The sequence below is a fragment of the Lygodium microphyllum genome, chromosome 19 (genome assembly GCF_053477565.2).
Source record: "Lygodium microphyllum isolate KBCC chromosome 19, Lygodium_microphyllum_v1.1.10, whole genome shotgun sequence".
Taxonomy (NCBI): Eukaryota; Viridiplantae; Streptophyta; class Polypodiopsida; order Schizaeales; family Lygodiaceae; genus Lygodium; species Lygodium microphyllum.
The window spans coordinates 121,191,971-121,264,059 of record NC_141153.1 but is presented as its reverse complement, the minus strand read 5'-3'; the positions used below and the strand labels follow the sequence as shown (position 1 = coordinate 121,264,059).

Here is a 72,089-nt window from a genome sequence, read left to right as displayed (position 1 = left end):
TGCCAAACAAGGTGGAAAGGAAACCAAAAAGAGACGTGTATGCCATGTTGGGGATGGATAAAGTGAAGGTCCACACCAACGACAGAATTAGCCTGGCAGACATCCCCAACCAAGAGATTCAGCTGCAGGCAAAGATGATGCATGCCCTGTTCTCAAGCCAGCAGTACAACAACATTATGTCCAGAATCAATGTACCTATGTTCGAAAGCATCGCGGCGCAATCGCTGGACGAGGTGAACCTCAATGGGTTCGTAAGAAAGACAATTGAGGCTTCGGCAAAGGCCCTGGCGACATGAGGAAGAGCCGTGGCAGGAGAATCCCCTTCACCCCGATCGACCTGCAAAGCCTCATCCTCCAAGGCCTCCACCATAGGGTTTGGAGGTGTCCTTACTGCAATCATTCACGAAGCCATAGGGCAGGGACAAGCAGGAGAAGATAAACAGGGAGGTGACGAGAAAAGTGGCGAATCACCGTCGCAGTCCTAGCCTCACACAGAAGAGCAGTCTGATGAAACGAAAACGGACACCGACGAGGAGGGAGAACCCAGGCTACACCAAAAAGAAAGGCAGAACAACGAACTAAGGCCCTATATGGAAAAAGAGAGGAGGAGCGAAAGAAGAAAGAGAAGGAAGAGCTCGAATGGGCCCAAAGGGAGTCGGTGAGGGATGAGGAGGAAAGGAAAAAGAGGGCCGAGGAGGAGCTAAGAAGGAAGGAAGAGGAAGATTTGGAGCTGGCAACCCGTCGCTCCATTGAGGAACAGCAAAGAAGAGACATGGAAGGAGCAGGGGGTCCGCACCAACCTTAGGCACCCGATCCCAGTACTGGTGTGTCGGAAATTGTGCACCTGCCCCCTGCAGAAGGAAAAGGAAAGGACCTAATCAGGCCAGCTTCCCCTCTCCTCATGCCACCCATGCAAGCCACCCCTATCATGGTGACACCCCCTGCCACCGCCACCCGGGGGCACACCCCAAAAGTCGACGAGAGCAACGTGGTCACCTGGCTGCAGTTTCTGTTGAAAAGGGAGCTGGCAAGGGAAGCGGCCGTGGTGGCCATCCCAGCTTCAGGAGCCGAAAGGGCAGCCACGACCGAACTGGAGCCAGGGTTGGAATTGAAAAGACAAAAATTAGAAGAGGTTGCCACCACTACAACCATGCCCCACCCCCCACCTCCAGTAGGCCACTACGACGAGTACGTGAAGGAGCTGCTTGCACAGTTGCAAAGAGCCAGATAGGAAAGGAGGATAGCCGTGGAGGAATTGGCAGCGGCACGAGAATCACAAGCCGCCCTCCAGCTAGACAGAGTGAAGCAGATAACAGAATATCAAAGGAAAATCGCTGTGCTCAGGGAGGAAGCCAGCACTAAGGAGGCAGAAGAACTAAGAGCCCTGAAGAAACGCGACGCTGCCTGGGAGGCAAGAAGAAAAATCCTGATGGAGAGTCTCAACGGGGAGAGGGAGACGAATGCCCACCTTCGACGCAAGAATGATCAGTTATCTGCAGCCAACCTGGAAGCGCAAAGCCAGCTTGACAAAATCAGACAGGAGGCTGCAGAGCTGGATCAATTAAGGGCAGAACATGTGCGAAGGATGCAGGTGAAGCTGGACAAGCTCAATGCGCAAATCGCAGAGGAACGCTAGGAGCAGTCCCGCCTGCACCGTGAGCTCGAGGCCTAGCAGCAACAACTCATGGCAATGACCCTCCATCAGGGGGAGAGCCTGGAAGATATGGAAAGAAGGGCAAAGGAATGGTCCGATCATAACGAGCATAGGGTACGGGACTTAGCACGCCGGCTAGCCAAGGCCGAAGGAGACAGGGTGCTGGCTGAGAATCAGGCAGAAGCGGCCCAGCTCTCCATGATAGCCCAGCAGCACACCTTTCTCAATACGCTGCTCCACGCCACCAGACCAGAAGGAGATGAAGCCAATGATCAGCTGCAAAGGAAGCTAACCATTGCGCGCAGAGCTCTCACAGCAGGCCTACACGTGCAGTTGCAGCTAGGAGGCCCGCCGCAGAGCCTAGAAGAGCAGAGAAGATATCTTGCACAGGTAGGCCTGACGGCGCAGGAGATAGATGACCTCGATTTCATAGAGGAAAAAACACAAGAAGATGAGCAAGCAGAAGGGGGTGAACCGGAGCTCGATCTGGGACCTCAGGAGGAGGAATATGTCCCACCACCCCCTCAACCACAACAAGCCGAAGTATAGCCCCCTGATACATCTGCCGAGCAAAGAGCAGCCCAAACCAATCGTAGGAAAGAGATGGTGGAGAAGGCAAGAAGAAAGCTGAATGCCAGACCTGTCCCGAGACAGCCTGCCCCTCTCCTATTGCGCACCCAAGATTCCCCTGCTGAATTCCATGCCGAAATGATTATCTAGGAACAACAGGAGTATAACTGCGACCCCTTCGACTTGCGCTTTGAGTTTCCCACTGCCTTGAATAGGGTACTACCCATTCAGCTGGTAGAGGATGTCATTGCCATGGGGGCAAGGCTCAAAGCCAAATGGTTAGCGGAGCGTGAGGCTCACCCAACTGCTTGGGGAGCCGAGGACCGCGAGTTTTGGCAAGATAAAGTCCTCTAGGTGCCTAGATCAGTGGAAGGCTATAATTGCCAACCCATCTGCAGGAGACACATTTTTGACGTCAACCTAGAAGCATGGATGGCATTTTGCAACACCCTCCCTTCAGAGAGAAACAACCCCACTTTTATGCCGTATCCTCGAAGGGTAGGAGTGGACTTCAACCCGTCCATCCACGGCAGGTTCGATTTCCCTATCATCTATAATACCAATAGCACCTCCCATAGAAACGCCCTCCTTTTCACCCTCCCCGACTTGTATAGCTCTATAGATAAATTTCTTAGCGAATTCACCTCTTGCCCCGATCCCGCATTCATCACCACTTGTAATTATCTTAGGTTAATTAGGATCCTAGTCCACCAAGAGCCCGCACCCCAAGAATGCCACCTCCCACCCCTCTATTTTGACCCCAACGCCATAGACAGCAACACCATGACTCGCCTCATGATGCGTGCTTCTCTTTTGCCATCTTTCTATGGTGCACTACTCGAAGACATGAACGACAGTAAATTCACCCAGTGCAACCACCCTTTTCTTTCTACCACCACCCTCAAAACCCGCCTCCACATCAAAGGCTACTTGTTGAGTTGAAAATTCCTTAACAAGGCCCCTCCGCCCTCCACCAACCCTTACCCACTATTCAGATGACGAGGAGTAAACTCCTGCCATGCCCTTGTACCGTTGTCTCCATGTATACGCCTCCTCATGATATTATTTAAAAAAAGAAAGAAAGAAAGAAAGAAAGAAAGAAAAAGCACACACGATCACAGCACCGCACCTAGGGGTCCTCAAATTAGGTATGACTAGCGACCTTGGTCGGGTGGCTCCGTCCCTAATCCCCTAGCCCTTTCATACATCCCCCACAATTGTTGAGGGCACATTAAGGGCAGGACATACCTAGGGAGCTCGCCTCACCCATGATATTCTTTTGCACTCATCTCCATGCCATTACAACCCATCGTGGTAAGCAAGGCTTGAAAGACAATGGAAAGACCATAATGACGTCTCCAGCAATCGAGTGTACTCCCCGTCTTCATTGACACATTTTTCCATCAACTTAGCCCCTTGCTTCACCAACCCCTTGCTATACAAGGAACTCGGCCGACAGTCTTCTAACTAAGTAATATCTAAGTATGCACAAGCACTCACATAATGCCTGCACTAAAGTATATTCACAGTTTGGGTCCTTAAGTGCAGGACAATACTCTCAGCTTGCTTAGAGTTCGACCTGTCTCCCAAACTAATCAAATATGTCTTGTGCACAATAGGGAAGACTAGCACTACCCTTAGGGAGAGACCACCTGAGAGGTTTTCAATTGCAGGTGTTGAAGACCACAATGGAAGTGTCATTTGTTCTTCATCAACACCCAACTCTGACTGCTCACCCCTCACCATCCGACAAGCCCGGAAAGAATAGTCCTATGCAGAATCCCCAACAAACCAACAGTGTGCCGGCCACCAGTGCAAACCCCACGAAAACCACAGGCGTCCTTGTCACCCACGTCTTTGGTGCATGCTATCACTTGCTACCTATGACAATGAGTGCCATGTGACTGGCACTCGTCTAGGAGGGGGGTAATGTTAACCCCAACACGAAGAAAGCAAAAGAAAGTGGAAAAGACGCAGGGCAAAGGTGGAAAAAAGGTAGCCCGACTGAAGAAAGAAAAGGAGAAAAGGCCAAAAGTGCAAGGGCAACCTTAAAAGTCCAAGGCAAATACAAAAGGGAAAAGGTGCATTTTTAAACAAAAAGGCGCACCCTAAAATCTTGTAAAAGAGTGACGGGCTCTCACTCGTGCAATTTGTAAATGTAGATGGGCGGTGAAAAGGAAGCTAGGAAGATAGAAGGACAATGGAAAAAAGGGCCTAGGCTATGGCCAGCCATGTAAAAAGGGGATGACCGCCCAAAAGGGATTTAGGGTTTTGTATATAAAGTTAAAAAGAGAATGAGAAGCTCATTCTTTGGTGTGTGGCAAAAGGAGTCTTCTTCTTCCTCTCTTCTTCTCTCTTTCTTGCTTGTGTGTGCTCTTGAGAGAGGGAGTGTGAGAGTGTGAGGGAGTGAGTGCGTGTGAGAGTGAGGGATCAAGAGGGTGAAGCTCTTCACCATCTCCTCTCCTCTTCTTCTCTTCTCTTCTCTTCTCTTGCGTGCGCGGCTATGGAGGATGGAGCTTGGAGATGGAGGAGGCTTGAGGATGCTTGAGCTAGCATCTAGGATCGTGGAGCTATCAGAGTGCAAGAGGGAGGAGGGTACTCGATCGAGCATCAAGGTAAGCTCACTACACTCGTAGGATCGACGGCGCGTCGACTAGGTGAGAGATAGCCATTGGAGCTCGCTTGAAACGCTTGAAAGAATAAGCGGTCCGAGGGTCTTGGCGGTTGAGCGAAAGATGACCTGTGTGTCCATTCGACCTGGATTGAACACCTAGACAAACTCTGTGCGGTCTTTGAACGGTGTCACTTATACCGTCTCTCCCTGAACCCCTTGAAATGTCAGTTTTGGGTGAAGCATAGATGCATCTTAGGACACATGGTGTCAAAGAACGGCATTGCCATGGACTTCTCGAAGGTCAAAGTTATCGTTGACCTTCCACCCCCAAGTAATTACAGGGGAGTTCAATGCTTCTTAGGTCACACAGGATACTATCGGCGGTTTGTACTGAACTACGCGCTGATCGCTAGGCCATTATACAAGCTGCTAATTGTCTTCGAGTGGACCGAAGCATGCCAACGGGCGTAAGAAGAATTGAAAAAGGCTCTAACAACGGCACCTATTCTACGAGCCCCAGACTGGACCATTACTTTCCACGTACACATTGACGCCTCTAAGTTTGCCGTGGGGGCAGTGTTGTGCCAACCTAGTGAGCATAACCTAGATTACCCAGTAAGTTTTGCTAGCAGGCAACTCACTGAGACAGAGATGAATTATTCAACAACGGAAAGGGAGGGATTAGCCATGGTGTTCGCCGTTGTCGTATTACTGCGCATTCGAGGTGTGAAAACCACCCAAAAGTCGTGTGTGTGATTTGATACTTTGTACATACTTAGTTGTTATGTTTGTTCTTTTATTCTATTCTGAAGACGGAGAAGAACAAGGAGTTTTGGTAGACTGGTGACTCGAGATGCAATCTCATGGACCACTTTGATTGTGACCAAGGGTTCGTTTGAAAGCCTGTGGCAGCATAGGAGCATTCCTAGTGGGCCAAGAGATACATGCTGAGATCATCCTAAGGGGCCTAGAAAGAGACTCTGTTGTTGGTGACATGCTCGTGGACATGTATGAAATATGTGACAACTCGTGAATGGGCAACCGCAGTTGATAGAACAAAACTACCGATTTCTATTCTCTACAGGAAGGATCTTGTGAAACTAGATGGTACAGATCCCATGCTGTTGTATGGATATGGATCATATGAGTATCCATTTGAGCCAGAATTTTGATCAAATAGATTAGCGCTGGTTGATAGAGGATTTGTGTATGCTGTTGCACACATACGCGGAGGGGGAGAGATGGGAAGAAAATGGTATGAAGACGGAAAGCTATTGAAAAAGAAGAACATGTTTACTGACTTTATTCCCTCAGCAGAACACCTATTGGCACACAATTTTGGTGCTAAGGACAAGTTATGTATCCATGGGAGAAGTGCAGGTGGTCTGTTGATTGGTGCTGTGCTAAATATAAGGCCAAATCTGAGGGACGCTAATCTGGTGTGGAACGAAAAGGAAGGAAAAAGAGGCTTTTCTGGGAAGAAAAAGAAAGGAGCTTTTTTTTTGAATCGGAAAGGGGGGGAAATAGACGGTACTCTGCAGCTGGACGAGGAAGAAAATAGACGAATGAGGAAGAAATAGAGGGGGGAGCTTTTTCAATCGGGGAGATATACTGTACTCTGCGGCTCAACAGTGCGACTCGTTTTAGGAGTATGCTTCGACTTGAAGGAATGAGAGGGATCGATTAAAGGTAGCATGGGGGGGAGTATGATGGATATCTTGGAAAATCGAGGGGAGCTCTGAAGGGGATCTCGGAGGTGACGAAGAAGAAGGAGCTATTGCTAGCTTTAAAGCTAGTGATGGAGGACATGGACGCTGCTGTGGGAGAGGAGATTGGATGAAGCGAACGCTACTGTGGAAGAGGGGATTGGATGAAGCGAACGCTGCTATGGATTGGATGAAGCGAACGCTGCTATGGGAGAGGAGCTGGGAGGTCGAGACGAAGAGATGCATACGTAACACTGTGAACGAAGGCACAAGAATGTGATAACAAAACTGAAGACGATGGCATTAGTGACGAAGCTACAGAAAATACGAAGAAAGGCTAAAGGAAGAGCCGCGAGGAAGATGAAGACGATTGAAATCACTGCCCCAATGTCGACGATGATTGCAAGCAATGGGAATTTGGGAATTTAAAGGAGTCTGTCCGATGCACTATTACAGTAAAAAGCTGAAAAAGCATGTCAGCTTCGTCAGAGATTTGGTGAATTTCATACAGATTCTTTCAACTGTCATGGCATAGGTCGACTCATCAATTGGAGGGAGACAAAGAGCTTCTTTTTGATTCAGTGAGAACAAAATGATCGATCTGGTTTACTGCAGTTCATCGACTCATCATACACCGATGCATGATACAACAGAAGATTGCAACCAGGAGTGAAAGAGTGCCCTTCCGTGATAACATAAAGGTTTGTTTCATCGTGTAGCAGTTCTCAGCTTATCTGAGAGGCAAAAAAACCCCTATTGCAGAAGAAGAAATGCTTATCGTTCTTTGAGGACTGTGAGAAACTTAGGTGATGAGGAGCAGGCCCCTTCGACTGTCAAAGGCAAGTCTAACGATGCTATGAGCCTTGAGAAGGCTATTAATAAGGTCAAAGCTATTTCACAGGCGGAAATCAGCTCACAGCTTGATTCATTCTATAAGAACATGGATGTTGAAGGTCTTCACAAGTTTGTTCTCCTTCGCCACAAGGATGCAGAAAGCGTGCTGGTTGCCAATCTTAGGCCTTCAATAGCTTTAGAAATCCATTTGGTTGTTGAAGACTGTGAGGAGAGGATGTTTTCTGAAATTGTTTCAAACTCTTGAGTTAATTGATAACTGTTTACCTCCAGTTCCAGAGAAACCTCCTTGTATGTATTTCACTTCTCAAATGTTCCATCCTCATGTTTACAGTGATGATACACTATGTAAGGATATTATTCAGGATGCTCGAACTCCATGTCATAATGTCTTCACCATTCTCACTTCTATTTTGTCTCTCCTGATGGATTCAAATTCCTACAAATCCAGAAGCTCCCTCATTATACCAGAATGACAATGTCTTTGACAACGGGAAAGTCAGACGGTGTGTTCGCAGGACATTGGAGTCATAACATAACAGCATATTCTTGAATTCTTATCATCACCCATAAGTCCAAAACTTATCAAGGGAAAGTTGCAAAGGCTAGAACAACGATGGAAGATAAAGAGTTAATGGATTTACTATTTTCTTTCCTGGATTCGGGGAGGATGAACTGAATGAACCGATTTCTTCATCTTGAACCTTGTTTTGTTATTAACAGAAATTAAACATAGACTTGGCATCATTTTCTCATCTTGCTTACTTGCTTGATGGATCTTCTATTCTGAAATTTATGAAGGACTTCTGAAGTTGCGAAATTTCTTTCGAAACCCTTCGACATCTTTGGTGAACCCGACGTGAAAGCGTCGCAGAAATTTCAGGATGGGAGATACTTCAGCCTCTACTTCAGCCTCTTCTACAATTCCAGCTGCCTCTACTTCAGCTCCATCAATGGCTGCTGCGTCAAGTACTTCAACGGAGGATCTAAAGCAGATTTTGCAGAATATGTCCATGTATATGCAGCTCCAAAATCAGCAAACACAATTGTATATGCAGCAGCAACAACAATTGCATCAACAGCAGTTGTCTCAGCAAAGGCAACTCTACTCGGAGCAGGAGAATGCAAACAGCGCGACTAAGGCTATTGAAGCAGTTGAGAATGAGAAGAAGCTATTTGACGGGCGTAATGTTTCAGCATATTTGAAGACATATGAGATCAAGATGGGGTTTTTTGGAGTTCCTGCTGGACTTATGAGTAAGTACTTCCTTCATCTTGTCACACCTGCTTTGAGGACAAAAGTGACTGATCTTTTTATTCAAAATACACATTGGCAAGATTTTAAGAAGGCCTTGAAAGAAGAATACTTCCTTGAGGACTTTGGTATGGCTACTCGACGGTCATTCCGAGAGTGGGTCTACATGCCAAACAAAGGTCTAGCTGCTTTGGAGTTGATTCGAGAATTCGAAGAGAGGTATAGTCAGCTTGATGCCATTGAACAAAGAGCATTGGATGTTGAAAAAGTTGAGCTTTTCTTGCAAGCTGCAGATCCTGCTCTTCAAGAAGAATTGGGTGAGCTTCTTGAAGATCGCACGAAGCCTATGGGTCTTAAAACTGATTGGCAGGATGCTCAGGATGCAGTCTCGACTTTGACCAAGAGGAGGATATGGAAGACTCGCCTACAGAATGGTTCCATGACACCTACACCATCATCAGCTCCTATGCCTACTTCTATCCCTGTTATTTCTTCTCCTCCTCAGCCAGTTTCTTGGCCTATGCCAGTGCCTACTGTTTCCACTCCACCTATTCCTCCTGTTCCACGACCGATGCCTACACCTTCTGCTCCAAAACCATCCGCTCCATCGGTGCCTACCTCTCTTGATGATATAATCAAAGGCATAATAGATTTGACACTAGAGTCAGTCAAAGCGGAGTTGGTGGGAAAGTTGAAGGAGCAGTTTGCTTCGACTGCACCTACTACTTCTTCTAGTGCTCCTACTGCACCTAGGAGTGCTCCTAGTGCACCTAGGAGAGATCGGAGATGTATTTGGTGTGATAGTACGGACCATCAGCATTGCAGGGATTGTGACTCTTTTCAGGATGCAAGGAGGAAGAATTTGGTATATTGGGGGCAAGATGGTAAGATTTGGTTGACTGAGACAGGAGCTCCACTTGCTACCAACTTTGGTAAAGGTGGAATGAAGAAGTTAGTGGATGACATGGCTGCGCGTACTTATTATGTGACAGTTAGAGGTGATGCTTCTGCATATGGAGTCCAGATTGAGAAGGGTTCAGAGACTTAGTCAACGCTATGGACTTATGCTATGGAGACTGCAAACAAGGGGAAAATTCAGCAAACTATTTTGACTAGTGCAGGCTCTAGCATCAGATCAGAGACAGGTTGGGACTCGCCTGTTGACAGGTATTCTATTTATGCTTATTTGGCTAAGTCTCATGGTGCAGATGTATTTGTTGAGGAGAAGTGTAAGAGGGATGAAGAAAATCCAAGTGCAGCTAAGAAGACTAGAGGGGGTGAGTTTGTTACTCCACCTACTTCTTCAAGACCAGGGCCAGATCGACAGATGGAGGATGCTCAAAAGAGAGAAAAGAGGCAAGAGCCTAGAGAGAGAAAGCAGCCAGGGTTCAGATTGATGTCTGATATTGAGACATCTACAGATATGAAGAAAATCTTTAATGATAAGATACTTGGCAGTGAGGTGACTTTCACTATTTCTGAGATTTTGGGCATCTCGAAAAGAGAGTTTCATGATCAGTTTTAGGAGGTCCTGAAGAAGAAAAGGCATGCATTGTCTACCACTGATACATAGGGAGTTTTGATTGGGGAGTTGGATGAGGATGAGGATGAGGTTATGGTTGATAATGCTTCTGTTTTTCCGCAGGTAGAGAAGAGGGTTCAGCCTATGCATTATGCTGAAATTGATGAGCCTGTCATGATACCGCGTAGTCACTTTTCGCGGAGCCATTGGGCTAGGGCAACTACAGAGACGATGGTAAAGATTGGAGAGAAACAGGTGCCTTATGTTGCATTGGTTGATCATGGTTCAGAGATTAATCTCATAGTTCGTGGAGTTTATGAGAGTAACAGATGGCCTATGGATGTAGAGCATGGGTGGCGTATGAGAGCCGCCAATAACACTGCAGGTGATTTGTATGCTGCTTGTCCTAGTGTCAGGGTTTCTATTGGTGATGTAGAGGAGGATTTTCATTTCTTTGTGCAGGATTCATGCTCTTATCCCATAATTCTTGGTCAGCCATTCATTACAGTGATGCACATGGAAACAAAGGTCATGGATGATGGATCTGCTTATGCACGGATTCGCAGTAAAGATGGTATGAGAGCAGTTCAATTTATGACTGTATGTGTGAACCATGTTAGAAACAGGGATACTCTCAGAGATGCACCTTTGCCCACTGTGAAGGATTCGGGTTTTCATTAGGTACCGCCGTTTCGCGAGACGACGGTGGTACAGAGGAGAGGAGATCGGAGTTCTCGCCTCCTGGCAGCAGTGTTTTCTCCTCCAGTTTTGTTGGGATTTCAGCAAACAGTTCGATGAGCTATCAGAAGACTTCTAGGTTGCCTAGAGCTGCCAGGCAGTATATATGCAGGAAGGAGAAAAATTTGAAAAAGCAAGAATTTTGGAGGATGATGAGCACATAGATGGGATGTATGACAGTGTGATTTATGCAGATACGATGACAGAGATGGGAGATATGCTGAAAACTGATATGCAGAATTATCACAGTAATGTATTAGTGTAGTCCCTGGATATGTTTCATGAAATTGCAAATTTTGTGTCACAGATTGAGTCAGAGGCTGAGGTAACTCAGCAAAAAGTGTTGAGTGCTGAAGAAATTCAGCAAACAGAGTTTCCAGCTGGTTATGATCAGCTTTCAGAGAGACAGAGGGCTGAAAACTTTCAGCCAACAGAGTTTACTGCTGAAATATTTCAGCATTCAGAGTTTGGGGCTGTTCCTATGCAGTCCATAGAGTAAAGGGCTGAGGATATTCAGCCATTGGAGTGCAGAATTGCTGATTTACAGCAAGGTTTATGTAATGCAGAAGAGCATAATGAAGCCAGGGTTGACACGAAATACAAAACTGTGGATAAGAAGGTGAAGCCGGTTGCTGTACCGCTTCCACCTGACAGTGATCAGCAAATAGAGAGGGCTGCTAAACAGCTAATTTTGAGGAATCCGGAGCATATTAGTTGATGAAGGAAATTCGGTATGGCAGCCTCTATACTATGCCAAACTCCCTTCTGCCACAAAGTGAATGAGATAAGGGCACCACCTAGTCATGGAAGGGCGGACTAGGACGCTATGCAAGAGGGAGAGGAGATTGTAAGGGAGAAGAGATGAAAACTAAGAGAGGAAGAGAGAGAGAGAGTGAGTGAGAATGAGAGAACTACGAAAAAATAGATGAATCAATAAACTTAAGAGATGGAGAACCCTCGGGACATAACCAATATACACAATATGGACACCAATATCCTGGGCTTATTACATTGTAGAGCATACATAAGCTATAGTAAGAGAAGGAATTCCATAAGCTCATGAAGGAGAATGGGGAAGGCTCAATAGGGCTGAAGGAGGCCTCTTTGCTCTCTCTCTTCTTACAAATTACAAAGGAGAAGGCCTCTTTATATAGGCCTTGAGGGTGTTTAGGGAGGAGGTTAAGATGTAATAGGAATTAACACCACCAAAGCTGCATTAAGGCGATTCCACCAATATGAAAGCTCCATCTAGATGTTTTGTTGACCAATTTGTACTTAATCAAGCTCCATCATAGGTGAGTTGTCTCCATTCTCCCCCCCATAGCTTGAGTCCAAGAGCTCTCCTATAAAAAAATATAGAGAATCTTCATAAAATAAGATCATATCTAGCAATAATAGAGAGAGAGTAATGAGAGTTCATACATTACTACTACAACTAAGGATGATTTGAGGGTGATTTAGGAGGGGAATTCTAATGGTTTATTAGCTTGAGAGAGAGGATAAGAGAGGGGAAAGGGTTGGGGGTCTAATGAATGATGTTTTATGGAAGTGTTAAGTGTGGGGAAGAAAGTATGGATGTGTATTAAATTGGGAGGTGGTCTCCACTGCAGTTGGAAAAAGTTGGCATCCACCATTTTGGCCATATCTCCCGACTCGTAGCTCCAAAAAATTATAAAAAAATACCAGCCAAAACTTCAGCTCACGCGCTACAACTTTCATGTTGAAAAGTTTTTTTGGATCGGAGTGGAAGTATTTTTTTAAAAATATTACAAAATCATGTGCCTGATTTTTCTTCCACTAATGCTTCCAAGAAGGGTCCCATTTGGTTGAATTGTCATAAGGCTCCAAAGTCATGACATTATGAGCCTCACATGCCCTTTGGATGGCTCCAAATCCATTTCATATCTTTCCTTTTCACATTATACATTTTCCCTTCACCTTCCTCCATTGATCTTTACTCTTTACCCCCCCTTGGTAAACCGGTCCATGAAATATTTTCATCCAGTGATTTCTTGGATTTCCCAAGAGGTTGTTCCCACCCTCTTCTTTATTTCAAAGCTCCAAATGTACAAAAAATCAACAAAATGTTAGACAAATATTTTTTGTGATTTTCTCGGATCATATAGCCCCCCCAACCTGGCTAGAGGTATTTATGCCTCTAGACACTCTTTGGTATCTGGAGCTAACCCCACCCTGATGTGATAGGGTTTTAAGCGCCATCCATTTACACTAGTCTTGTGAACTTTTCCCTCAATGTCTTGAAGTTTGTAGGAGCCATTGTTGAATTTTTTTGTGACCCAAAACGGTCCCTCCCACCGGTAGAGAAACTTGCCATCCTTTCTTTTATCAAAGCGATTGTCATATCGAAGCACTAAAGATCCCTCCTTGATGTTTTTATCTGTTAGCTTCTTGTTGAAATTTTCTCTACGCTTCTCAGCTTCCTGGGAGTAGTGGTTGATGGCTTCTTCACGATCCAATTGTAGCCTCTCTAGGTCCAGTAATCTTTGATGTAACTTCTCCTTTTGAGAGCCTACTGTGCCACCTAATACTCGAAGGCTAGCTAATTTTACCTCAATAGGCAAAAGAGCCTCTTGTCCATAAACTAGATGAAAAGGTGTGAACCCTAACATGGTTTTGAAGGAGGTTCTGTAAGCCCATAGAGCTCCACTAAGGTGCTTGTCCCAATCCCAGGGCCTTGAATGTACCTGTTTGCTGATGATTTTACAAATCATTCCATTTACCTTTTCGACCAATCCATTGCATTGAGGGTAGTAAGGGGTAGAGTGTCGTCATTGAATATTTAGCTTTTGCATGAGTTCACCCACCACATTAGCTCTAAACCCTGGTCCTCTATCTGATAGTATTTCAAGAGGGGTACCAAACCTACAACAAATGTGGTCAAAGATGAATTTACTCACTTCCTTAGCAGTAATTCTTCTAGTTGGCATAGCCTCGGCCCTCGGCCCATCTAGTCATGTAATCTACCCCCATGATAATATACTCTTTTCCTGATGGAGTGCGTGGTAGAGGCCCTATGGCATCAATTCCCCACTTCTCAAAGGGTCCATAGACCTTGATTGGGGTTTGGGGTTCTGCAATGAGCCGTCGTGGTCCTGATTTCTGACATTCTTCACATGTTTGACACCAATATTTGACATCTCAGTGTAGACTGGGCTAAGTAAAGCCGGCTTGTAGAACCTTTCTACTTGTGATGTCGTGTGCAAAGTGGCCTCCACACACATCATCATGGCAAGCTTTTAAGATTTCTTCAATTTCCCATTTTGACAGCACTTTCCTAAGCACACCATCCTTACCAAGACAATACAAATTGTCATTTACTATGCGATATCTTGTAGCCTTCCGAGCTAGCCACTGTCTTTCTCCCTTAGTCAGGTGTTTGGGAGCTTCTCCTTGTTCTAAGAGATGTAGAATATCTTCTAAGTCTTCCTTGCCTTGTCGAAGTGGGGGTTTGATAGCCACTGCTCCCACCATTGACTCATTCAGCTTTGATGATGCTAGATGGTCGGCATCTTTGTTCTGGTCTCTTGGCACATGATGTACTTGTGCCTCCCTAAATCTTCTCATAAGAGATTTGGCCTCTCTCATTTTACTAGAGAGGTTTGTATTTTTGCATGCCCATGTACCTTGCATTTGCCTTACCAATAGCATGGAGTCTCCAAAAGCATTCAATCTCTCGATTGAATTACTAAGACACCAACAAAGACCATGAATTAAAGCTTGATATTCTGCCTCATTGTTAGAGTGGACACCTTCCAAGATGATTCCTTCACAATAGATTTTCTCTCCTAAAGGAGAGAAAACAACGATGCCTGCGGCTGCCTTATCCTTAGTTCTCTTGTATGCACCATCAAAGTAGAGGCTATAAGCATCTACAAGAGTTTTTATGGATGGGGGTGGTGGAAGGTTCTTTCTTTTCACCACGAGATTTTTCTCATAGCACCTATTTGTCAAAATATCAGCCAAGCATGCCCGAGTTGTTTTTTCAACCTGCACTGTATAGTCAAACTCTTGAAGTCGGACCACCCACTTTGCTATTTTGTCAGAGATTTCCATATGTTGTAGTGCATAGGGAAACATATCCTCCACAGTGATGATCACAAACCTCTTTGGAAGTAAATATGGCCAAAATTTGGTTACTGCAAACATGAGGGCCAACACTAGTTGTTCCATGGAGGTGTAAGCCTTCTCTGAGGCTTTCATGAGGCGGCTGGCAAAATACACAGGCCTCATGAAGGATGTTTTTGGATCTTTTTGTAGGAGAGCAGCACCAATGGCCTCTTCTCCCACACTAGGGTTTACAAAGAATGTTTCTTCCCAACAAGGCTGGAGGATTATAGGAAGTGACCCCAACATTTTCTTTATCTCCTTAAAATGTCCTTCACTTTGTTCACTCCATACAAGTGTTTCTTGGCGTGTCAGTTGCTGCAGGGGGTATATGGCCTGAGAGAGTAAGTGTATAAATCTACCCAAATATCTTAGCTTTTGTAAGAAGGAGACCAATTGTTTGATGGAGGTTGGGGAAGGTAGAGCTAGCAATGTTTCTACCTTATTTGGATCTACCTCAATTCCTTCAATTGACACTACATGCCCTAGTAGTGTAACCTTGCTTTCCCCAATGTGACATTTATTCTTATTTAGTTGTCCACCCAACCTAGCTAAGCGAGTAAATCCTTCATCAACCTTGTGTAGATGTATGTTCCTTGAGCTGTAAATACAAAAGTCATCTATGAAAACCCTTATGGACTTACCAAAGTAAGGTTGGAAAACCATATTCATGAATCATTGAAAGGTTGCTGGGGCATTTGTGAGACCAAAGGGCATGACCCGAAAGGCAAAACAGCCCCATGGTGTGATGAAAGTGGTCTTCTTTTGATCCTCCTCTGCAATGCGAATCTGGAAGTAGCCAGAGTAGCCATCACACACCGTATACCGCTCATGTCCCGCTACTTCATTCAAGATTTCATCCTGAAATGGGAGAGGGAAGTGGTTCCTCTTTGTTGCAGCATTTAGTGGCTTGTAATCTATGCATACTCGCCACTTACCATTTTTCTTTGGCCTCACTACTACTGGGGAGACCCATTCTGAATCTTCCACTGGGTATATGAATCCTGCATTCAAGAGTCTCTTCACCTCCATCAACAGTGCATCCTGTTGCACCTCCATCAACAGTGCATCCTGTTGCACAACTCCCAGTCTTCTCAATCTTTGTACTATAGGTTTGCTTCCTTCTTTGAGTTGGATGTGATGCTTCACTGCAGTGACACCTGTAATGTGAGTATAATCAGAAATAAACAATGATGCATGCTTCTTGAGAACATTCACATAACCCTCCCTTTCTTCATCCTTTATATCCTTGGATATCATCTTCTCTAGGCTAGCATCCCACACATCTTCTCCTTGGATTCTTGGGTTGTCTTCTGATAAGGTAGGTTCTTTTAAGGTGACGCCCATAACTTCGAGAGTGCTATCACTCTCTCCACTTGAACTCTCTTCCTCTTCTACTGATGAGGAACATCCACTTGAGCTCCACTCATCGGTAGACATTTCTAGTTCAAGGTTCTCTTGACGCCCACTCTTCAAGTTGTAAACCACCTTTTGATCGTGGCCACCCACCTTACGTGGCCTCAACTCCAGATCTCCTGTTGCCCAATCTTGCCTAGCTCCGATGCCCATAAGCCAAGGTCTCCCTAGGATGAGGGGATATCCTTCCCCCTTTACTGGCATCACATAAACATCCACTGCTGCAGTGATTCCAAAAATAGAAACTCTCAAAGCTTTCACTACACCCACACATGTGACCGCATCATTGTTGGCCATCTTTGCCCTGAAGGTTGAGGATTCCATTACTTCTAAACCTAATTGATGCATAAGTTTTTCTGTCATGACACAAACCTCTGCTCCACTATCGATGTATGTTTTTCGAATCCGTTGACCTTTAATTTGCGCCTCCACTATAGGCACTATATCTTTGAGTCCATATGCCTTGATTGCACTAACCATTTTACCTTGCCTTGCCCTTGTGCTTACCATTTTTGACAATTGTCGTCGTAGCTTTGGAGAGGCATGAAGTAGTTGTGGCCAAGTAATTTTTTGGCCCTTGAGAGCTCACGTCTGCTACCAGATCATAAGGTTGTGTCTGAGAACCCAAAGGGAAGTCAGAGATATCAATTTTAGACCTAGTTCGAGTCTTTCTCTTCTTCCCTTCATCTCCAGGTGCCCGTGATGTACTTGCCTCATTGGTTGCTTCCTTGCTTGCCTCAGTCTGGACACGTACCCGCTTGATAGGCATGGTCTCTACTACATCTACCTTCATCTTACCTCTTGCTATTTCTTCTTGGAGCCTTCTATCCCTGACCACCTCCTCTATTTTTATGACATTAACATTTGGTTGAACAACAGGGGTTTCAGCTTGACCATAAGGTGGTTGTAAAATTGCAGGTCGTGACTGCTCTTGCTCTTGAGTCCTAGCACGAGGAGGGCTTACTTGTTGTCGAGGACCTCTGGCAGGGTGATCATATCTTCTAGGGTGAGGACAATTGTACATGCCATGTCCATTTTCTCCACAGTTGTAACACAACATCTCCCTTGCTTGTCGCCGCATTTGTGGTCGATTCCCACCATTCCCCTTGATAGGTCTTCTTGCACCTTGCACAAGATTCACTCTCAAACCCTTTAGTTGATTAGTAAGATTGTTTATTTGTTGGATCATGTCTTCTTGACCTCTAACAAGGCCTGGTGCATTAGATACATTTGGGGAAACTTGAGAGGCCTCCATAGTTGTGATGTTGTTTCCCAAACCTGCTTGGCTAGCTTGGGCTTGGTACAGAATCTTTCGATTCTTTTCCCTAGTGATTCTCAAAGCATCTTCAAAAGTGTTTGGAAATTTCACCTTTACCTTCTCCCTGAGCAAGGGATACAAACCTGAAATAAATCGATCCTTTTGAAGGCAGTTTGGAGCTCTCTCTCCAGGGTTCAGTGAGTCTGACCACTGCCCCCAAAGCTTCAAAAACCCTTCCTCATAAGTTGCATAACCATAAGGATCACTTTGATGGAGGGCCAAAAGCCGTTGCCATAACTCTTCAGCTGAGTTAGTTTGTTGAAATCTCTGCAAGAAAGCTGCCTTCAATCCTTCCCATTCAGCTCTTTGGGCCGGATTTAGAGTTTGGAACCACATTCTAGATTCTTCCTTGAGCACCAAAGGAAAAGCCCTCAACTTTAATGCTTCATCATCCCTCCCAGAGACAAGGAAGGCCATCTCAAGGTTGTCCAAAAAATCCAATGCATTTTCTCCATTGCGCCCAAAGAAGCTTGGAAATGCCATGTTGCCTTAGTAGAGTACAAAGATGAACACGTCTAGACTTAAGTTGTATTTTATGAGGGGAAGGATGAATGGGTTTACAGATGCATTGATTTCAGCAAGACGTCTAGGCCCCAATATGCTTCTAATAATGCCTTGGAATCTAAGCTTTGTGCTAGCTACAATATGCACAGTTTGCATAGCAAGTGGACGGATAGGTCCATACAACTCGTTGTGATTCATGAGAAACTATTATAATAGGATAAAGACATGTACATTGAAGGATGCATTGTAGTCTAGCATTGGGAAGATTATAGGTTCTGGTGATACAAGAATCTCCCTTAATCTTTCAGCTCCAAAGTACATGACAAGACGCTGTTGGAAGAAAATCTTCCTACTGATGCATACATTAACTTGGATGTTTTGTACAGAGTGGAAGGTGTAGAAATTTGGACCATTATTATTATTCATGAGTAGAAACTACTTAAGGGAGTAGAGGAAATGCACTTTCTTGAATTATGAAGGATTTTTTCCAGAATGTTTCTTTTTGGATCCCACCAACTTTGCTATACGGAGAATTTGCTTACCAGTGATTGTTCTTGCCTTAGTGTGTCCATCCTCGGTGACATATATTTCATAAGGTGTGATGGCCACCTTTTCAACCACACCCACCTTCGAGCTAACAATAGTTGAAGGTAGTCTTCATACTTTGCACTTCTACAAAACTCCACACCGTTCATGCATAATTGTCCTCCTTTGATGTGGATTAGGCCAGAGAGAGAGAGGGATTTGATGATTTGGAGACGAGGACCTTCCGGAAGAGCCTTTACTTTGTTTGCAAAACACTCACCACAATTATGAGAACCTAGCAATTGATGGCAACATGATTTTTTCCATTGTGAGAGAATGGAATTTCTAAGGTGAACACCTTTTACCCGCATACGTGCCGTCATCCGATAGGCATACTTCCTTTCTTGGGCTTCCTTGGGAGACCATTGTGGGAGTCGTGGACTTCGATCAGCTTCAAAAAGAGTTGGTGAAGGCGTTGGAGAAGAGCCACTTGGAGTACTTGTTGTAGAGGATGCACTACCATGTGTTGTATCGTCCCGCATGGATGAGAATGTCCTCAGGGGGGGCACCAATTTATGACGAAGGAAATTCGGTATGGCAGCCTCTATACTATGCCAAACTCCCTTCTGCCACAAAGTGAATGAGATAAGGGCACCACCTAGTCATGGAAGAGCGGACTAGGACGCTATGCAAGAGGGAGAGGCAAATTGTAAGGGAGAGGAGATGAAAACTAAGAGAGGAAGAGAGAGAGAGAGTGAGTGAGAATGAGAGAACTACGAAAAAATAGATAAATCAATAAACTTAAGAGATGGAGAACCCTCGGGACATAACCAATATACACAATATGGACACCAATATCCTGGGCTTATTACATTGTAGAGCATACATAAGCTATAGTAAGAGAAGGAATTCCATAAGCTCATGAAGGAGAATGGGGAAGGCTCAATAGGGCTGAAGGAGGCCTCTTTGCTCTCTCTCTTCTTACAAATTACAAAGGAGAATGCCTCTTTATATAGGCCTTGAGGGTGTTTAGGGAGGAGGTTAAGATGTAATAGGAATTAACACCACCAAAGCTGCATTAAGGCGGTTCCACCAATATGAAAGCTCCATCTAGATGTTTTGTTGACCAATTTGTACTTAATCAAGCTCCATCATAGGTGAGTTGTCTCCATTCTCCCCCCCATAGCTTGAGTCCAAGAGCTCTCCTATAAAAAAATATAGAGAATCTTCATAAAATAAGATCATATCTAGCAATAATAGAGAGAGAGTAATGAGAGTTCATACATTACTACTACAACTAAGGATGATTTGAGGGTGATTTAGGAGGGGAATTCTAATGGTTTATTAGCTTGAGAGAGAGGATAAGAGAGGGGAAAGGGTTGGGGGTCTAATGAATGATGTTTTATGGAAGTGTTAAGTGTGGGGAAGAAAGTATGGATGTGTATTAAATTGGGAGGTGGTCTCCACTGCAGTTGGAAAAAGTTGGCATCCACCATTTTGGCCATATCTCCCGACTCGTAGCTCCAAAAAATTATAAAAAAATACCAGCCAAAACTTCAGCTCACGCGCTACAACTTTCATGTTGAAAAGTTTTTTTGGATCGGAGTGGAAGTATTTTTTAAAAAATCTTAGAAAATCATGTGCCTGATTTTTCTTCCACTAATGCTTCCAAGAAGGGTCCCATTTGGTTGAATTGTCATAAGGCTCCAAAGTCATGACATTATGAGCCTCACATGCCCTTTGGATGGCTCCAAATCCATTTCATATCTTTCCTTTTCACATTATACATTTTCCCTTCACCTTCCTCCATTGATCTTTACTCTTCACCCCCCCTTGGTAAACCGGTCCATGAAATATTTTCATCCAGTGATTTCTTGGATTTCCCAAGAGGTTGTTCCCACCCTCTTATTTATTTCAAAGCTCCAAATGTACAAAAAATCAATAAAATGTTAGACAAATATTTTTTGTGATTTTCTCGGATCATTAGTCATAAATTTTCAGCAGAGACTCTTGCTGAATTGAAAATTGGAAATGGTGATTTCTTGTTACCCATAGAGAAGCAATGCTTTCAGGAGATACTTGAGCGTCATGGAAGGGGATTTTCTTTTTTCCCACATGAGATTGGATGTGTGAATCCTGATATTGTTGCTCCTATGGTCATTTTTACTATTCCTCATATCCCATGGAATCTCCGACCTATTCCGGTGCCTAAAGCACACTTGCCAAAGCTGATTGATTTATTGAATGAGAAAATCAAGATGGGGATCCTTGAGCCTTCATCTGTACCATACTCAAACAGGTGGTTTACAGTTCCAAAGAAGAATGGTACTCTCCGATTTATTCAGGACATGCAGCTAGTGAACAGAGTTACTATCAGGAATGTTGGTATAGGTCCAGTTGTGGATGAGTTTGCAGAGGCATTTGCTGGACGTGCCATCTATTCTTTGGGTGATTTGTATTCAGGATATGATCAGTTTCAGCTGGCTTTGGAAAGCAGGGACATAACCACCATGAGAAGTCCTATTGGGCTTGTCAGGATGTGTACCTTGCCTCAAGGTGCCACTAATTCTATTGCGCATATGATGAATGCCATGCATAAGGTCCTTCGTGATTACATACCTCAGCTTACTATGCCTTTCTTGGATGATGTGCCCATTAAGGGGTGTGCAGAAGAAGAGAAGAATGAGAGTCTAAATGAACAGGGATGCAGATACTTTGTGGCTGATCATATTTCAGCATGTGAGAAGATTTTGGCCAGGTTAGAAGAAGTGAACTTGACACTTTCAGGGCAAAAATCTGTTTTTGGAGTGAATGAGGTTGTCATTGTTGGACATATGTGTGGATATTATGGCAGAAAACCCTCACCTGATAAGGTGAATGCTATAGGCAAGATTGCGGAGTATTGTTCTACTACTTCAGAGGTACGGAGATTCAGTGGTGCTTGTGTGTTTTATATGATTTGGATACCTCATTTTGCACACATAGCAGATTGTTTGTATCAGCTGCTTCGAAAGGGGCATAAATTTTATTGGGATGAGAGTCACACTAGAGCCATGCGGAAATTGAAGAAGTTATTGCAGAATGCTCCTACTCTTAGGAAAGCGGATTATAATTGTGATAGGCCTATTGTATTGACAGTTGACACTAGTCCAATTGGCATAGGTTGGGCTGTGGGTCAAGATGATGGAGATGGAAATAGGTATGCTATTCGGTTTGGGGCGAAAGTCCTAAACGAGAGACAGAGGAGATATCCGCAAATCAAGAGGGAGTTATTGGGGATTGTCACGGCTCTCAAATGTGACAAGGAGTACTTTATTGGAGCTTCAGTTGTGGTAGAGACAGATTGCTTGCCATTGATTGGTATGATTACGAGTTGCTCTACTCCGGATATAGCCATGTTGAGATGGATTGCATACATCAAGTCATTAAATCCGGAATTTAAACACATAGCAGGGAAGGATAATCCAGTGGCAGATATGTTGTCTAGAGCCAGATATGATGATGAGGAGACTCTACTTGCAGAAGAGGATGATGCAGAAATTTCAGCCACTATGGTTGATCATGTTTGTCATGTCTATGATATTGTGGCTTTCATAGAAGAACTCTATGTTGGAGATTGGTTGCAGATTGGCAAGTACCTTAGTACACTAAGCAAAAGAGATGAATGGACAGATGAAGAGTTCAAGGAGATCATAAGGAAAGCCTACGGTTATTTTCTCAAGGATGGATTTCTTTGGAAGCATCCGAAGAAAAGAGGCAGATTACCTTTGCGGGTTGTCTGCGATAGAGAGACACAGTTACAGGTGATGAGGGAGTTTCATGAGAGTCCTTGGGCTGGTCATAGAGGAGTGTGGGCTACTTATGAGAAGATCAAGGAGAAATATTGGTGGAAAGGCATGTATAGAGATGTTTCTCACTTTGTTGAGACTTGCAGAGACTGTCAGATGTATTCAGTAGTGCGTCATCGAGATGAGCTTCATCCGACCTATCCGCTATGCATTCATTATAAGTGGGTAGTTGATTTGGTTACCATGCCTATGGGTCTATGGCAGATGAGGTACATTGTTTTGGCTAGAGAGGATCTTACCAATCATGTTGAGGGCAGATCTTTGAGAACGAAGACCACTAGTGCAGTGTGTAAGTTCTTATTGGAGGAAATTTTCTGCAAGTATGGTTGTGTGGGTAAGATCACTGCGGATCGTGGTGAATTGGATGCAGATGAAGCTAGGGAGTTTTTCTCTCAGCTAGGAATCAAGTTGGCTCTAACCACAGCATATAATCCAGAGGGAAATGGGAAGAGTGAAAGAGGGCATCCGCCGATAGTGAAAGCATTAGCCAAAGCATGCAGAGGACGGATTGGAGAATGGCCGAGACTTCTACCATTTGCTTTATGGGCTGATCGTACGACTCATAGTGTTAGCACATGATATATACCTGCAGAGTTGATGTATGGTCAGAAACCGGTTATGCTGACTGAGACTTGTGCTTTGACTTGGTCAGTTTTACCTTGGCAGGAGGATTTGACGAGAGAGGAGCTCTTAGCTCTTCGGATTCGACAGTTGGAGAGGAGACCTGAGGATATTCAGCTAGCTATTGATAGGTTGAAGGTTGCTAGACTAAGAAATAAGGACAGGTTTGACAGCAGGCATCGCTTGCAGCCAAGAGCAATAGAAGAGGGAGATTGGGTATTGGTCTTTGATAGTAGCCTTGAAAATCAGCATACTGCACTTCGGAAGATGGTGAAAAGATGGTTTGGGCCGTACATAGTCAGACATGTCTTTGATAATGCAACATATGAGCTGACTGAATTGGATGGGACAGTGCTTAGAGTGCCTATTGCTGGAAAAAGAATCAAAATTTTCAAGAAAAGAGATGATGAGAGTTATGCATTGGAAGAATTTGCAAGAGAAGAGCAACGAGAAGAAACTCCAATGGAAGAGACAGATGATATGATAGATAATGTTGTTGATCTACCGGAAATACATAACGAAGAGATTGATCTGTTTGTGGATCTTGATGATAATGATCATGGGTAGTTGGCCCATCCGGAGGATGCGCAGGATTAGAGGGGGTGGATGTCGTATTGCTGCGCATTTGAGGTGTGAAAACCACCCAAAAGTCGTGTGTGTGATTTGATACTTTGTACATACTTAGTTGTTATGTTTGTTCTTTTATTCTATGCTGAAGACGGAGAAGAACAAGGAGTTTTGGTAGACTGGTGACTCGAGATGCAATCTCATGGACCACTTTGATTGTCACCAAGGGTTCGTTTGAAAGCCTGTGGCAACATAGGAGCATTCCCAATGGGCCAAGAGATACATGCTGAGATCATCCTAAGGGGCCTAGAAAGAGACTCTGTTGTTGGTGACATGCTCATGGACATGTATGAAATATGTGACAACTCGTGAATGGGCAACGGTAGTTGATAGAACAAAACTACCGATTTCTATTCTCTACAGGAAGGATCTTGTGAAACTAGATGGTACAGATCCCATGCTGTTGTATGGTATAGAATTTTGATCAAATAGATTAGCGCTGGTTGATAGAGGATTTGTGTATGCTGTTGCACACATACGCGGAGGGGGAGAGATGGGAAGAAAATGGTATGAAGACGGAAAGCTATTGAAAAAGAAGAACACGTTTACTGACTTTATTGCCTCAGCAGAACACCTATTGGCACACAATTTTGGTGCTAAGGACAAGTTATGTATCCATGGGAGAAGTGCAGGTGGTCTGTTGATTGGTGCTGTGCTAAATATGAGGCCAAATCTGAGGGACGCTAATCTGGTGTGGAACGAAAAGGAAGGAAAAAGAGGCTTTTCTGGGAAGAAAAAGAAAGGAGCTTTTTTTTTGAATCGGAAAGGGGGGGAAATAGACGGTACTCTGCGGCTGGACGAGGAAGAAAATAGACGAATGAGGAAGAAACAGAGGGGGGAGCTTTTTCAATCGGGGAGATATACTGTACTTTGCGGCTCAACAGTGCGACTCGTTTTAGGAGTATGCTTCGACTTGAAGGAATGAGAGGGATCGATTAAAGGTAGCATGGGGGGGAGTATGACGGATATCTTGGAAAATCGAGGGGAGCTCTGAAGGGGATCTCGGAGGCGACGAAGAAGAAGGAGCTATTGCTAGCTTTAAAGCTAGTGATGGAGGACATGGACGCTGCTGTGGGAGAGGAGATTGGATGAAGCGAACGCTGCTGTGGAAGAGGGGATTGGATGAAGCGAACACTGCTATGGGAGAGGAGCTGGGAGGTCGAGACGAAGAGATGCATACGTAACACTGTGAACGAAGGCACAAGAATGTGATAACAAAACTGAAGACGATGGCATTAGTGACGAAGCTACAGAAAATACGAAGAAAGGCTAAAGGAAGAGCCACGAGGAAGATGAAGACAATTGAAATCACTGCCCCAATGTCGACGATGATTGCAAGCAATGGGAATTTGGGAATTTAAAGGAGTCTGTCCGATGCACTATTACAGCAAAAAGCTGAAAAAGCATGTCAGCTTCGTCAGAGATTTGGTGAATTTCATACAGATTCTTTCAACTGTCATGGCATAGGTCGACTCATCAATTGGAGGGAGACGAAGAGCTTCTTTTTGATTGAGCGAGAACAAAATGATCGATCTGGTTTACTGCAGTTCATCGACTCATCATACACCCATGCATGATACAACAGAAGATTGCAACCAGGAGTGAAAGAGTGCCCTTCCGTGATAACATAAAGGTTTGTTTCATCGTTTTGCAGTTCTCAGCTTATCTGAGAGGAAAAAAAACCCCTATTGCAGAAGAAGAAATGCTTATCGTTCTTTGAGGACCGTGAGAAACTTAGGTGATGAGGAGCAGGCCCCTTCGACTGTCAAAGGCAAGTCTAACAATGCTATGAGCCTGGAGGAGGCTATTAATAAGGTCAAAGCTGTTTCACAGGTGGAAATCAGCTCACAGCTTGATTCGTTCTGTAAGAACATGGATGTTGAAGGTCTTCACAAGTTTGTTCTCCTTCGCCACAAGGATGCAGAAAGCGTGTGCAAATCACTACCCTCTGCTCTTCAGTCTGCTGGTTGCCAATCTTAGGCCTTCAATAGCTTTAGAAATCCATCTGGTTGTTGAAGACTGTGAGGAGAGGATGTTTTCTGAAATTGTTTCAAACTCTTGAGTTAACTGATAACTGTTTACCTCCAGTTCCAGAGAAACCTCCTCGTATGTATTTCACTTCTCAAATGTTCCATCCTAATGTTTACAGTGATGATACACTATGTAAGGATATTATTCAGGATGCTCGAACTCCATGTCATAATGTCTTCACCATTCTCACTTCTATTTTGTCTCTCCTGATGGATTCAAATTCCTGCAAATCCAGAAGCTCCCTCATTATACCAGAATGACAATGTCTTTGACAACGGGAAAGTCAGACGGTGTGTTCGCAGGACATTGGAGTCATAACATAACAGCATATTCTTGAATTCTTATCATCACCCATAAGTCCAAAACTTATCAAGGGAAAGTTGCAAAGGCTAGAACAACGATGGAAGATAAAGAGTTAATGGATTTACTATTTTCTTTCCTGGATTCGGGGAGGATGAACTGAATGAACCGATTTCTTCATCTTGAACCTTGTTTTGTTATTAACAGAAATTAAACAGAGACTTGGCATCATTTTCTCATCTTGCTTACTTGCTTGATGGATCTTCTATTCTGAAATTTATGAAGGACATCTGAAGTTGCGAAATTGCTTTCGAAACCCTTCGACACCATGAAGAAGTTCCAGCATTACCTACTGGCCATCCCCTTCACCTTCTTCGTAGACCATCAAGCCCTGCTCTATTTAGTGAACAAACCTTGTGCTACAGGACGTATAGCTTGATGGCTTCTCCTGCTCCTAGAGTTCGATTTCTCCGTGGTGGTGCGGAAGGGAAAACAACATTACATGGCTGATCATTTGTCCCGTATATCCACAGGAGAAGCCGCTGGACAAGGCATCATGGACGAGTTACCGGACAGCCACTTATTCCATCTGTCCAGTGAAGGAGACCTATTCAGGGCTGATTTGACACCATACTGGGTAGACGACATAGTCCAAGTGCTCGAGCATGGGCTGCCCGAACTACCAATAGAACGGGCATGGCTTAGGCGCTTGATCCTGAAAATCCAACCCTACCAGCTGATTGCAGGCCAACTTTATAGGCTGGGGCAAGGCGGATTGCTACGTAGGTGCGTATGTGAGAATGAGATGCACGATGTGCTCTCAGAGGCGCACAACGGTATTGCAGGAGGATACTTTAGCGAAGACACGACATCACGGAAGGTGCTGCAGTCCTAGCTATGGTGGCCCACACTTTTTCGCGATGCTACACAATTCGTCAAGCATTGTGACCAGTGCCAACGGACAAAAGTCCCAATTCGTAAGGATCAGATGGAGTTAACCCCTGTTATTGCTTGCCAACCTTTTGAAAAATGGGGGATTGACTTCATAGGACCCATCAGCCCTGCGACGCAATACTCACAAGCCAAGTACATCGTGGTGGCCACGGATTACCTCACCAAATGGGCAGAGGCGAGAGCCACACGGAGAAACGATGCTAGGACGACTGCCAAGTTCTTATGGGAGCAAGTAATCTCGCGCTTTGGTTGCCCCATCGAACTGGTTAGCGATTAGGGAACACACTTCATCAACGAAGTGATAGCCCATCTCCTATCCACCTTTCTTATCATCCATCGCAAATCCTCACCTTACTACCCTCAGGCTAATGGCCAGGCGGAATCAACCAACAAAATTCTCAACAATGTCCTGACTAAAGTGGTCTCAGCCTCACAAAGCGACTGGGATAACAAGTTGATGGCAGCCTTGTGGGCCTACCGAACAGCTTATAAAACGGCCGTCGGTCAAACACCTTTTAGGCTGACCTATGGGACTGAAGCCATTCTCCCATTAGAATTCTTCGTCCCTAGCCTAAGAATAGCACTCCAAGAATGGTGGGAAGGGAAGGAAGCATGGATGCAATGCTTGGTTGAGCTGGAACGCCTATCAGAGATTCGTCTTCTAGCCACCCATGCACTTATCTGCGAGAAAGCCCGACGCAAAAGCTGGTTTGACAAACATGTCAAGCAATGGGAGTTTGAGCACGGTGACCTAGTGCTCCTCTACTCAGTTAAATGACATAAGCAAAAGATGAAATTTAGAGGTCTCGAACCCTTCAAGGTCCGGGCAATCAGCCGAACTCGTAATGTCGAGCTTGAGACACTGGATGGTGAAGGAATGGGCTTCTTCAATGGCAGCCGTGTCAAGAAGTACTACCCGCCCACTCATCCTTTGCATGAGCCACCAATGGTAGAACCACCCGTCAAAATACGAGTAGCCACAATTACGAAAATCTACGAGAATGAGGAGGAGCCTGTAGAACCCGCCTACCTCCGTGTCACGGTCACTGCCAAGCAAATGTGCTCCTTCAACGCCCTGATTGATGAGGGGGCGGATTTCAATGTTTTAACGCACAAGCATTGGATCCAGCTCGACAAGCCAATACTTCATCCCACAACAGCCAAATTAAGCCCCTACGGGGCTCAATCCTAACCACTTCTCGTTACATGTCGAGTCACCGTTTTTATCGAGTCTGAAACTATCCCCATGCCATTTTACGTGTTGCAAAGTACCATGGATGCAAGCACAGAGTCATTGCTTGGGCGAACCTTTAAAAAGCAGACTCACTGCAATGTTGATTATGAGTCGCAGCGCATCCACTTAACGATCGGCAACGTGCATATTGTCATGACTTTCAGCAAGGGCCTCGTAACCCTATCACCGCTCACAGGGCAACCGATAGAAACAACCGTAGGTAGGACTAAGGAGGGGGGTCATGCATATCTGCCACACCCAGATCCCCATAAACCGCAGGCCGTAGCACCCAAAGCAAAACCCCAACAGCCTCACTTGCAATGGGTACCTAAATAGCCTCAAGCACCGCCTAGAACTAGACGTGCATGTCTGCATAAGACCTACAAATCTAAATCTAGGAAACCAAGACACCATCACCGCAAGTGCCGCGTGATTAAAAAAATATGGGTCCCTAAAATTCTCCTGCGTGCACAAGGCTACTATGAGGGGAATGCCTCACTGTGGATCCCTAAAATCCCAACTGCCAAAAGCACTAGTCCTACGTCGCTGATCAGTCCTTGTCCCCTGACACCTCAAGACCATGAATCGCAGTGCTTACCACACTCATCCGACCCCTCTACGCATCAACCCAAGAGAGTCGCACACGCCTATCGGCCCAAACAACGGTCATCACCACAAGTGGAATCATCCAACCAAGTCAACCTGCTGCTCCGCAGCCTAGCTGACTGCAGCAACATAACTGCTGAGATCAAATCCGACCCATCCATCTTGCCAACAACCAAGTTGCCGACTCAAACAGCCAAGTTGCCAACAGCCAAGTTGCCGCAACTCTGTACTGTCAGAACCTCCAGTTCCAGCAAACCTTAACCACCCGTCGGCCTGAAGCCCTCCTATGAACGAAAGTCATTTCTAACGCTGGCCGCTGACCTTGCAGAGGACACTGGAGATGATGTGGTGGACTGCATCAAACAGCTTGATGCCACCTTTGTTGCACTGGCCCTCAGCTATGACCGCCTGGACTTGGGTCTATTAGCAGAACCCTTTGCAATAGACGTGCGCAATATGCCTTGCTCTTGGGAGACTTTTGAATTCGCCTTTGCACAGGCTTCTCGCTCTGCCGCCGCTGAGTTGCTCGCTAGCAAGGTCTCCAAAGAGCAAGCCATTAAGCAATGCCTCATCACATCATTTGACCCATGGACAACGTCTGCCATCACTGAACAAGAGAGCGCAAGGTTATCCCACCTGGCGGATACGGGATCACCCTTCTTGAAGCAGTGGTACGCTCTTAGGTTGCAATGGAAAGTCGACGGATGTCGCATAATGACCAACGCCGAACAACACCGAGCCATCAAAATGGTCGAGTATGATCCCACCTACGTCGCGTCTACCTCGTATAGAGCGTTAACCACTCTTCGGGGTCGGCATGGACGATCATATCTTAGGGCACCCCTATCTCGACCGCCTCTTAACAGAGGAAGAGCTCCACATCGCAAGTCGGGTCGACTCCGGTGATTTTCTCACAGATGTCCTCATGTACATCACACATGTAGGCATTCGACCCTGTGACCTGGACTGCGCTGCACAACTGGAATATAACCCCAACTTCTATATTTGGCTCCTACACAAATAAACATGAACGAACGCCTTGGCCCCACAACCTCCAATCCTGGGACGGATTCTTCTTTTCCAAAAGGGGGAAGGGGCAGTAAGGGGATAAACGAAATAAAATCTAAAAAGTAAACCAAGTGTGAAACGCTCAAAATTGAAATGCAATATAAAAGGAGGTGATAGAAGTCTGAAAGGAAAAGTTAAGGCTATGGGCAATAAAATCTGCTATGCTTTTGGTCGTCCAGCAAATTAGTTGCCAAAAAATACTAAAGAGGGAAATGGCTAAATGTGCAGGTGGCGACCATGGCAAGCCAGGACAAAGCAGGCAAGCTCCCCTTCTCGGAGGAAGAACAAGTAAAGTATGGCCTCACGGTGGAAACAAGAGCTTTCAACCAGTTAAAGTTCCGCCGCGTATTCAAACTGGAAGACGTAGTCATCGAAGAACCGGCGGTACGTCAAATTATAGAGCAGTGCCACCTATAGAAGTACTTGGATGCAATGGGCCGGAGGATAAACTACACCCTGTGTGCTAATTTCTTGTGTACCTTCAACAGAAATAGGGGCACTGTCACGGTGCGTGACAAGGAAGCTACCAGACAGGTGGAAAGGGCACTAGGGCTGCCAAATAAGGTGGAAAGGAAGCCAAAAAGAGACATCTATGCCATGTTGGGGATGGATAAAAAGAAGGTTTACACCAATGACGAAATTAGCCTGGTGGACATCCCCAACCAAAAAATTCAGCTGCAGGCAAAGATGGTGCACGCCCTGTTCTCAAGCTAGAGGTACAACAGCATTATGACCCGAATCAATGTACCTCTGCTCGACAGCATCGCGGCGCAATCGCTGGACGAGGTGAACCTCAATGGGTTCGTAAGAAAAACAATTGACCCCGTCATCCCAATCGACCCGCAAAGCCTCATCCTCCAAGGCCTCCACCATAGGGTTTGGAGGTGTCCTTACAGCAATCATTCAAGAAGCGATAGGGCAAGGACAAGTAGGAGAAGACAAAGAGGGAGGTGACGAGGAAAGTGCCGAATCACCGTCACAGTCCCAGCCTCACGCGGAAGAGCAGCAGAGGTCGTCTGATGAAACGGAAATGGACACCGATGAGGAGGGAGAACCCCAGGCTACACCACAAAGGCAGGCGGAACAACGAACTAAGGCCCTACACGGAAAAAGAGAGGAGGAGCGAAAGAAGAAACAGAAGGAAGATCTGGAATGGGCCCAAAGGGAGTCGGTAAGGGATGAGGAGGAAAGAAAAAAGAAGGCCGAGGAGGAGCTGAGAAGGAAGGAAGAGAAAGAATTGGAGCTGGCAACCCGTCGCTCCATCGAGGAACAGCAAAGAAGAGATGAGGAAGGAGCAGAGGGTCCGCACCAACCTGAGGCACCCAGTCCCAGTACTGGTGTGTCAGAAATTGCACCCCTGCCCCCTGCAGAAGGAAAAGGAAAGGACCTAATCAGGCCAGCTTCCCCTCTCCTCATACCACCCATGCAAGCCACCCCTATCATGATGACACCCCTTGCCACTGCCACCCGGGGGCACACCCCAAAAGTCGACGAGAGCAATGTGGTTACCTGGCTGCAGTTTCTGGTGGAAAGGGAGCTGGCAAGGGAAGCGGCCGTGGCCACCCTAGCTTCAGGAGCCAAAAGGACAGCCACGGTCGAACTGGAGCCAAGGTCGGAACTGAAAAGGCAAAAATTAGAAGAGGTCGCCACCACTACGACCATGCCCCACCCCCCACCTCCAGTAGGCCAATACGATGAGTACGTGAAGGAGCTGCTCGCGCAGTTGCAAAGGGCCAGACAAGAAAGGAGGATAGCTGTGGAGGAGTTGGCAGTGGAACGAGAATCATAAGCCGCCCTCCAGCTGGAAAGAATGAAGCAGATAATAGAATATTAAAGGGAAATCGCTGTGCTCAGGGAGGAAGCCAGCACTAAGGAGGCAGAAGAATTAAAAGCCCTGAAGGAACATGATGCTGCCTAGAAGGGAAGAAGAAAAATCTTGATGGAGCGTCTCAACGGGGAGAGGGAAACGAATGCCCACCTTCGGCGCAAAAATGATCAGTTGTCTGCAGTCAACCTGGAAGCGCAAAGCCAGCTTGACAAAATCAGACAGGAGGCTGCAGAGCTAGACCAATTAAGGGCAGAATAGGTGTGAAGGATGTAGGTGAAGTTGGACCAGCTCAATGCGCAAATCACAGAGGAATGCCAGGAGCAGTCTCGCCTACAACGTGAGCTCGAGGCCCAGTATTAACAACTCATGGCAATGACCCTCTATCAGGGGGAGAGCCTGGAAGATATGGAAAGAAGGGCAAAAGAATGGTCCGATCATAACGAGCATAGAGTACGGGACTTAGCACGCCGGCTAGCCAAGGCCGAAGGAGACAGGGTGCTGGGTTGAGAATCAGGCAGAAGCGGCCCAGCTCTCCATGATAGCCTAGTAGCACACCTTTCTCAATATGCTACTCCACGCCACCAGACCAGAAGGAGATGAAGCCAATGATCAGCTGCAAAGAAAACTAACCGTTGCGCACAGAGCTCTCACAGTAGGCCTGCACGTGCTGCTGCAGCTAAGAGGCCCGCCCGCAGAGCCTAGAAGAGCAGAGAAGATATCTTGCATAGGTAGGCCTGACGACGCAGGAGATAGATGACCTCGGTTTCATAGAGGAAAAAACACAAGAAGAGGAGCAAGCAGAAGGGGGTGAACCGGAGCTCGATCTGGGACATCAAGAGGAGGAATACGTCCCACCACCCCCTCAACCACAACAAGCTGAAGTGCAGCCCCCTGATACATCTGTCGAGAGAAGAGTGGCCCAAACCAACCGTAGGAAAGAGATGCTGGAGAAGGCAAGAAGAAAGCTGAATGCCAGACCTGTCCCAAGACAGCCTGCCCCTCTCCTACTGCGCACCCAAGATTCCCCTGCTGAATTCCATGCCAAATTGATTATCTGGGAATAGCAAGAGTATAACCGCGACCCCTTCGACTTGTGCTTTGAGTTTCCCACTGCCTTGAATAGGGTACTGCCCATTCAACTGGTGGAGGATGTCATTGCCATGGGGGCAAGGCTCAAAGCCAAGTGGTTAGCGGAGCATGAAGCTCACCCAACTACTTGGGGAGCCGAGGATCGCGAGTTTTGGCAAGATAAAGTCCTCCAGGTGCCTAGATCAGTGGAAGGCTATAATTGCCAACCCACCAACCCATCTGGAGGAGACGCATTTTTGACGTCAACCTGGAAGCGTGGATGGCATTTTACAACACCCTCCCTTCAGAGAGAAACGATCCCACTTTTATGCCGTATCCTCGAAGGGTAGGGGTAGACTTCAATCCGTCCATCCACAGCAGGTTCGATTTCCCCATCATCTATAATACCAATAGCACCTCCCATAGAAACGTCCTTCTTTTCACCCTCCCCGACTTGTATAGCTCTATAGATAAATTTCTTAGCGAGTTCACCTCTTGCCCCGACCCCACATTTAGCACCACTTGTAATTATCTTAGGTTAATTAGGATCCTAGTCCACCAAGAGCCCGCACCCCAAGAACGCCACCTCCCACCCCTCTATTTTGACCCCAACGCCATAGACAACAACACCATGACTCGCCTCATGATGCGTGCTTCTCTTTTGCCATCTTTCTGTGGTGCACTACTCGAAGACATGAATGACAGCAAATTCACCCAGTGCAACCACCCCTTCCTTTCTACCACCACCCTCAAAACCTGCCTCCATATCGAAGGCTACTTATTGAGTTGAAAATTCCTTAATAAGGCCCCCCTGCCCTCCACCAACCCCTACCCACTATTCAGATGACGAGGAGTAAACTCCTGTCATGCCCTTGTACCGCTTGCCTCCATGTATACGCCTCCTCATGCTATTATATTTAAAAAAAAAAGAAAAAAGAAAAGAAAAGAAAAAAGGACGGAAAGACGCACCACAATCACCACACCTAGGACCCTCCCTAGCCCCGTCCCCCCCCACTTCACACTTAGGGCACATCAAGGGTAGGACGTTCAGACCTGTCACCCTAAGACTTGCACTGCACCACCAACAAAGCACGATCTGGGTCCTCAAGTGTGGGACATTACCAAGGGCTTTCCCAAGGTTAGACCTATCTCCTAGTTCCACTGGCACGGGCACCATGCACTACACAGTGAGACAGACACACCCCCTAGGAAGTGCACCACTTTCCTTGCATGCTATGTTTATGATACAAGAACGGGATGTTGGATTGAAGGGGATCATCTACTACATCCTCCAATGACAAGGAATTTTTCCAGGAGTCGGGGATATGACCCCATTACAGCAACTTCAGGAGCTTCGCTGCGAACGTTTCAATGGCTCAACGGATTTCATGTTGCCAGTCATCTGCCTACTCATGGCTGCCATGACTGAACCAAATCAAGCAGAAGGAAAACCCCGGGATGGACTGCCATTGGCATAGATCTTGGAACCTCACCGTCCGATGATCCATGCCCACCGCCTCAAGATCTACGGATTGCTTATTAACACCACAAGCCTGAAGACTTTCAACTCAAATTTGAAGATCCTCTACTCCCCGACAAGGGCTTTCAGCCCAGGCCACGGCTTTTCAAGGCAAACAACGTTTGGAGGGTTTCTCCAGAATAAATCCCTCCAATACCATCCTCCTAAGGGATTGCTTATTGTTTCAAGCATTTCGAATACTCAAAAGACGACCGGCTCCATAGGGGTGTCAGAATAGTGAGAAAGATGCCGCCAATCGTCAGGAAACCTAAAGCACGCCGAAATCTCTCTTGGTCATCGTCATCAAACTCCATCACTTCTCATTCACAAGCCTCAGTGTCATCTACCCACCAGTTACACCTAGCAATAGCATCATCTATTCCACTACTTCCCACCACAGTGCCATGGGACTGGCACTCGTCTAGGAGGGGGGTAATGTTAACCCCAACATGAAGAAAGCAAAAGAAAAAAGCAAAAGAAAGTGGAAAAGACGCAGTGCAAAGGCGGAAAAAAGGTAGCCCGACTGAAGAAAGAAGAGGAAAAAAGACCAAAAGCGCAAGGGCAACCTTAAAAGTCCAAGGGAAATGCAAAAGGGAAAAGGCGCATTTTAAAATAAAAAGGCGTACCCTGAAATCTTGTAAAAGAGCATCGGGCTCTCACCCGTGCAATTTGTAAATGTAGACAAGCGGTGGAAAGGAAGCTAGGAAGATAGAAGGACAATGAGAAAAGGGGCCTAAGCTAATGGCCGGCCATGTAAAAAAGGGGGATGACCGCCCATGGAAATTAGGGCATGTATATAAAGTTGAAAAGTGAATGAGAAGCTCATTCTTTGGTGTGTGGAAAAAGGAGTCTTCTTCTTCCTCTCTTCTTCTCTCCTTCTTGCTTGTGTGTGCTCTTGAGAGAGGGAGTGTGAGAGTGTGAGGGAGTGAGTGTGTGTGAGAGTGAGGGATCAAGAGGGTGAAGCTCTTCACCATCTCCTCTCCTCTTCTTCTCTTCTCTTCTCTTCTCTTCTCTTGCGCGCGCGGCTATGGAGGATGGAGCTTGGAGATGGAGGAGGCTTGAGGATGCTTGAGCTAGCATCTAGGATCGTGGAGCTACCGGAGTGCAAGAGAGAGGAGGGTACTCGATTGAGCATCAAGGTAAGCTCACTACACTTGTAGGATCGACGGCGCGTCGGCTAGGTGAGAGATAGCCATTAGAGCTCGCTTGAAATGCTTGAAAGAATAAGCGGTCCGAGGGTCTTGGCGGTTGAGCAAAAGCTCCCACATTTTGATCAATCCTAGCTCAATTGCATTTGTTGACATTAATCCCTTCTTGTTGTTGTGTGCTTGGATAAATCCCAAGTGAGTAATAAACATTTGTAAATGGGTAAGTCGTAACCAATGAGTCACTGGACTACCAAGGCAATCCCTATTCAAGCTCTTGTTCATCCTTGCATCTCATGAAAAAACCCGATGTTTCCTTTTCAATGCATCTCATGATAATTTCTTAATAAAAGTATTTTCCATGTATACTCTGGCCGAGGAAAAAGGCTGATGCTAGGCGAGGTGGTAAGCCAAATGACAGGTGACCCTCCCTTACCACTTAAGACCTTGAAGGGATGCACAACCTAGCCCAAGGGAAACTTTGCCCATCTCTTGATGATCTAGAGCTTATGGCACTCTCCTCTGGTCACCACCTCTCCCAATGAAATGATTCCCTTTGGACATCCTTTCAATGCACTTATGGTACCTATGTACAACACTTGAAGTGTATGCAGTTAGAAGAGATGTATGGCATTAAGCTCCACTTATGCAATGATGAAAAAGAAGATGGATATGTAAATGCACTTGGGATGATGTTAGTATGCTCAAGATGTTATTTATGATGTTGCTCGGACCCCTCAGTCTCAATGAGCCATTCATATAGTGCTTTTGCATTAAGGGACACACAATGTTTTTAGTCATAGTCAATTAGGACAGTCATAAAGATTCAATTACAAAAAATTCTCTATTACACCTGGGAGTAAACCCTATGGCTCTTCTCAAAGAGGGATTTGTCCCCTCTAATTTGAATAAAAAATTCCCCAATTGGAGTTACGGTCTAAAAGTTATCATCATTTTTGTGCATTGAGGTCACTATGGATAAGGTGCAGACCACTCTAGGATAGACACAAAAATCCAATTGTGAAAAATTCTGATCATTTTCTGTCACAAAGATTAGCTCATCTCAAAGAGGGCTTCCTCCCCTCCAATTTGAATAAAAAATCTCACCAATTGAAGTTTCCCACCAAAAGTTACACCCCATTCACTGATAGTGGGTCTTGTGAACTGCAACTAGATGTCTGGCTAGAAAGGCAAAAGTAAGACCCATGAAGAACTCTAGAGGACAAATAGAGACTCCAGGACGTCCATGAATGATGAACCTAGCTTGGCATAAGATTACCATGGTGATATGCATGAGGAAGTACCCGATATGGATCCCTACAACTTGCTTAACCACACCTTATGATGTTAGCATGAGCTTCATCACATGGAGAGGCATAATGACATGGTCACCAACCATTGCCAAATGATGTCCAAGTTTGATGAAGCAATTGAGAAAATGACCCTCTCAAACTCTAGGACTCAGCAAACCTTGGAGCAGCTCACCACTCTTCTAGCGTAGCTAGCTACAACTTTATCCCAAGAGAAGGCAAATGAATCCAAGCATGAATCTCGATGCCCCCCACCACTAGAGCCACTGCATGGTCCATATGGCATTCTTAGATCCAAGGATATTCCCCCTTCTACCTATGAGGTTGGTGAACACTCTCATGCTTATGACGAGCCTCTATTGAGCTCCCCCATCAACCATGTAACCAACCCCCACTGTAATATTTCCGCGTATCCCTACCGTAAATATTAACCTTCCGCACACCGTGTAAACCTTGTGCAAAGGGTATCTCTTGCATTGAAATTATTGACCGCGTAATGTGTGACCCGGGCGCGTGAAATGGGGTCCTCCGCTTTGGTAAATCAAGACCGGGAGATCAAAACCGCAAGCCGCACGAAAACACCCTCTTGGGAGGGACAATTTTAATTAAATTAAGGCAAATTTTTTTACTATTATCCCTTCCCCCAGCCGATGCATGGCTAGAGGAGAGGGAGTGTGGAGGGGGGGATGGCCAAGTGAGGGTTGCATGAGGAAAGCTCTCCACGTGGGTGGAGACCCTCTTCCCCACCCCCCATTCCTATATAAACACCCCCCATCAAGGGGGTGTGCTAAGGAGGAGGCTGTGAGAGGAGATTGTGGAGAAGGGAGGGAGAGAAGAAAGGCCGTGAAGAAGGAAGGCTGTGAGGGAGGGCCATGCTGAAGAGGGAGGGCCGTGCTGGCCGCCGTGGAGGGAATCACCGACGCCGCGCTGCCATTGCTGCCGCCCCCAGTCCGCCCTGTCCGCCAGTAGCCGTTGCTGCCGCCACAGCCGCCCACCACGCTGATCGCGACCCCACGTGGGACTGAAGAAGCAGAAGCTTCTTAGAAGCTTCTTTGGAAGCTCCTAAGAGGGGCCTCCTTAAAGGCCTTTCCCACCACCTGTTCCGAAATCCCCTTCCCACCACAATTCCGAATAAGCCATTAATACCCCCTTCCCGGGATTTGAAGAGGGGCCATAAGGACCCCACTAGACCGTCGGAAAAGGCTTCCCGCAATAAGTCTTTAAAGCCCCTTCACCGCAAGCGACATTCCGTAAAAGAATCTTCCGCCTACGAGGGAAGGCAAAGGCTGGAAGGTTGCATGTCAAGGCAAAACAATCCGTAGACGATGAAAGCGAATCCAGAAACCGAACCTACGTGTACGATGGCCCCGAAAAGATCGCAAGGTGCGACCGCGGAAGGCTCATCTCCGAATGTACAAGTGGACATCTCCCCGACTCCACAAGTCCAGGTTCTTTCGAGTTATTTCCGCATAAGGAAAAGATTAGGCGCGCTTAGCCCATAAAAAGGAATTGCATTTTTATGCTTAATATGCATACGGAAATTGGAAAGAAATACATCTCTTGAACATTAGGTAAGATTAAAATTGTCATGAATTTGAACGAGTAAAAGACTAATTGCATGTAGATTTGGTACCTTATCAAGGTAATGAGTCTAAACTTAGGCAAGGAAATGGAATTTATAAGTGCATTATCTTTCGTCTTAGATTTGGTAGAAATAAGCATATACTGCACATTAGGCAACATACTTCTCGTAATGATTTCATAGGAAAAGGTTAGCACCATAAGGTATCATCCGGAAAGAAATAATAGAGTACCAAAGTGAACGGATGGACTTGCAAATAGCTTGTAAGATGGAATAAATTAACACTAGTTTGTATAAACTTCATTATCTACTTCGTAGCTAGGAGAACGTTGTGTATTGCGTAGTCGTCATGCCATCGTTAAGAGCTGCATTTAGGAGTCAAAGCATAGTATTCAAAAGTATGGACTACAAGTAGTAAGCATGATTAATTGGTAAATCCTAGTAGGACCTAGGAAAGTTAGCGTACAGATTGGCAAGCATTTTACCTTACTAAGGAAAGATAATGTTATCATGAACCATGTGATACGTAGAGGCAATCAATCGCATGTTTACGCGTTTTGGTGGTATTGTATCTATTGCTCTCCGTTAGATTTAGTTATTACCTTTAGAAGGATCATCCTCGTCGCAAGATAGTGACTAAGTAACCTAATCATGGGTATGGCTCCGTCGGAATGAAAGGTATTCCAAGTGCTAACTAGAACTTAGTGCAATAATAATTCGACCTAGCTTTAGACAAAAACCGTGAATCTAAAGATCCTACACACGTTCACAAAATGTCGAAGCAATTGGATGTTCATGTATGAAATGATCTAAGGTTATCCTAAGGATCATGACGAAACTCCGACGGAGTTGCATATTTCTGGAACCATGGGCCAACCTAATTAGGAATGATTTGGAGGATGTCTAATCATCCTGTTACTCACTTTTGGAATAATTTGCCAAGGAAAAGGAAAGTTAAGTATTTGCCTTGAAGCAAATGACCAGACTATAAACCAAAGCGACATGGTCGCTGGAACCTACCACAACTAAACACTAAAGTATGGGTAGGGTATGACCCTAACCCAAGAATGATAGGAATCTTGCCAAGTTGCAATTGATTCCGGAACGAATGCGGATTGCATTCGGAGGAAAGGAAGTCACTCCTTGACAGTTTGACAGCCACAACGACCATTGGAATTTGTTTGTGCTTGTAACCGTTAGAAAAGCACTGTTTGCATTGTTTGCTCAATGAACTAAAGGAGGAAAACATATCTAAATACTTCAGGTTGAAGCCTGAAGGGAGAGGCAGCTTTAGTTACCCCCGATTGCCTGCCTAACCCTAACCAAGGGGGTTGTGAACCGCGCCGGGAACGTGGACCGAACCCGCCGTGAGAGGTCTCTCCGTTGAGTTCTGCTTGGAGCAGGAGGACGCTTGGGTGCCAGGGGGGGCTCTGGCTGTAAATCCCTCGCCTTCCGGGTCCTGCACAAGAGACTAACGTGACTCGGGATTGGATCTCGAGGCCCGCATACTAGTCTACGGGCGGAAACTTGGATTAAGTAATCACTGAAGGATTACTGGATAGCCTTCGGGCGGATTATGAATACGCCTACGGGTGGAAACTCCTTGTATTTCAAAGATAAAAGGATAAAATGATAATAAAGAAGTTGTTTGACATTGTTTTCTTTATGTCTTGTGATAAGATTACGTGAAGGAACTAGTGCTTAACAGGGTTAATCAAGGAAGCTGTTTGTATATGTCAAACTAATGTGGTAGGTAATTACATAACTAAAACAAACCGAGGAAAGTGCGGAGGATGGACCATGGGTCCGTCCTACGGATGGGTGGTCCCGGTTAGCCGGGAACTTTTCTCAAGATCTTCGATGGACAGAGGATGATCGTCATCACCAAAACAAGCAAGGAGAACAATGACTTGGAAGTACCGATTACCCGATTCAGGCTGTTTTAGGGGAACGGAATGGGACTATGCCTTTTGGCAGAGAGGTCGAGCCTTGCATCCCTCTCGTTTCCCATTCTCCTTGAACCAAGTGCAGCATGAATCCGCTTCAGACCAGGCGTTCTGCGTAAAGTAGTTCGATCAGGTCTGACGCTAGTCGCTGTTAGTAAATGACCAACAACTCCAGCCGATCCTAAGTGGGAACGGCTAGGACGGTTCCGTTACGTGGCAGACGCGGAAAGCCCTAGATGACAAAACCCGCAACATTCCATGGGAGTGCCGGGTGGAGTTTTCTAGACAACCTTTCCGATGGACTGCTAAGACGTGTCCTAGAGGGTTCCAGTGGACACGTTACAGTTGGTATCAGAGCCGACTTATAATGGAATTGTTTTCATAAGATTTCATTAGAAGTGAAGTAAAGAAATTGTTCCTATCCAAACATTTTCTCATCTTCAATACTGTCTTGCAGAATTACGAGGCGTGGAACAAGTTTTTGGTGTTCCGGATCATGTTCATGACTGCGATGCATTCTCCGCATTATAGGCAGAGAATTGGAATGATGAACATCTTGGAACAGATTTATAACCCATCACCTCTATATATAGAGCGAAGATGGACTGGGTCTTCAGGAATCTACTACATAGCTGCCCACCGGTTCGCTTATCTACAGACCAACTTGAAGAGGATCAAGTGGTTGGAAGATTTGAAAGTCATGAAGCTGTTCATTTTTGTGGAAGCTCACGTGAATTCGACTTTGCATATTCAAGGTCGGAGGGTTGAATTAAACTCATATGTTTATGAGGAAGTAACCCGTGTAATTCCAGCTGATAGGATCAAGGTATTGGGACGCCATGGGAAGTATGGTTTCCAGCGGAAAGGATATCCCGAACTTCCGATGAATTATCGATTCCTAAAGACCAATGACCCCAACCCGTACTACTACTCAGTTCCTGTAGCTGAATGCAATAATATCCTATTCTCTTCGAATTAATGTATTAACTTGTTCCATCGCCCCAAGAAATAACTGTACCTCGAAAGGGCCATGTTGATATGAATGGAATAAAACTTTTTCCCGATTGTCTTGACTGTGAATATTGATAAAAGTAGTAAAGTGAATTGGTCACTTGGCTGAAGGAATACGGGGACGTAGTTCTGAAGAGTTAACAAAAATGCCCACTTCAAAGAAAAGTAGATCATGAGATCAAGCCAGCAATAGGAGCTGTGCCAATTGTGAAGAGAACCTATAGAATGTCTATATCGGAAGCAATTTAGTTGAAGGAGCAACTCAAGAAACTGTTAAACCAAGGCTACATCAGGCCTAGCAATTTACCATGGGGAGCTCCAGTCCTATTCCAGAAAAAGAAAGATGGTACACTTCGACTATGTATTGATTACCGTGGGTTGAATCAATCAACAGTCAAGAACAAGTACCCTATTCCTAGAATAGATGAGCTTCTTGATCGCCTTCAAGGTGCAAAGATCTTCTCCAAAATTGATCTCAGGTCAGGCTACTATCAAATCAGGATCAAGGATGAGGATATTCCAAAAATGGCCTTCAATACGAGATATGGGCACTTTGAATTCTTGGTTATGTCATTCGGCCTTACAAATGCACCTGCCACTTTCAATAGGTTAATGCAGGATATTTTTAGGCCATATCTTGATGATTTCGTGCTTGTCTTCTTCGACGACATTTTAGTCTATTCTAAACAGGAAGGAGATCATGAACCCCAACTACGGATTATGTTGGAGACAATGAGGTCTCATAAGCTGTATGCAAAAATGAAGAAGTGTGCATTCTTCAAACGTCAGATTGAATACCTAGGATTCATTGTATCATCTGAAGTAATATCAGTAGATCCGGCCAAAGTCAGAGATGTGCTTGAATGGCCAATACCAGTATCTGTCAAAGAGATACGTAGTTTTCTTGGCTTGACAGGATGGTATAGGATCTTTATCAAAAACTATGCTTTGATTGCAGCACCTCTTACCGACTTACTAAGGAAGCAGACTTCTATTACATGGTCAACTCCCGAGCAAAATAGCTTCGACCAATTGAAGCAATGTTTGGTATCAGCACCTATTCTGAGACTTCCTGATCTCAATAAGGAGTTCGAGGTAGTAACTGATGCTAGCATTCTTGCCTTGGGGTGTGTTCTTATGCAGGAAGGTCATCCAGTAGCGTATTCTTCAAGGAAATTGAAGAGTCACGAAAAGAATTATGCCACTCATGACCTGGAGTTGTTAGCTGTCATCCATGCTCTAAAGCTTTGGAGACACTACTTGTTGGGAAACAAGTTCACTCTAGTAACCGATCATAAGAGTCTCAAATGGATTTTTACCCAGAACGAGCTCAACATGAGGCAATGTCGATGGATTGAAGTATTGGAGGAATATGATTTTGAAATCAAGTATCGACCAGGGAAAGAGAATGTGGTTGCCGATGCACTCAGTCACAAGGCATTCCTAAACTCTCTAATCTTGCAGAATCCATCAACGGCCAGATCTCTGGCTACAAAGGTATCTATGCCAAGCAACCCTATGCTCGAATTAGCTAGAGAGGAAGCATGCCATGACTTAGCTTACCAAGCAATGATAAAAGAAATATCTGCCAAGGATCAGAATCCGAAGTTACAGGCAAAGTATCATGAATTTTCTATTGACAATGGACTTATTTACTATAGAACAAGGCTATGCATACCAGCAAGCCAGTCACTTAAGCAGAAGATATTGTGGGAAGCTCATGACTCCCCTTTCGCAGGACATCCCGGCTATGCAAAGACTCTTAATGCAGTCAGGAAGAGCTATCATTGGGAGAGGCTCAAAGGTGACGTCCTCAAATATGTCACTGAATGTTTGTCTTGCCAACGTATCAAGGCTGAACATGTCATGATGCCAGGAAAATTACAACCACTTGACATTCCCCAAATGAAATGGGAATTCATCAGTATGGATTTTGTGGTGGGCTTACCCCAAGTCCAAGGAGAATACAACTCCATTATGGTTGTAGTTGACATGCTTACTAAGGTTGCACACCTGATTCCAGTAAAGACAAACTATAAAGCTTCCGATATTGCAAGAGTGTTTATCAAAGAAATATTCAAGCTACATGGACTACCTAGAAGGATCATTAGCGATCGAGATTCTCTTTTCACTTCTCACTTCTAGAGAGCTATCTTTGAAGCTATTGGGACTCAACTCTGTTTTAGCACTGCCTACCATCCCCAAACAGATGGACAAACAGAGCGAGTAAATCAAATCATTGAGGATCTTTGGAGAAGGAGACATGGTCTTCATTCGTGTACGCCCCAAGAAGAGTTCTTTATCTCTAGGTAAATGCAAGAAGCTAAGTCCAAGGTACTGTGGACCGTATAAAATCCTCAAGTGCCTAGGACCCAATGCTTATAAATTGCAACTTCCTGACAACCTAAAAGTTCACAATGTATTCCATATTAGTCTCTTAAAAAAGTATGTACCCAACCCAAATCATGTACTTGATGACCAACAAATTGTAATGCCTAGCCAAGGAATCCTTGAACTAAGGCCGGAAAAGATTTTAGATGTCAGGGAGAGACAGTTGAGATCTAGAACCTTGAGAGAATGCCTCGTCCAGTGGAAAGATTATCCCGAAGAGGATGCTACCTGGATGGATGAAAGCTCTCTCAATCTTCAATATCCCCAGTTTATCTCGAGATGAGGACATCTCGATTCTTCTAAGGGGGAGAGAATGTAATATTTCCGCGTATCCGTACCGTAAATATTAACCTTCCGCACACCGTGTAAACCTTGTGCAAAGGGTATCTCTTGCATTGAAATTATTGACCGCGTAATGTGTGACCCGCGCGCGTGAAATGGGGTCCTCCGCTTTGGTAAATCAAGACCGGGAGATCAAAACCGCAAGCCGCACGAAAACACCCTCTTGGGAGGGACAATTTTAATTAAATTAAGGCAAATTTTTTTACTATTATCCCTTCCCCCAGCCGATGCATGGCTGGAGGAGAGGGAGTGTGGAGGGGGGGATGGCCAAGTGAGGGTTGCATGAGGAAAGCTCTCCACGTGGGTGGAGACCCTCTTCCCCACCCCCCATTCCTATATAAACACCCCCCATCAAGGGGGTGTGCTAAGGAGGAGGCTGTGAGAGGAGATTGTGGAGAAGGGAGGGAGAGAAGAAAGGCCGTGAAGAAGGAAGGCTGTGAGGGAGGGCCGTACTGAAGAGGGAGGGCCGTGTTGGCCGCCGTGGAGGGAATCACCGACGTCGCGCTGCCGTTGCTGCCGCCCCCAGTCCACCCTGTCCGCCAGCAGCCGTTGCTGCCGCCACAGCCGCCCACCACACTGATCGCGACCCCACGTGGGACTGAAGAAGCAGAAGCTTCTTTGGAAGCTCCTAAGAGGGGCCTCCTTAAAGGCCTTTCCCACCACCTGTTTCGAAATCCCCTTCCCACCACAATTCCGAATAAGCCATTAATACCCCCTTCCCGGGATTTGAAGAGGGGCCATAAGGACCCCACTAGACCGTCGGAAAAGGCTTCCCGCAATAAGTCTTTAAAGCCCCTTCACCGCAAGCGACATTCCGTAAAAGAATCTTCCGCTTACAAGGGAAGGCAAAGGCTGGAAGGTTGCATGTCAAGGCAAAACAATCCGTAGACGACGAAAGCGAATCCAGAAACCGAACCTACGTGTACGATGGCCCCGAAAAGATCGCAAGGTGCGACTGCGGAAGGCTCATCTCCGAATGTACAAGTGGACATCTCCCCGACTCCACAAGTCCAGGTTCTTTCGAGTTATTTCCGCATAAGGAAAAGATTAGGCGCGCTTAGCCCATAAAAAGGAATTGCATTTTTACGCTTAATATGCATACGGAAATTGGAAAGAAATACATCTCTTGAACATTAGGTAAGATTAAAATTGTCATGAATTTGAACGAGTAAAAGACTAATTTCATGTAGATTTGGTACCTTATCAAGGTAATGAGTCTAAACTTAGGCAAGGAAATGGAATTTATAAGTGCATTATCTTTCGTCTTAGATTTGGTAGAAATAAGCATATACTGCACATTAGGCAACATACTTCTCGTAATGATTTCATAGGAAAAGGTTAGCACCATAAGGTATCATCCGGAAAGAAATAATAGAGTACCAAAGTGAACGGATGGACTTGCAAATAGCTTGTAAGATGGAATAAATTAACACTAGTTTGTATAAACTTCATTATCTACTTCGTAGCTAGGAGAACGTTGTGTATTGCGTAGTCGTCATGCCATCGTTAAGAGCTGCATTTAGGAGTCAAAGCATAGATTTCAAAAGTATGGACTACAAGTAGTAGGCATGATTAATTGGTAAATCCTAGTAGGACCTAGGAAAGTTAGCGTACAGATTGGCAAGCATTTTACCTTACTAAGGAAAGATAATGTTATCATGAACCATGTGATACGTAGAGGCAATCAATCGCATGTTTACGCATTTTGGTGGTATTGTATCTATTGCTCTCCGTTAGATTTAGTTATTACCTTTAGAAGGATCATCCTCGTCGCAAGATAGTGACTAAGTAACCTAATCATGGGTATGGCTCCATCGGAATGAAAGGTATTCCAAGTGCTAACTAGAACTTAGTGCAATAATAATTCGACCTAGCTTTAGACAAAAACCGTGAATCTAAAGATCCTACACACGTTCACAAAATGTCGAAGCAATTGGATGTTCATGTATGAAATGATCTAAGGTTATCCTAAGGATCATGACGAAACTCCGACGGAGTTGCATATTTCTGGAACCATGGGCCAACCTAATTAGGAATGATTTGGAGGATGTCTAATCATCCTATTACTCACTTTTGGAATAATTTGCCAAGGAAAAGGAAAGTTAAGTATTTGCCTTGAAGCAAATGACCAGACTATAAACCAAAGCGACATGGTCGCTGGAACCTACCACAACTAAACACTAAAGTATGGGTAGGGTATGACCCTAACCCAAGAATGATAGGAATCTTGCCAAGTTGCAATTGATTCCGGAACGAATGCGGATTGCATTCGGAGGAAAGGAAGTCACTCCTTGACAGTTTGCCAGCCACAACGACCATTGGAATTTGTTTGTGCTTGTAACCGTTAGAAAAGCACTGTTTGCATTGTTTGCTCAATGAACTAAAGGAGGAAAACATATCTAAATACTTCAGGTTGAAGCCTGAAGGGAGAGGCAGCTTCAGTTACCCCCGACTGCCTGCCTAACCCTAACCAAGGGGGTTGTGAACCGCGCCGGGAACGTGGACCGAACAACCCGCCGTGAGAGGTCTCTCCGTTGAGTTCTGCTTGGAGCAGGAGGACGCTTGGGTGCCAGGGGGGGCTCTGGCTGTAAATCCCTCACCTTCCGGGTCCTGCACAAGAGACTAACGTGACTCGGGATTGGATCTCGAGGCCCGCATACTAGTCTACGGGCGGAAACTTGGATTAAGTAATCACTGAAGGATTACTGGATAGCCTTCGGGCGGATTATGAATACGCCTACGGGCGGAAACTCCTTGTATTTCAAAGATAAAAGGATAAAATGATAATAAAGAAGTTGTTTGACATTGTTTTCTTTATGTCTTGTGATAAGATTACGTGAAGGAACCAGTGCTTAACAGGGTTAATCAAGGAAGCTGTTTGTATATGTCAAACTAATGTGGTAGGTAATTACATAACTAAAACAAACCGAGGAAAGTGCGGAGGATGGACCATGGGTCCGTCCTACGGATGGGTGGTCCCGGTTAGCCGGGAACTTTTCTCAAGATCTTCGATGGACAGAGGATGATCGTCATCACCAAAACAAGCAAGGAGAACAATGACTTGGAAGTACCGATTACCCGATTCAGGCTGTTTTAGGGGAACGGAATGGGACTATGCCTTTTGGCAGAGAGGTCGAGCCTTGCATCCCTCTCGTTTCCCATTCTCCTTGAACCAAGTGCAGCATGAATCCGCTTCAGACCAGGCGTTCTGCGTAAAGTAGTTCGATCAGGTCTGACGCTAGTTGCTGTTAGTAAATGACCAACAATTCCAGCCGATCCTAAGTGGGAACGGCCAGGACGCTTCCGTTACGTGGCAGACGCGGAAAGTCCTAGATGACAAAACCCGCAACATTCCATGGGAGTGCCGGGTGGAGTTTTCTAGATAACCTTTCCGATGGACTGCTAAGACGTGTCCTAGAGGGTTCCAGTGGACACGTTACACCCACTAATACCCTCTCCCATCATTGGTAGAAACTCCCCCACTCTCCCTCGGAGCACTAATGGAAGTTATATGAATCGGCCCCATCATGGACAATATGGTATTAATGGCCAACAAGGCAATCTTGGGTAGCATGACATTAATGGGCAGCATGGGATAAATGCACAACATGGTATGTATGGGCAATAAGGTATATATGGACATCATAGGATGTATGGATAGCAAGGGTTTCATAGGTAGCAAGGCCCTCATGATCTATGTGACAAGATTCTTCTCACTAAGTACAGTGGGAAATCTCCCTCATCATCACACTTGGAGGAATGGACATCCAAGTTAGAGTCCTACTTTAATATCTACCCTCGCATTGCCCTCACACTGATGATCAGAAAAATATCTTTGCTTCTCTCCACTTGGAAGAATTTTCCCACACATGGTGGTGCTATGTCAATTGAGAGAATCATCAATTCATTGTTAAAATGCATGTGATTCAAGTATTTGTACCCCCCATGGAAAAAGAGTAGTTGGAAAGACGATGGTACATTCTTGACCAATGTAATCTCACTGTGTGGGAGTACACAAATCAGTTTACGAACTTGACCATCTATGTGGAGAGCGTTAGCGATGATGCCAAATTGCATAAGTATATCTATGGATTGGAACTGAGCCTATCGGTGGATGTCATGGCTCAAAAGCCTACCACACTATTTGATGCAATTGAATTGGTTGAACGATATGCAAGGAAGTACCATAAGAATGAAAATTTTTAGCAAGGTTATGGATAGCCCTGTACCCCTTCAAGATTAGTCCCATATGGAGGTGGTTTTAGAGGCAATTCCACACCAAATAACAACCCCAAAATATCCCCTTAACCCCCCTTCTATGCTGAAAAAAAAGGGAAAAATTTTGGGATAAAATTTGGCTCTAATGCTGAGAGTAAATATGCTGAAAATAGATAGTCCACTGTATCACCCTCCAATGGCTCCAGTGGCCAACAGTTCATTTCACTGGATGTTGTGAAGGAATAGAGGGAAAAAGGCCTAAGTTTTAAATGTGGGGATAAGTACATTACTGATCATGCCTCCAAGTGCCCTTAAAAGATAGCCAAGGTCAAGATTCATAGCATGTATGTCATGGAAGATTGGCACAATGATGAGGACAACTTACTTGTTGACCATGTTGAAGATGTGGATCTGTGGATCACGAGTAGTTCTATGGCCTAGAGGATGGGTTCCCTTTTGACCCTGGTGGTTGTCTATTCCAAGCACTTGATTTGGCATCCCACCTGACTACCACCTCCCTTTGCTCCATCTCCTTGGATTCTTGGATGGGCTCTCGGAGCCCTAACACCCTGCGCATTCAAGGCAATATCCATGGGAAGCATGTCTTTATCCTTGTAGATAGTGGTAGTACTCATAGTTTTGTTAATAAATAAACCATTGATTGGTTGAAATGTACCCGTATGGAATTACAATACCCCCTGAAAGTTCAAGTAGCAAATGGAGAGGAAAAAATTAGCACACATGTATGTCTTGAAGTCCCCCTATGCTTGGCTGAAAATTATGTGGCACTGGTTGACCTAATGGCCTTAGATATGGCCCCCATTGATGTTGTCTTGGATTTTGATTGGCTGAAACAATTGGGTAAAATTGCTATAGACTTCTCTCAGCTCTACATGGAGTTTATGATGCATGGACAACTCATTTGCTTAGTGGTAATTCAAGATCATGTTGATTTTCAACTCATTATAGCAGCAAAGAAACTCAAACGGGAGTTTAAGAAATGCTCACAAATCTTTTGATGACTTGTTGAATGAGTTGAAAGGGGCATGCTTTTTCACTAAGATTGATATGTGTTCTAGCTACCATCAGATCCATATGAGGAAGGGTGATGAGATCAAAATGACTTTTAAGATTGATCATGAGTTTTATAATTTTCTAGTGATGCCTTTTGGGTTGACTAACGTCCCCGTCACATTTCACAGCCTCATGAATAAAATTCTTCACCCCTTCTTGTTTAACTTTGTACTCATCTTCTTTGATGACATCTTCATTTATAGCAAGTTACAAGAGAACTTGGCACATGTGAGGGTGCTACACATATTGAGAGAGCATCGACTCTTTGCTAAGGAAAAGAAAATTTGTATTTTCATGCAAACATCTGTAGAGTACTTGGGACACATTCTTAGTAAAAATGGCATACAGACTCACCCTAAGAAGGTGTAATGTGTTAATGACTAGCCCACTCCATCCACCACTACATTATGTGGTTTTCTTGGTCTCTCTTCATTAAGCATTATGCCACCATTGCAACAACTTTGACTAATCAATTATAAAGGGAATCATTCTTTTGGGATGCCACTGTTGATCATAGCTTCAAATAGTTGAAGGAAATGCTTACTTCCACCCCCATCCTCGTGTGCCCTAATTTCTCCAAGATGTTTACCATTCAATGTGATGCTAGTGGCAGCGGTATTGGTTCAGTAGTGTTGCAAGAGCATGGTGTGACTATATTTGAGAGTGCAAGGTTGATAACAAGGAGATGTAAATGAATGTGTCTGACCAAAAGATGTTGGCCATCCTCCATGCTATCAAGAAATGGCACTGCTATTTGTATGTTAGCCACTTTCAAGTAAAAAGTGACCATTCAGTCGTCACCAAGAACTTCTTAACTCAGTCTACTTTGACTCCTAAGCAAATGAAATGGGTGTAACATTGCAAAACTATGATTTTGACATTTCTCACACTCGAGTAAAGATAATATAATGGTTGATTCAATCTCTTGGAAATGGGCATGCCGAGTATCCTCCATTTCTCAAATTTGCATAGTGATTGGATTGAAGATATTCAAGAAGCTTATTTATTGGATGATGACTTCAACCACATCTTTTAGAAATTATAGCATGGGGTAATGGCCGAAAACTCCCAACATTAGCTCAAGCATGGCCTTATTTGGTCCCATGGCAAGATTTTCATCCCACGCACTTCTCCTTTCACATAGAAAATCATGGAAGAGATACATTTTTTCCCCACTATTGGTCACTTGGGTGTTTTTAAAACATATGACATGATTGCCAAGAGCTTTCATTGGAAAGGGTTATGGAGGGATGTCAAGGATTTTGTGACCAAATGTGTTCCATGCCAACAGAACAAGGACATCACACTTAGGCCCATTAGCCTTTTGCAGCCCCTTCCCATTCTTAAAGAAAAATAGACTCATATCACAATGGACTTCATCACAGGCCTCCCCATTACCAAGAAAGGATGGAACAATATATACCTGGTAGTTGATCACATAATCAAAGCTACCCACTTGATCTCCACTAAGATACAATACATTGCCTCTCAGGTGGCCACTCAGTTTATGGAATATGTCTTCAAGTTGCATAACTTACCACACTGCCTACCACCCCCAGATAGATGGCTAGACTGAAAGAGTAAATAAATAGCTTGAGACATACTTGCGGCACTTTTTCCATGATGTACAACACAGTTGGGATACGTGGCTCCATGTGGCTGAGTTTGCCTATAATAACTCCACCCACTCTAGCATTGAGGTTTTCACTTTTGATGCATTATATGGGTATAAGATTCCCCTCCCTACAGTCTTATTCATTGATAAGATCAACCCTCAGAGCAAAGCCAAGTTGGATTATGTGTAGGCCTTGCTTAAGCAATGCAAAGTGAATCTTCAAAAGGGACAAACTCACATGAGACTCTATGTTGATGAGAAAAGAAGGCATTTGGAATTCTAGGAAGGGGAATTGGTCCTCTTGAAAGTGCATAAGTCTTGTTACACCACTCTCAAAGAGGGTGTTGGCCCACTGTTTCTATGGCCCCTATCGAATCCTTAAGAGAGTTGGTGACTTGGCGTACCGATCAGAGCTTCTCCCTACCACCAAGATTCACAATATGTTTCATGTCAGCCAGTTGAAGCCCTTCATTGGCACCTTAGTGGACTATGTGGGATAACTTTCCCCCATAGACAAAGAAGGTATCATTTAGTATATCGCTGAGGTAATCATTGGGCAATGAGATAAGTACTTAAGATCTTGATCCATCAAGAAGCACCTCATCAAATTGCAAGGCCTACCCCTGGAAGAAGCCTCCACACCAAGCCACTATTGTCAATGAATTTTCTCACCTCTAAGATACCCAATGGCTAGCTAGTTTTGTGCCCCCATTTGACCACCCCCTGCTTGCAGACTACACACTGTTTTAGAACATTTTTGTAATTTCCCAAATTTGAGGAATGTGCCTCCTATATGGGTTGAAAGTACACGTCATAAGCTCTATTTCAACATGTGGCATGTCCCATTTGGAGTAGCTTATCAAAAGTTATGAAAATTTTACCTTAGCTGGCCTATCATGGACATCATGTTGTCCCTAGTCTTTACCCATAGATTTTCATTATAATGTGGCTCAGAATAGTACTTGCACCCCACTCCTTAAGCCCATATATCACTCACTCTCAGTTGTCTTTGTTTTTTAGGGAAAAAAACTTGAGACATACTCTTAACCTCATCTCCAACTTCCATGGCTTCCTTCTTCTTTCTCCCCTCTTTTTTGTCTTTCTCTCTCCTCTTCTAGTCATTCCTTCTTTTCTTCTTTCTCTATCTCTCTCTCCAACTTATTCTCCTCTCTCCTCTCAGCTTCATTCATTACACAATGCCACCATTTCAAAGGAGGAGTTGTGGTTAAAAGAATTACAATTTTTGAATGCCATATTAAACACTAAAAGAAAACAATTCATTGAAGAGGAGGAGGATAAGCTTGGATATGGGGCTACAAATATCTTCCCAAAGCCAACCCTGCTTTGGAGAGGATTTCTTCTTTGTGCTTTATAAGATTATGTGGGAGGAAAAAACATGATGGCAATAATGAAAGACAAGTTGTATGCCATTTGTAGTGCAAATGTTTCATTAGAAAGGTAGAAATTTGTGACAATTTTGAAAGCTTGGATATGTTGTGATGTGTGAAGTGATGTCAAGCTTACTTAATCAATGTTTTTGTTTAAAATAGAAAAAATGAGATTTTATTGACTTTAGCATGTGCGAAGGAAAAATACCCTTCTATGCCACATATGGTTGACCTAAATAAATTCAAGGTTTACATGCACCAAGAGGTGCTCTGGTACCACCTTCTTGGCAAATCATTGTTACTTATTAGATCATTCGAGGTGGATGGCACTATCTTGCTAGATGGGTTTGATGATTTTTTCAAAGTATAAAGATAGAACCATATGCAAAAAGCATTCTTCCATTTACTTGCAAAAATAAAGAATGTTGCAGACTCTAATAAGATGCTAGAGTTACTAGAATCTAGAAAATGCACGATGTATACATTGGCATTGTTTTATATATTATAATTATTATTTTTGTTGTTGACACATGTAGATTTAAATTAGTAGGTATTTGTGTGTAGTAGACGGTCGAGAGGCCTTCTATTTGATGGAGACATTAAGGTCATGTCTTCTCTACTAGAGGAGTGGCTAGACCTTCATAGTGACAATTGGATCTACTCCAAAATAGTGATGGAGTAGGCACTAACACCATGGGAGTGCCACAAGTTCCCATTGAGTGATATGCTAAGATAAGATACTGACCTTTGGGAGAGAAAGTGTGATATCATATCAAGTTTATTCTTTATGCTTTGTGATGGTGATGTGACCATTCATTGATAATTGTGTTGATTCTTGATTGCAAGATTCAAATTAGAGATGAGCTACCACCTCCCACCTCATGAAGTTGCAAGGTCCATAGATGTGGATGAGGGTGCGAATGCACCAAAGGTTAATAGTGCAAAGAAAGTCTATAGAAAAGGTGCCCATTTAACATATTCATGCCTTAGAAAACCTTTTCCAAGGTCTATGGTTTTTAACAACAATAATAATGGTTTTTTTCTCGAATAAAAGGGAGTCACTTGATATTGAAAGAGCAAGAGCAATGCCATTGCATAGCATTACTTTAGAAACATAGACTATTGAAGGTTATCATATATGCATTTGGGATGTACGCATTTTTCATTTCAATGTTTTAGAAGTATTAATGTGATGTGTGGCAAGAAATGGGACTAATATTATGAGTGTACACAAAAAAAAAAGTGAAGACAACAAGAGGGGCCGCAACAAATCTAGTTATAATGAACTTTGACCAAGCACATGATTTAGAGAGTGAGGAGCAAGGAAGCAAATGAATGTCTAGAAACCAAACTAAAATTAACCTTATTGAGTCATGATTGAATGCTTTTTTCCAATGTGTGTAAAGAAAATGCCAAAAGGAGGACATACATGGTGCATATAGGAAGTCAACATTATTGACTCCATTAATAGACCGTTTCTTGGTATCCCTTACTTCCATGCCATTTGAGGAGTCTATAAGACACTTAGCAAAGAAGAAGAAAACATGTATTTCAATTACTTGTTAGAGATGATGAATCCACACAAAACATATTTCCCTGCTTATCATGGAGAGTGGTCTAATACAAATGTTATATTTTGAAAGACTTCTGGTACCAGATTGTTGTTGATGCATTGTTACTAGATGTGCATTGGAAACATTTGCATGGGATGGGTATATGGTTTCTTCTTTCCATTTACATTGTGTCTTGCAAGATATAAAATTATCATAGATGATACTTATTATAGATATCTTGTCCATGTAGCATTTTGCGTTTTATGGAGACAAATGCATATGACATGTATCGTTGTGAGAAGGTGCCCTCCTTGGTTTTGTTGATTTCCCTACATCCTTGCTTGCTTCTTGGGATGGAGAAACAATATTCATAAATTTCTTATAATTTCAATTACTATTTTATTTTATGTAATTAAATATGACATGAAAATTTGATAAAGGTAACATTCATTGCATTTAAAATTGGTGAAGGTGTCCTTGAATGGAACAAGTTTTCCATGAGCCTAGTGAAGGGAGTCATGGATCTATATCATAAGTTTATTGTAGATGAGGGTTTCTTAGTTACATTATGTTTGGCACAAAAATTTGTGAGAGTGTTTAAGGGTGCTTGAAGTGTGGGCTTGAAGCTTTGTCACACATGGACTCTCATGTGCAACGGAGGCTATAAGCATCCAACCACTAGGGATGAGGTAAGCTTAATAGCACATCTTTTTGTCAATTAAAGTACTATGTTTAAGTAAATTAGCATCACAGAATTCTTCATAGGTCATTGATTTGACTATTGGATTGTTCTATCAAGGAGGGGTTCCTATTCCCATGCATGACAGTGAGGAGGGAGAGACAGTGGGAGTTTTCTTCTAGAGTTTGATACATTTGAGCATATAGACATGGATGGAACCCTTTGTAGGGGTGGAGTAGAATGGGCATGTGATTTGTTTAAGAAATTATCTTACCTCTATTTTAATGTGTGAATGAATTAGTAGTAAAAGGGTGCTAATATGTTGTATCATCTTACAAATGGTTGCTAGCAAACTTCATCATGGAGATGGACTATGTCTTGGATACTCTGCAGTGTTGTGGAGGACTAGGAAAAGCATACACTAAATTGCACTGCTATTACATATGCCTAAAGGAGTGTATGCAGTCAATGCTTGTACATGTGGCATGCTTACAATCTTCAAATCATATTGATGATGAGTAATGCTATGAATCGATGCATCATAACAAAAATTGCTTTCCATTTGAAAAACCACTATCAAGGTACTAATATGAGAAGGGTCATGAAAATTTAACTAGTCTATGTATCTAACTTGACAAAATCAAGGCTTTAAGTAATCCATATATATATCTAACTTGACTAAATCAAGGAAAATGTAATGTAATTGAATGAATTATGAAAGGGTATACCATTGATGACACTCATAGAAACTCTAAAGTTTCATGCAAAAACTCTAATGTTGTAATATTTCCGCTCAAAAATATTATTGAACTTGACTCCCCGCACGCTGCGTAAAACCTGTGCAAGGTTATCTCCCACATCATAATTATTGGCAGCTTAATCCGTACCCCGGACGCACAAAAATGAGGCCCCCGCATTGTGAAATCGAGGCCGGGGTTGAAGACCGTAAAAACCCATGGGAGAACACCCTTTTTGAAGGGGCAATTGGGATAAATGATGAAATTTAAGTCAAAATTTTTTACAATTATCCCTTCCCCCAGCCGATGCATGGCTGGAGGAGAGGGAGTGTGGGGAGGAATGGCCTAAGTAGGTGTGGTGTAGGGAGCATGAGGAGAAAATGGCCATGCACCAGCCACATGGTGGCCACCATCTCCCCCCCTAAAGCTATAAGAACCCCCCCTGTGGTCTAGTGGGAGGAGGATAGAGGAGAAGGCTGCGTGCTGGAGGATCTAAGGGAGGATCAGACGATGGAGAAAAGAGGCTGCTGCATTAACGACCAGAGCGGAGAAGAGAGTGGGAGGCGGCCGTGCTGGAGGAATGAAGGGAAGTGGTTGCCGCTCTATGCACGATCGTGGAAAGGAGGGACTACTACCGCCACCTCTCACCTGTTGCCGCCGTTGCAGCGTTGCTACCGTCGTGGCTCCATGTTTGCCACCATCAAGACAATCACCCCCATTCGTCATCATCTTTCCACCAAATTATTACCCCCCTCCCTCTTCCACGTCAATTCTGTTCGTAACCAAAAGCTCCTTAGAAGCTTCTTAAGAAGCTTCTAAGGATAAGGGACATAGGCCTTGTTCCTACGTGCCCTTCCCCGATTTTTAAAACCGGGTTCATAAAGCCCCAATCGCTGTGCAAGGGAGAAAGCAGGCGGGCTTGGAGGCCGTTTTGCCATAGCGGAGGAAATTTGGAGATCGAGTAAGAGATCGCGGGGTTCAAGTCATCAACGATGGCTCCCAAGAAGATGCAAGGCGCACCTGTGGGAGGTTCCTCCCCGAACTTACACATGGACATCACCGTGGATCCACAAGCCCAGGTTTTTCGAATTTAATCCCACTATAAGAAACGCTTTGAACATGCTTAATTCCATAGGGAGAATGCATTTTATGCTTATCGTTAATTCATGTGGTAATGACATTTGATAAATTATCTCTTTGAACGATACATAAGGATTGGTGCATACCATGCAATTGGATCGTTTGCATCTCCAAAGTTATGAATGTAAATCTTACTCGCCCTATGAACTTAGTCGCAAATTGCCTTGTCGTGCATTTTCAAAGTGGAAATCTAAAACGCATATTGCCTAGGGTTAAAGAGGAAATTGTTAAGTGCATTGGCCGTGAAGGAAAAGAGTATCTTGCATTTAGTCAATAACTTTCTTGTTATGACTCGCATGGAAAGAATTGTTAACGTCCGTTGCATGGCATGAAAATGAAACAATGGACATTGCACGTTGCATGCAAAGATGTTGTCGAACGGATTAAAGGTTGCATGTCACATGAACTTCATTAACAATGTTGTATTTAGAAAAGGGTCGTATGTTACATATTCGTGAATTTCATTTCATCGAGTTGCATTTAGAAAAGAGTGCATGGCTTATCAAAGCATGAAATTCTAAAGCTCAAACAAAAGGGTTGTAGGCATGATTCTTTGATGTAAACCCTAGTAGGTTTCATACAAGTTATCATTCATCATGACCTTAGTAAGAAAAGTAAAGGGTTATGGCATACCTTATAGAACATAGATGTAACAAATCGTAGACTTGCACGAAATGTGGTATTTATCATCTGTTTACACCTTTAGAACAAGCTTAGCACCTCTAGGGAAGGCTCATCCTTGTCGTAAGTTGTAATAATTCCGTTTCCAAAAAAACCGCATTCTTTATAAGACCCCATATTCAACAGCTCTTGTACGAACTCTACGACAACGGAAACTAGCATCAAACCCCAGGCGAACTACTTTACGCAGAAACGTCAGGATCGAAGCGGATCTATGCCGCACTTGGTTCAAGGAGAATGGGAAACGAGAGGGATGCAAAGCTCGACCTCTCTGCCTATAAGGCATAGTCCCATTTCGTTCCCCTAAAACAACATAAATTGGGTTCTAGTAACCTAGATTCTAGGTCAACGTTACTTGTTGTTTGTTTCCTTCGAGCGAAGTTCCTTGCTGTCCATTTCCTTGAGAAAAGTTCCAGGCCAACCGAGACCACCCATCGGTAGGACGGACCCATGGCCACATCCACCCCACTTTCCTCAGGGTTGCTTTAGTTGTCTAATTACCTACCACATTTAGGTGGACACACATAAAATAGCTTCCTTAACTAGCCAGTTAGACACTGGTTCCTTCACGTAATCTTAGCACTTGACATAGAAAAAAAATGTCAAATAAGTTCCTTTTCAATAGGTTATCTTACTTATCTTTGGAATACATCCATAAAATCCAGCCCGTAGGCTAATCCATAATCCACCCGAAGGCAATCCATAATCTGCCCGAAGGCAATCCAGCAATCCACAAGGATTACTAATCCAAGATTCTGCCCGTAGACTAGTATGCGGGCCTCGAGATCCAATCCCGAGTCGCATTGGCCTCTTGTGCAGGGCCCGGAAGGCAAGGGATTTACGGCTAGAGCCCCCCCGGCACCCAAGCGTCCTCCTGCTCTAAGTAGTTCCCAACAGAGAGACCTCTCATGGCAGGTTTGGTCCACCTTCCCAGCGCGGCTAACAACCCCCTTGGTTAGGGTCACGCAGACAATTAGGGGTAACTGATACTGCCTCTCCCTTCAGGCCTTCAACCGGAAGCATTAATTAACTTTTCATCTTTTAGTTCCTTGAGCAAACAATGCAAACAGTGCTCCTAAACTGTTACAAGCACAATCAATCCAGTGGTCGTTTATTTGGCCAACTGCTAAGGAGTGAATCCTTATCTCTGGATGCAACCATCATTCGCTCCTGGATCAATTGCGACCTAGCAAGATCCCCAAGGTTTTGTTTGTTTACCCTTTTATCCTTGGGTTAGGGTCATACTCTGTTAACCCAACTTAACCAACACCTTAGGTTTCATAAATTAAGACAGTGAATCCTGGCAACCATTTTGCTCTGACTTATTTGATCCTTTGCTTCCAAGAAAATACCTAACTTCCCTTAATTTGGCAAATCATCCCAAGAAAGGTGATGTAGCAGGATGACTACTCATCCTCTTGCAAGTTAGACTTGTGCTAGAACCTGCCAACCTCATTACAAGGAGTGGCAAATCTCTCTTGTGATTAAATCACAAGGCCATGCGACGTTGCAACTTGTTGCACAAGTGTCGCATCTATCCCATGGGATCATTTCGTCCATTGAACGGCTTTTCCTAATCAAGGAATTTTGTTTAGACAAGAAGCAGGGTTTAGGGTGTCTTCTTACCCAACCCAACCCTAAATGTACTAGGCCGACGTCCTAGGGTTTCCAAACTCAATCCGAGTATTAGCATTAGGTCGAATGATCCTTAGGGTAGAAACCCTAGATCTTTGTTTGCATGAGCATCCAATTGACACAAACATTCCTTGAATGTGGGTAGGACCTTTGAGTTTGAGGGCTTCGACTTGGCATCCAAGTACGATATTATGCCGCATTTATGATGTGCCAAGCCTTAGCTAGTACTTGAGGTGTTTATCGTATCGACTAGTTATGCCTATACGAATCCCTAATGGTTATAATATTACGAGTGATTTAGCTAAGTTAAACTACTTGACTTGTGTAACGTGACCACCTATTATCTTCACGACACGTCTTAGCAGTCCATCAGAAAGGATGTCGAAAAAGCTTCACCTGGCACTCCCATGGAATGTTACGGGATTTGCGATGTACGACTTTCCGCGTCTGCCACGTAGCAAAAGTGTTCTGGCCATTCCCACTTAGGACCGACTTGAATCAGGGTTTTCCCTATTGGTCATTTCCTAAACGGCAACTAGCGTTGAGCCCGAGCGAACTACTTTATGCAGAAACGCTAGGTTCGAAGCGAATTCACGCTGCACTTGGTTCAAGGAGAATGGGAAACGAGAGGGATGCAAGGCTCGACCTCTCTGCCATAAGGCATAGTCCCATTCCATTCCCCTAAAACATCGTAAATTGGAATTATTATAACTTAGACTTCTAGGTCAGCGCCCTTGATGTTCGTATCCTTTGAACGATCTTCTTGCTGTCCATCATGATTGAGAAAAGTTCCTGACCAATCGGGACCACCCATCCGTAGAACAGAATTGGGCCACATCCTCCGCACTTTCCTTAGGTTGTTTTAGTTATTTAATTACCTAACACATTTACTTGGACATGTATCAATCAGCTTCCTTAATTAGCCCATTAGGCACTGGTTCCTTCACGTAATCATAGCACTTGACATAGAAAAGCAATGTCAAACAAGTTCCTTTTCAATAGGTTATCATATTTATATTTGAAATACATAAAGTCTAGCCCGTAGGCTTATCCATAATCCGCCCGAGGGCTCCCGAAGGCTATCCAACAATCCACAAGGATTACTAATCCAAGATTCTGCCCGTAGACTAGTATGCAGGCCTCGAGATCCAATCCTGAGTCATGTTGGCCTCTTGTGCAGGGCCCGGAAGGCAAGGGATTTGCGGCCAGATCCCCTTTTGGCACCCAAGTGTCCTCCTACTCCAAGTTGCGCTCAACGAAGAGACCTCTCGCGACGGGATCGGTCCACCTTCCCGGCGCGGTTAACAATCCCCTTGGTTAGGGTCAGGCAGGCAGTCGGGGGTAACTGAAGCTACCTCTCCCTTCAGGCCTTCAACCTGAAGCATTAGATATCTTTTCATCCTTTAATTCTTTGAGCAAACAAAGCAAAATAGTGCTCTTAGAAACTATTACAAGCACAATCATTTCCATTAGTTGTTATTTTTGGCCAACTGCTAAGGAGTGAATCCTTCTTTCCGAATGCATCTAGCACTCGATCCGGGATCAATTGCGACTTGGCAAGATCCCCAAGGGTTTTTCTATTAACCCTTATATCCTTGGGTTAGGGCTGTACCCTATTAATCAAACTTAACCAAAACCTTAAATGCTATTAGCAATAAATATGCTATTTCAATTTACTGATTGGTCCTTTGCTTCCAAGCAAATATCTAATCCCTGTATCCTTGGTCACTCTACCCAAGAAAGGTACTATATCACGACAATTATTCATCCTTTTGCAAGATAACTTGCGTAAGAATCTGCCAATCTCATTCTGAGGAATTGGACATTCCCTTGTGATCAAATAACAAGATCATACGACTCTGCAACTTGTTGCACAAGTGTCACATCAAACTATGAGACTATTTACCCATCGAATGGAGTCTTATAATCACAAAATCATGATTAGATATAACAATCCATTCCTGATTGCATTAGGCCGACATTGTCAGTCCTAGGGTTCCAAGTTCAAACTGAGTTTCCTTGTTTTAGCGAGAGATCCTTAGGGTAAAACCCTAGATCATTTCTCACAAGTATGTCCTACTGTCCCTACATTCCGTGAATGTGGGCAAGTCTTTAGGGTAAAGGAGTTTTAGCTTTGGCAATAAGAGTAACTAGGTCACGTCCTCAACGTGTTAAATCCTAGTTAGCTCTTTGGGATATGTTGCATTGAATTAACCATTCCTAAACAAGTCCCTCGCGATTTTTAGGTGTTTAGGTTTAAACCAATTTAACTTGTCTATTCTTGAAGATAATTACGCTACCATTTTCGTAACCACATGATTCATTGCCTACGTATAAGTTGATTTACAAGCCGTAACTTATCGGGTTAAGATCAAAGCATAGGTTAAGTTATAGCATAATTCCAATTGATCATTATATAACATGCAAACAAGATTCATGCTACTAAGCTTTAGGATTTTATGTTTAAACATGCAGCCTTTTTCTACTTTCATTCCCGAATGAATTAGTCATATGCTGAACTTACACAACCTTTCATTGATTTGAGTTTTTAGGCCACTTGCGTAGAGTTAAATCTTCTTCATGCAGCCCTAGCAATTTTCTACGGTTGCTAGCAACTTTCTTTAAGAATCATTTTGAAGAAAAGATGTTCAATAATGCAATATGCGGTTTATTCCTTCCACTTAATCGAAGTGTACTATCATAATTCCGTTTTGTAAAGATGGGCATTAATTAATCTAATTTCATTACTTTGCAATGCATAAAAACCACTTGATAGAAATGCATAGAGATCTTATGCTCACTTTATTTTGTTTGTTTTATTGAAAAATACTAATGACCGAATCTCTCAATTGTGAGCTATTAGCCAAAGTATTTTCAATCGAAAAAATATGCATTCTCATTCCTCAAATGATCCATGCATAATTGAAATATTATGATGTTAATCAAATTTAGGAAGAAAACCTGTACTTGTGGTGAAATGTCTATGTGGATGCTAGGAGATGATCCTCCTGCAGTTGCGCCTTGAGCCTTCTTAGGAGCCATCGTGAATTCGGCCTTTCCGCCTTGGACGTAAATTTATGATGTTGGCCATCTCCTTCGCACATGAAACTCCCTTTGTGATTCCACCGTCCTTCAGAATCGAACCTTAGAAATGAAACTTATGAATTTTTCCTTCCTTTCGTAGAAGCTCCGGGGGTGCAAATTGTCTACACGGAAAGGGGGGAAAAGAAAATAGCTTTGTGATATGCAAAAGGGGAAAAAGGTAGCTTAGAAATCTGGGTTATAAAGGCTCCTTTGGAAAGGGTTTATAAAAGTCCCTAGGAAGGGCTTCTAAGATAATGTGTGGGGGGGGGGGAATCCACGAAAATTGCTAAAATGGCTATTTGTGTGGGGAGGATTTAAAAGGAACCCGAGTTAAATAGCCTTAGGGGAATGCTATGAAAGGCCTTAAAACCGGCTAGGGGAGGGAAAATCCACGAGAAGGGATTTGAGGACTTGTGTGGAAACCTCACAGAAAGGGGGTTAGGTGGAATTTGCAAGGGAATGGATGGAAAAATCCCGGGGGTAGGGGGGCTATAAGAATCACAGTAGGGGGGCTTTGGATTCCGGGGGGTTGAAAAAAACCGTCTAAAGGAAGGCTTTAAGGAAGCCACATGAAGGGGGGCTTCCAAGGAGGCCTTAGAAGCTTCCCCAAGAAGCTTCTAAAGCTTCTGGGGTAAATGGAGGCCCACGTGGAGGAAGAAGACGACTCCCTCAGGCAGGTGGCATGTTGGCGGCCAGATGGCAGTTTGTTGATCAGCGGCTTCACAAGCTCATCTTCTCCACGGCAGCGACCGGCTTGGCCAACAGCTCCTCCCTTAATTAGGGTGTTTGCACGCAACAACGTCCCTCACTCTCCTTCTCTCTGACAGCGTCACGATTCGTCGTCCTCCCCCTTAATCCCATGGCACGTGCTTATATAGGTGAGGGGAGGGGATCCTCCCTCCCCCACGTAGCATCCTGCATGGCTTCATCCTTCTGCAAGCTCTAGCAAGGGAGCTTAATTGCCCTTGCTATTCCCCTCTCCTCCAGCACAACAGTCGGCTAGGGGAGAGAGGGATAATTTTAAAAAATTTACCTTTATTCCCCATAAATTATCCTTTTGGCCTCCATCTCTGGTCCATGCTGAGCCAAGATTGGAGCATGCCCAATCCTTAATGTCCCACCTCCTTGAGGTACCACAGCCTCTCTCTTATACTGATCCAAAGACTTCAGAGCTGATTCAGTAACCCTAGGATCTGCTCGCTGCAGGTACTTCAATGCCAATTGATCCACCTCATCGATACGACCTTGTTCCAGGAGCCCTGTTGGATTGGCCCGACCTTGAAGAGTTCTGATTTGGGAAAGATGGATTTGACCACCTCCCTCCACTAAGCAAGGGCGGGGCTCCTGCCTCTTCAATGCTCCAATTGGCACTCGCTCTACGATATCAGGTTGATATGGATGCTTGCGTGGAAGAAGAGAGGCATGTCCAGCCCTATCCACTGAGAAAGTAGAAAGCCCAGGAAGTCTTTCAACTCGTGAAGCTTCAGAAAGCAACCTATGCTAGTCCCTGTAGCCTGCTTCCCTTCTCTCAAGCAGTCCCAATCTAAGTTGCTCTTCTTGATACCTTCTGTCAGAGACCAATCCAGGATCTATCCTTTTTCGTGGTGGCTCTATCGGGCAAAATAATTGAACAAGTTTTTAAACCTGTACAGCAGTTAATTCAGCACTAAACTTGTTTCGAGCATAGTAGTTTTCTTTGATGGCATCTTTGAAAATGTCTTTAGGAAGGGGTAGGCATTCCCTATATGTATCAAACTGCACCTGTGCGGTATATGACCCTTGGAAATTTTGAAATGCATTGGGCTCAAGGTCCATACCACCATGAGAAATAGCCTCGTAGATTCCATACAATTCCCTTGTATCAAAATTGAATAAGAACAAGAGCGTGCCAGGGGTAACCTGCTCCACCAGATCTCTTCTTGCAAGTGGCAAACCAAAAAACTTATATCGAAAACACTCTTGCTTGGTATGGTTGTTGCACATGAAGATAACACTAGAAAACCAGGCCCAATAGCCATCCTTGTCGAAGCTTGACACGTTCTATGGGAACAGCTGCAGTCTTTGAGACAGCCGCCGCAGAGACTCCTCCCATCAAAAAGTCTATGGCAAAGGAATATGGACCCTTCTTCTCCATGACATATAGTGCTAATGTATCTTCTTCAAAAATGCTTTGTCCCGCATATTACGTTAGCCTTGTTCACGTGCAACCTTTATCTTCATAGCTTAAATGTCGGCTTCTACAAAGCTTCCTTTGATTCCACGGTTTCCTGCACTTTTCTTGGAATTCATCATTGAAATTGATAGCATAATAATCTTTGGCATCAGTTTTTCATATTTTTCTGACACACACACAACATGCACACAAAGAGAAACACACATAAACACAAACACACAAGTGGAGTATGTACATTGATCACGGGTACTGAAAAGGACGAAAAGATAATGCAGCAATCAAACACAATGAAACACACACGAAAAAATAACACAGATGCACAACAAAAATGGAGGTGTTTACAGCTCGGATGCGCAGCAGCATGACATCCACCCCCTCTAAACCTGCGCATCCTCCGGATGAGCCAACTATCTAGGATCATCCAAGTCCACAAACAGGTCCAGTCCTTCATCAGTTTCTGGTAGACCTATTTCTCCATTAGCTTCATCATCCATATTCTCTGCTTCTTCTGCTAGAATTTCTTCTGACTGCTCTTCTTCTGCCAATGCTTCAAGTGCATACTCTTCATCTTCTCTTCTCTTGAAAATCTTGACTCGTTTTCCAGCAATGGGCACCCTCAATACCGTCCCATCCAATTCAGCCAACTCATAGGTAGCATTGTTAAAAACCTGTTTCACCTCATATGGTCCAAACCATCTTTGAACCATTTTTCTCATGCTACTATGTTGATTCTCTAGGCTACTGTCGTAGACTAGAACCCAATCTCCCTCTTTTATGGCTCTAGGCCGCAAGCAATGCCTCAAATCAAACCTGTCCTTGTTTCTGAGTCGGGTTGCCTTCAAACGATCAATTGCTAGCTGCACATCTTCTGTCCTTCTCTCTAGTTGACGAACCCAAAGAGCTAGAAGCTCCTCCCTTGATAAATTCTCATGCCAAGGAAGAGCACTCCATGTAAGAGCACATATTTGAGTAGTCATGATAGGTTTTTTCCCATACATCAACTCTGGAGGCATATATCCAGTAGTCACGCTATGTGTAGAGCGGTTTGCCCACAATGCAAAAGGTAGTAATCTCGGCCAATCTCCAATCCGACCTCTACAAGCTTTTGCCAATGCCTTAACTATCGGCGGATGTCCTCTTTCACTCTTGCCATTCCCCTCTGGATTATAGGCAGTAGTAAGAGCCAACTTAATCCCAAGCAGTGAGAAAAATTCTCTAGCTTCATCTGCATCTAGCTCTCCACGATCAGCTGTAATCTTGCCTATATATCCATACCTGCAAAATATTTCTTCCAACAAGAATTTACATACTTTAGTGGTGGTCTTCGTCCACAAAGATATGCCTTCAACATAGTTTGTAAGATCCTCCCTGGCCAAGACAAGATATCTCATCTGCCAAAGTCCCACTGGCAAAGTAACCAAGTCAACCACCCATTTATAATGCATACATAGCGGATAGGTCGGATGCAAATCATCACGATGTCGCACTAAAGAGTAAAGCTAACAGTCCCTGCAAGTCTCCACAAAGTGGAAAACATCTTTATACATCCCTTTCCACTAGTATCTTTGTTTGATTTTCTCATAGGTAGCCCACACACCTCTATGTCCAGCCCAAGAACTCTCATGAAACTCTTGCATAATCTGTATCTGCATCGCTGCCTCACAAACTACTCTCAAGGGTAGGCCGCCTTTCTTCTTTGGGTGCTTCCAAAGAAAACCATCTTTCAAGAAATACCCATAAGCCTTTCTTCTGATTTTCTTGAATACATCATCTATCCAATCAGCTCTTCGAGTCAATGAACTCAGATACTATCCAATTTGTAGCCACTCGCCAACATAGAGTTCTTCAGTAAAGGCTTCAACAGTAGATACATGACAATCATGAACAAGGACAGAAGCTGCAAACTCTGTCTCATCATCTTCTGCAAGCATTGACTCCTCATCCTCATATCTCGCTCTAGACAACATGTCAGCAAACTGGATTATCTTTTCCTGCTATATGTCGAAATTCTGGATTCAATGATTTGATGTAGGCAATCCACCGAAGCATCGCTATATCTGGAGTCGAACAGCTAGTAATCATGCCAAGAAAAGGCAAACAATCTGTTTCCACAACAATTGAAGCACCAATAAAATACCCTTTATCACACTTTAGTGCAGTGACTACTCCCCACAACTCTCTTTTAATCTGCGGATATCTCCTCTGCCGCTCATTAAAAACTTTAGCTCCAAAGCGGATTGCATATCTGTTTCCATCAACATCATCCTGTCCCACTGCCCAACCTATGCCAATAGGGCTAGTATCAACTGTCAACATGATTGGCCGTCCACACTGATAATCTGCCTTACGAAGAGTAGGAGCTGACTGCAACAGCTTCTTGAGTTTACGCATGGCTTTCGAATGCTTCTCATCCCAATGAAATTTCTGCCCCTTCCGAAGCAGCTGATAGAGAACATCTGCTATGTGAGCAAAATGAGGAATCCAAATCATGTAAAATACACAAGCTCCCACAAATCTCCGCACTTCTGAAGTAGTCGAACAATACTCTGCAATCCTGCTTATGGCATCCACCTTTGTAGGTGAAGGCTTCCTGCCATAATAACCAACCATATGCCCAACTATGATGACTTCATTAACACCAAAGACAGATTTCAGCCTTGAAAGAGTCAAATTCACCTCCTCTAGTCGTGTCAATATTTGCTCACAAGCAACCAAGTGTTCAGCCACAAACTGTCTACATCCTCGCAAATCAAGACTCTCATTCTTTTCTTCTTCTGCACAACCCTTAATAGGCACATCATCTAGGAAAGGCATGGTATATTGCAGAATATAGTCTCGCAGAACTCTATGCATAGCATTCATCATATGAGCAACTGAGTTGGTGGCACCTTGAGGCAAGGTACACGTCCTCACAAGACCAAAAGGTGTCCACATAGTGGTAATATCCCTGCTTTCCAGGGCAAGCTGAAACTGGTCATAACCAGAATACAAGTCACCTAGGGAATAGATGGCTCGTCCTGCAAAAGCCTCGGAAAACTCATCCATAACTGGCCTGTTCCCACATTCCCGATTGTCACTTTATTCACGGGCTGCATATCCTGAATAAATCTCAAGGTTCCATTCTTCTTTGGTACAGTAAACCACCTGTTAGAATAGGGCGCAGAAGAGGGTTCCAAAATCCCCATCTTAATCTTCTCATTCAACAACTCTATCAGCTTTGGCAAGTGTGCTCTAGGGACAGGTATAGGACGTATATTCCATGGCAACCAATTCGGGACTAATGCAGCCAATTTCATGAGGAAAGAAAGCAAATGCCTTACCATGTCGTCCAAGCATCTCTCTAAAACATTCTTTTTCCACTGGAAGCAAGAAATCATCATTTCCAATCTTCAATTTTGCAAGAGTTTCAGCTGTAAATTTATGTCCAATATTTGCATGATCTCTCAACATAGGCTGCTTCATAGCTTTTTCTATCTGCTCATCACTATCAGGAGGAAGCGGCCCTGCAACCAGCTTAACCTTCTTATCAACTGTTTTATACTTCGTGTCAACCTTGGCATCAGTCAAGCACTCTTTTCTTTGCTACAATTTTTGCAATTTTTTAGCAACTTTCAACTCTGTTGGCTAAAAGATTTCAGCCCTTTGCTCTATGGACTGCATGGGTGCAGCCTAAAACTCTGTATGCTGAAATTTTTCAGCATTAAACTCTGTTGGCTGAATGGTTTCAGCCCTCTGCTCTGTAGACTGCCATGATGCAGCCTCATACTCTATATGCTGAATTTTTCCAGCAGAGAGACTTGCCACTCCTTGTAATGAGGTTGGCAGGTTCTAGCGTAAGTCTAACTTGCAAGAGGATGAATAGTCATCTTGCTACATCACCTTTCTTGGGATGACTTGCCAAATTAAGGGAAGTTAGGTATTTGCTTGGAAGCAAAGGATCAAATAAGTCAGAGCGACATGGTCGCCAGGATTCACTGTCTTAATTTATGAAACCTAAGGTGTTGGTTAAGTTGGGTTAACAGGGTATGACCCTAACCCAAGGATAAAAGGGTAAACAAACAAACCCTTGGGGATCTTGCCTGGTCGCAATTGATCCGGGATCGAATGTTGGTTGCATCCGGAGATAAGGATTCACTCCTTAGCAGTTGGCCAAATAAACGACCACTGGATTGATTGTGCTTGTAACAGTTTAGGAGCACTGTTTGCATTGTCTGATCAAGGAACTAAAAGATGAAAAGTTAATTAATGCTTCAAGTTGAAGGCCTGAAGGGAGAGGCAGCATCAGTTACCCCCGACTGTCTGCTTGACCCTAATCAAGGGGGATGTTAGCTGCGCTGGGAAGGTGGACCAAACCCACTGCCAGAGGTCTCTCCGTTGAGCACTACTTGGAGCAGGAGGACGCTTGGGTGCCGGGGGGCTCTGGCCGTAAATCCCTTGCCTTCTGGGCCCTGCACAAGAGGCCAATGCGACTCGGGATTGGATCTTGAGGCCCGCATACTAGTCTACAAGCGGAATTAGTAATCCCTATGGATTGCTGGATTGCCTTCGGGCAGATTATAGATTGCCTTTGGGCGGATTATGGATTAGCCTACGGGCTGGATTTTATGGATGTATTCCAAAGATAAGTAAGATAACCTGTTGAAAAGGAACTTGTTTGACACTATTTTTCTATGTCAAGTGCTGAGATTACGTGAAGGAACCAGTGTCTAGTTGGCTAATTAAGGAAGCTATTTTATGCATGTCCAACTAAATGTGGTAGATAATTAGACAAATAAAGCAACCCTGGGGAAAGTGTAGTGGATGTGGCCATGGGTCCGTCCTACGGATGGGTGGTCCCGGTTGGCCGAGAACTTTTCTCAATGAAATGGACAACAGGGAACTTCGCTCGAAGGAAACAAACAGCAAGGAACGTTGACCTATAATCTAGGTTACTAGAACCCGATTTATGTTGTTTTAGGGGAACGGAATGGGACTATGCCTTATGGGTAGAGAGGTCAAGCTTTGCATCCCTCTCGTTTCCCATTCTCCTTGAATCAAGTGCGGCATGGATCCGCTTCGACCCTGATGTTTCTGCGTAAAGTAATTCGCCTGGGGTTTGACGCTAATTTTCGTTCTAGGAGTTTGAGCACTAGAGGAATCCCTGATCCAGGTCGGTCCTAAGTGGGAACGACTGGAATACTTCTGCTACGTGGCAGACTCGGGAAGTCCTAGATCGCAAACCCTGTAACATTCCATGGGAGTGCCGGGCGGACCTTTCTAGACTCTCTTCCTGATGGGTTGCTAAGACGTCTCCCGCAAGCAAACAGGTGGACACGTTGCAAATGTGCTCACAATGCTTCGACAAAATTCAAAGGATAGCTAAAAAGATTCCAAAAGAAAGGCTCCCTAAATAACTGCACTCTTGCAATCAAATACTTGAGCTCAACACTATTAGGATGTAGTCATCACTTTGTACAATGCGAATAAACTTACAGCACTACAAGATAAATATGCAAATCATGAAAGCCATTAATTCACTTGAATACAAAAGATAGATATAGTCAAGTACTTTAGCCTACAATCTTAGTCAAATCCTTCAACCCAAGGTATCGGGATGCAAAATGGGCCCGACATTAATTCTCTAGGCACTAGTGGTCTACACTCAAAGAACACACCCTCCTAGCTTCGTAGCTAGGAGTGTCTAAGGGACACACTGCCCTAACTTCTATCGTAAATTTCATGTTTGTTTTAGATTGTAATCTAATGGTTAAGCCTTCCCCACACTCCTCAGAGGGAGTCCCTACACATATTGGTGTAAAACACTACGTAAGCATAGACAGGGGAGGCACCCCTCAGCTGAATGTCACAGCCCCAATTGCAGCTCTCCTATAACTCGGGGATTGGCCCGTTGATGCACTGCTAACACAAATAGCATGTACATTACAAACTCCACTCTTGTTTTCAAACGTTCTAGGAGATATAGATATTTTCCTCACTAAATAGTCCTCAAGAAAATCGATAGTCTAAACCTACAGCTTAGGATATCTCACATACTCAATGTAGATCATATGCATGAATACAATTGCAATGCATCCAGTAATGATACCATGAGTTGCGTGCAATGAAATTGTGTATGAACCATAGTGCTCAATCATTTTATCATTTAGAAATCAAGATTGTGAGGTGCAAAGACATTTCTTTTAATGATTTTAATCTACATCTAATGCTGCATTGCTGAGGGTCAACACTGAGCATTCTCGTGCTGCTAGAACCTCTTAAACTTAAACCATAAATGTCCTATATGCCATGTATAAGAAAAAGTTTAGAATTTAGAATTTTATCAGCAATTAGTTATCCTCAAAATCCCTCATTCTCCCTATTGCTTAGGTTATGCATGCATTGAAAGGTGTAGGAAGCATTTTTAATGTGTTTTTCCTTATAAAAGTGATAAAGACTCCACTTTAACACAAAGAGAAGGCTCGAACTGAGGCTCAAGCTCATCCCTCATGTTCCAGCCATGTCACACATCCACACACATAAATCTTATTTTTTGAGTGCCAAAAACCTATTTTTTATTTTTTCTATTTCTCCTATTTATTTATGTATAAAAAATATATTTTTTGATTTTTTGGTTTGGATTGATCATGTGTATTGAGAATTAATTTTATATCATTTTTATTCCACAGGAACCCCATAAACACCACAAAAACCCCAAAATTGACAAAATTCCTTTAAATTGCATAGTCATGGGTTTTGCGGGTTTATGTATAAACTATTATGTGATCGAATTTTCCTATTTTCTTCAGTGTCTCGAATAGATTACAACATTAACAACCAAAGAAAACCATTTCCAAGCAATTTCAACTAAAATCTATCATAAAACAAGTAGAACGATCAAGATTCTACACACACACACACACACACACACACACACACATATTGATCGGGGTGTATTGAAGAGACACAAATCCATCTAAAAATGGAGCCAAAATAAAAAACGCCCCCTCCTCCTATCGGGCAAGAATTTGCATGTTTTTTTCATTTACATTACATTTCATATCATTTATTAAATGTCCACTTTGAAAAAATCACTTTCACATTGCTTCGCAAGGGTTTTCGGCCTGTTTGGAGGGGCAAAGAGACTCGGAATTGTGATCCAACTGTACAACTGACTTCCTGATGTCAAAATCTATAAACCTTGACCCCGTTGGCTTCTGAATCATATAGCTACTTTAAAGCGCTAAATTTTGCGGGCATGAGACTTGCTTGGATTCTTGATGTCGAAATCCACTTAGGAAAACTCTAGCTCAACCATCCACCATTGTTCAATTTTGCATGAAAATTTGGTCCTTAACATCTGTCGGTCACTTTTTTGCTCCAAGAATGGGCTCAAACGCTTCAAAAACGGGTCCCAAAATCCAGCTCTCACAAGCTCAATCATAGGAGAATACCATCTCTTGGAAGATCTTGAAGCAATCATCTTTTTTTGCTTGAAATCTTCTTAAATAGAACTCTTTTGGGTGAGCCTTGCAAGGCTAAATATATCCGAGATGATGGAGTTTTCTTGGAAACTTCAATATCAATGCATAAGATAAATACTTGAATTACCCTTTTCCTCTATGATCACTCTAGAACTTAGCTATCACCTTGGATTCTCTTTATTCTTAGATTTGTCGTATTTTGAGTTAGTGCTCTTTTAGAGTGTAATATTGTATGCAGATAGACCATTTCTTTTTCATGAGCCAAATCTTCAAACTCCATGCTTAGTTACTCCCCAAAAAGTGCTACCTCTTCTACTAAATTCAAAGTCACCACCTTCTAATAGTTGTTGCATTATTTATGGGAGTCACCCCCAAATAAGCACACTGCCTTCAGCATGATAAGTGACCTCTAAGTGATCAAA

The 72,089-nt window shown here is 44.0% G+C and overlaps 1 pseudogene; it reads right to left on the bottom strand.

The window, feature by feature from the left end:
- Window positions 1–63,069: 63,069 nt before the first annotated feature.
- On the bottom strand, window positions 63,070–64,701 carry LOC148020328 (uncharacterized; annotated as a pseudogene).
- Between the last annotated feature and the right edge of the window lie 7,388 nt (window positions 64,702–72,089).